Source organism: Thalia democratica, chromosome 4 (genome assembly GCF_965202585.1).
Source record: "Thalia democratica chromosome 4, ktThaDemo2.hap1.1, whole genome shotgun sequence".
In the NCBI taxonomy this organism is placed as follows: Eukaryota; Metazoa; Chordata; class Thaliacea; order Salpida; family Salpidae; genus Thalia; species Thalia democratica.
Window position 1 is genome coordinate 15,130,980 of NC_139168.1, and position 72,089 is coordinate 15,203,068.

The 72,089-nt window shown below is 27.6% G+C and overlaps 2 protein-coding genes across 2 annotated transcripts; both read right to left on the reverse strand.

Moving 5' to 3' along the window:
- Window positions 1-4,200: 4,200 nt before the first annotated feature.
- On the reverse strand, window positions 4,201-27,247 carry LOC145833714 (tetratricopeptide repeat protein 17-like). The gene is made up of 28 exons (XM_082940867.1): window positions 27,074-27,247; window positions 26,531-26,611; window positions 26,145-26,256; window positions 25,816-25,883; window positions 25,284-25,505; window positions 24,683-24,840; window positions 23,587-23,689; window positions 22,923-23,039; window positions 21,764-21,947; window positions 21,005-21,177; window positions 19,200-19,271; window positions 18,984-19,082; window positions 15,700-15,806; window positions 15,204-15,314; window positions 14,732-14,804; window positions 14,387-14,479; window positions 13,713-13,867; window positions 11,158-11,227; window positions 10,497-10,703; window positions 9,126-9,461; window positions 8,659-8,782; window positions 8,210-8,286; window positions 7,961-8,082; window positions 7,683-7,769; window positions 7,063-7,213; window positions 6,581-6,724; window positions 5,703-5,906; window positions 4,201-4,936 (listed from the first exon to the last, which is right to left on the reverse strand). Exons 1-28 carry the CDS (start codon window positions 27,191-27,193, stop codon window positions 4,757-4,759), a joined length of 3,750 nt encoding a protein of 1,249 aa, XP_082796993.1. The 5' UTR covers window positions 27,194-27,247; the 3' UTR covers window positions 4,201-4,756.
- Window positions 27,248-27,334: 87 nt separating this feature from the next.
- On the reverse strand, window positions 27,335-30,794 carry LOC145834717 (alpha-centractin-like). The gene is made up of 4 exons (XM_082942219.1): window positions 30,697-30,794; window positions 29,379-29,553; window positions 28,986-29,044; window positions 27,335-28,803 (listed from the first exon to the last, which is right to left on the reverse strand). The coding sequence occupies exons 2-4, from the start codon at window positions 29,514-29,516 to the stop codon at window positions 27,879-27,881; spliced, it is 1,122 nt and encodes a 373-aa protein (XP_082798345.1). The 5' UTR covers window positions 29,517-29,553; window positions 30,697-30,794; the 3' UTR covers window positions 27,335-27,878.
- Between the last annotated feature and the right edge of the window lie 41,295 nt (window positions 30,795-72,089).

Genomic DNA, 72,089 nt, shown 5'->3' on the forward strand with positions numbered 1-72,089 from the left:
AATATTATTTAAGACAATTTTTATTTACCTTTAACATAATTATATACAGTAACCTCTCGGATCTTTACGCACTCGTGACGTTACGCACTCTCGTTTAGTTACGCATCTAGAATTATAAAAAATTCAAAAAATAGAAAATTTTAATTCTTTTTAATATTGTGTAACCGTCATCAATTGCGATGTTGTTAGGTTGGTTTAGCTGCTCTTAAATAAGATAACAAGAAACTGTTATTTAAAGTATTACAGACGTTCAGATGGAACGCAGGCTTAATTTGATATACTAGTACTTACCATGAAAATAATAATATAAAAACTAGTTATTAGTGCACGTGATTTTATACACAACATTAATAAACACATCGTGAAATAAGTGAAAGAAAAGAAATTAAAACCAAAAAGAGCCTAGTAGGCACATATACTAACTACTAAACATTTTGTTGAAATGTACAAAAAGTAGACTGGACGATCAAGTATTCTATCCACATTCTATCAATAAAACCCTTCTCGATTGTTCATCATACGATTCGCAATCCTATCGTCAGCACGTCGTTTTGTGCGTTCTCTCCCCCGGTAGTAATACGCCGACTCGCGTCTCTCCCGTCACTAATCCGCCGACTCGCGTCTGCAAGCTAAGTTTTAAACTCTTTCTCTCAAATTTACTTCACGCTTCTTTTTCTCATTTTCTATTCTCAATACTAGTTGTGACGTCACTGAAAACATTGAAATTCTTTAACTTTAACTCTTCTGAAATAAAACGAAACATAAAATGTAATGATTGGTTCGTTACAATTGCACAAAATAGATTTATTGTATATTTCTAATTTAAAATATGCTTTAAAATGCTAATTCACCTCTTTATATCTTTAGACTTTGTAAACTTATGTTCCTTTACTTATTGATAAACATTTAGTTTAATATAATATAATAGAAAATATTTTAATACAATGTAAAAGAAGTTTATCCTTATGTGGGCAAAGGTCTAATTAAAAAAATTTTAGTAACATAAACAATTTTTATTAAATATTTTTCTTATACTTTGTATATTTTTGTTTAAAAGAAGAAATCTATTACAGCACTAAAGGCAAAAAATTTTTAAAGACTATAGAAATAAATTTTAATATAGACACCACACCGTTTCTTAATTGTAAAAAAATACCTAATTATAAATTGAATTCGCGAAGTAGAATAGAATATAAATGTTAAGTATCAAATAAGTCACATATAAACAAATATAAAGCAAAAATCTATTTGTTGTTTAAATTAGTAAATTTTTTCTACAAGTATTATTATTTTACATAAATATAAAACCTTTTTTTTTTAATATGTATAGTTTTATCTTTTGTTTTCAAATTTATAAATAAAGTAAACAAATTATTAAAAGTGGGAAAGTTCCCAGTCTGCTTATAACTAGAATCAATATAAAAAACAGCCATTATAGTAAGTATATTTGGTACCTCTCGTTTCTTTACGATCTCTCACATCTTTACGCACTTTTTCTGTGAACACAATGTGCGTAAATAAGCGAGAGGTTACTGTACTAAAAATAGAAGCAAAAAGTTGTACTTTTAGAGACTTTATATTTGTGCATTGCATCTTTACATTTAAAATGCCATTACCTATTGTTGTTGTGTTGTGTTTATTGTGTTTGTATTGGAACTAAACCTAAACATCTTCTAAATTGTCAAATTTCGTAAAATTACCTATAATAAAAATTCTAAATCTAGCAATATCTGTTGTATCAGTTCTCGCATCTTAACAGATTGATTTAAGTCCTAATTTGGTTTATGCGGCTTTATAATTTTCAGACTTTTCCTAAACACGACTTCTTATTGATATTAAAGAAAAAAAAACAAAAATATTTTACGAACGCAAACACAAATTATTTAAATAATTTTTCAACTATCAACTAAATCTTTTTTTAGTAAATATTTTTGCTACTTTATAACTTGCCTAAACAGTTGTTTTTGATCAGTCTGTAGCTACTAAAGATAGTTATGTGCGTTGTTGAAACTGACTTAAGCAATTTTTATTTTTTTTTTCGTTTCTCGCAATAACTCCGAACTAACGTATTATAGTTCTCACTGCTCGTTTTATGATTTACATTTGCTCTTTTAGAAATGCAATATTTTTATTGCAGATAAAGAATTGCTATAATGATTAATAAAAAATAGGTTAAAAATTTTTTATACATTTGTTTAAAATGTTTAATGGACTTAATTGTCCATTCAAGCTAAATTACAATACTTTTTTTAGTTATTTAATTAATTCATTGTTTATAAACTTTGGTATTTCTTTATTTTGTGAACTTTATTTTAAACAACGCTGCCAAACAAACAGGCTAGTTTTTTTTTTAATTCATACTACGTTAAAGCTGTTTAATATACTTTTATAAAACTCAGGTGTATCTGAAACTTTTATATCCAACACTTAAAACAAATCTTCAAATTCTCAGATTAGTTTTTATGACTGTAGTGTAGTTTACTAATTATAATTTATTGTCTATTTACATGTTGTACTTTTATATAATAATGATATTTTAGTTATGTATTTAAGCTTGATTAACAGAATAATTTTCGCTAGTTTAATTTTCAGTGAACTTTTAATGTAACTCAGACATTTTTCTCTGAAAGTGGCAACCGTGTAAAAGACTAATTGATTACTAGTAAGGTATTTTATTAAAGTATTCCAGCCTTAATTATGCTAAAAAATTTGATTTAGCTTATCTACAGTATAAATAGGTATTAATTTAATTTGATTAACTAATTACTGAATTTTCTAAAGAGTGCAAACTATTTAAGACACAAAAACTATTTTCTAAAGCAAAAACTAAACAATGTATAAAAGTGACCCATAAATGTTTTTCAAGCACGGTTTTTATAGAGAATTAGGTTGTAAGTAAAATAATAAAAGTATTATATAAAGTTTTTCTTATTAAGTATTTAAGAAAGTACATATTTTGTTAAGACTTAAATATATTAAACATATATTCTATTACGATAGATGATTATATATTAAATAGGCATTCTATGTGTAGCTAAAAGTCATTTAAAGTAATTAAGTGAATAAAAGTAAAGCTATCTTCTGTGTGACCAAAACTAAAGCCAACACGTTATACAAATATAACTAAAACTGTGGCCCACGAAGATTTTGAAAACTTGAAATTTGGCCCGCGAGCACCAACTGCCTGCCGACCCCTGTTCTAAATATTATTCTTGTAAAACTAAAGAGAATAATTACTTTTTTGTGTCTCCACTTCTATGGTCGGTTTTACAACAATTGCTTTATTAATTTATCTCTATTTGATGTGCCTTTTTACGTTTGACAAACTAAATATATTCTATTTAAAAAATAATCATAGAGTTAGAAATGGAGAGTTCACAGTCATTTGCTATAACATTTACCAACTTTTATTTTGTCAATCTACACTGTTAAGCTTATAAATATTTTGACACGTTAGAGTAATACGGTGTGAAATATAATTCTAAACTTAAAATTATTAAACTTATATTGAACTTTACACCACTAGTTTGAGTTCATTGGTATACTTAAAATATTGAAGTTAAATAAATATTTTAAGTTTTATTCAATTAATAACACTGGTAGATTATAGATACCTTAAAGTCTATTAAAATTGTATGTATTATAGTTTATGTATATTCAATAAGTTTTAAAAATGTATCTAAAAATTCTTAAAGCTAGTTTAATGATAATAATTTATGTAAATATAGTTTTGTCTAAACGTTGATTTTGGCACTTAATGTTTTAATATTGTATATAAAATTTACCTAAATACAGTTAAGAGTAATTAAAAAACGAATTAAAACACATACCAAATTTTATACAAAAATATGGTTGTTTTTTGTAATTACTATTTCTATTGCTTGGGTGTTTTTACTTAGTTAATTTTAGTGTTAACTTTTAAATTAATAACTAGAATTGATGTAAATTGTACAAAAACAGTAAATTGTAATTAATTGTATAATTGTTTATATATAAAAGTACATGTTATAATTTAAAAAGTGTTAATGCATTTTATCAGTTTTATTAGGTTCAGTTGTTATTTTTATTGATTGTTATTAAATTTTATTTAATTCTTTTAAAAAGAAATTTATATTACAATAGCACTTCAATAACAAATCTTTATTTTCTTTCTATAAAAAAAAACAAACAATAATCTCTTTTTATGACAGAGCAGTACAAATATCCATACAATTGGATTGCTAATATATATATATATATATCTAATTTAAACATAAGCTACTAGGTAGATAAAAACTTTAGTTTCTAATTTTGAAACTTTTAAGGTTTAACTAAAAATCTAATAAAAATGTTGCATATATATGTATTTACCAGTATTGATTAAAAGGCTACTATGGACTAAATCCAAAAAGAAAAACAGATATAAATGTTTATAAACAAATGTTGCTTAAAAAAAAGTTGTTGCTTCAAATGAAGTGCACAGCGAAACATGTGTAACGAAATAGATAGAATGTTGAACAAAAACTTGTAGACTTGAACATAACGAAATTAACTAAACAACGAAATAGCGTTTTGCTGTTGAACCCAAACATGTAACGAAATTTATAAAAAATTTCAAAAGGTGTAGTCGATTTGAGTTCTGACACATTGAAATTAACTTTTAAACATTGAAATTGTTAACTTTTTTTTGACCAACAGAAATTTTTGATCTGAAATGGCTCAGTTGAAGTAGTAGTTTACGTGTCACACTAAACAGATCAATTTTCTTTCTTTGAAATTAATTTTCTTTCCGATTGTTCACGTTGTTCGTGATGAGCATGCACTTAATGTACTGTATCGAGTTCTTCAGCTGCTGCTGGTATATTTTCACCTTGACTGTTCCCTGCTCCTTGCCGCACCCCCTTCTCACCAGCTGTAATGTTTTCTCGTACTTGTCCAACGCCTCCTTGTATCTTCCCTGTTTGAAACAAATTTAAAGATTATAAAATATTCATGAAGTATATTTCACTCAATTTTGAATCTCACTTAAAACTGAAGAAGCTTTGTTTATGTGATTCACGCTTTTTTTGGAAATTAAAACAAGTAATTTCAAGAAATCAAAACGTCCTGGAGATGAAAATAATGTAATGAAATTTTATAAGGAAAGAGTTGGTTGTAATTTTGTTTTGTGCCAACCATGCTTTGTGTACACTAAAAGTTTAAATGTAAAAATTGTTTTCTGTTCATTGTAAAAATATTATTTAGTTTATATGTAAATTTTATTTCACTTGTTTAGAAAACTCGTTTAAATGCTCGAGGAGTTTTGATTATGTAACTTACACGTTTTTTATTTGAAACTAAACTTAAAATATCAAAAGACTAAAAAACTTAAGATGACAAAAATTAAGTGTCAAAATGTATTATTTTTATAAGGATTTTGTTGGTCTGAAAAATCACAAGACATAAACTAGTCTAATAGAATAATTTTGTGTGATAAAAATCGTCCCTGGCTTGAGCTGAAATAATCACGTTATATAAAATGTTTATATAAAAATTACCTGAATTACATTTAAGCTGATTTTTGTAAAGATATACAAATATAAAATTCACAAACCCGATACGCTAATGTAATTGCGGTGATGAATTATTAACCACCAATAAGTTTAAGCCAATTGATAAAAATAATTAACATTATCAAACTTAAACTATTATTAAAAACTGTTGCATGAATAACACCAAGGTACCTGATACGCTAATATGTTTGCTGTTATGAGGTTCACACTCGGGGATTCCCCGTGCCTACCCATCAACCACGTAGCCAGTATCTCGGCATCCTCCATTCTCCTCTGGTGGGTCAACAGGTCGATTGTGACGTATGCTGTGACGTCACGAGCGTAGCACTGATGGGTAGATTCTTGCGTCATCGCCGCTTGCAGGCACTCGTAAGTCTGTGTGACGTCATAATGTTTGATGAGAAAATATTTTTTCAATTTAATCTTTTTTTATACAGGCGTTAAATTTTTTGTTTCAAAAAAAAACTCAGTTTGTATGTTGTTCGTGATTTATTCATAGTATGACATTGATAATAATATAATTCTGGGTTGCCAAAAGTTTTTTGTAAATTTTTTCCAGGCTTTCTGAACTTTTTCCACGTTTTAAGAAAACAAGTTTTTGTCCTATTCAAGTGTAAAATAAAACTAATAGTAAAAAAAACTTTCTAAAATATTTCAACAACATTGAAAAAAAACTGTGAAACTACTTTAAAATTGTTTAAAAAGATTATTATACAAAATTTTTCTGTCTTTACGATAGATTTTTCGTATCTAATCAAAATTCTGTTACTTTACATGTAAAAATAGTCAAATGCCAGGTTTTTTAGCAATTTTTGGTCGAATTCCAAGTTTTTCTTCTCAAAATTTTTCAATTTCTAGGTCTTCCGGTATTTTTTCGCCTAAGTTGTCATTTTACAGTTTTTTTCAGGACCCCAGGTTTTTCGGCGACCCTGATATTAATACTAAAACGCTTCAAATAACTTTACGTGAAAATCATATGACTTATTTCAAAAATTAAATTTTCCATATAAATTTCAAACACCACACAGGATTAATAATAAAATTCAAACTTGTTGGGTCCTACCGACGCTCCTCCAGTACAACGCGGCGAGGAGCGAAACCTTCCAGTTGTCGGGGTGGTGCACCTGCGCCCTCGCCAGGTATTCCCCTAAAGAGCGAGGCGGGTCGGTTTCGTCGATGAAGTACTTCGCCACCTGCAACACAACTTTGGTGTTATGCGTTTTGATTGTTAAATGTTTGAAATACGCGAAATGCGCATTGAGTTGCTTGTTGCGTTTTCATTTTCACTGTTACTTGACCCGTTTATTGTGTCAGCTAAAGTAAGTAAGCTTTTATTTTGATAAAACATTTGAACATTATTTAGATCGTTTCAAGTCTAGAACTTGGTTTAACGAGAAACATTAGGGGGTAAATAAAATGTCTCTAGTTATAAAATAAACGATTGATTATACTTTTACAAAAAAACTAAAATCAAAACAAGAAAATAAACAAAGGAACAAATAACATATTTTCACATCAAAACTCAACAAACGTGATCGAGGCGCTGCAGCGGTTTGAAACCGAACTCTCGGTTACGGACGTGGTCGGCCTGACTGAAGTCGAATACGAAGTTGCGAGGATCGACTTTGCAGTGAGGCTCGCTGACTTGCACGTCCCCACCCACTGCCACGTCCAAGCTGTATCTGATTTTATATATAATGTTATCAATAAATTGGTTATTTTAATAAAATACGACAGAGTGAAACCGATTTTAAATTTTGTTTGTTTGTTTAAGACATTTCTCCACGTGGTTGTGTTCTGGAGGAATCGTCTTGTTCAGATATTTTGTTAGAAAGCAAATTTTATCTTTATCAATTAGTATTTTAAACAGACATGCATTCACACAACTCACTATATAATATTGTATACTTTATTTAAAAACTACAAATGGAATATACTTTTAAGAAAAAACGTTTTTTTGTACTTTTGTCTTATTTTTAATGTTAATTAAAAAGCTAACAAACTGCAGATTTCAAACTAAAATGCAATTGAGTGCTAAAAAATTTTTTTTTATAGAGAACTAAACAAACATCAAAATCTAAAGACTACAAATAAGCACAGTTTTAGTTAATTCGGTGTGAAGAGATGCATATTTTTTATAAAAACACTCACTTCATCTCGTAAAGAAAAAATTCAGTGATGTTTTTGTCGACAAAGTTGTTGAAGTCGACCTTCGTTGCATTTTTGCAACTTTCTTCCCTGTAAAAAAAAATACTAAACTTGTAGCATAATTAAACTATACTCATTTTATATTTGTATACAATATTTCAGTGTTCATTTTATATAAGTGTGTTTATATTTATACTTATTATCATTTCAAAAGAAAAACAATATTAAACTAACTACTATCAGAGATTTTATGTATAAGATATTAGAAGTTATAGAAATACCTGTCAAAAGGCACGAACGGGTTTTCCTTGGTGCCGGTGGTCGAAGCGATGTTGGAAAGTTTCACCTGCAAATTCGAAAGCGATTCGATCATTTTCTGCGCAGAATCTATTTTCTCCGCTATCTGTTGGTAGAAAAAGTTTATTTGAAAATTCAAGTTGGTGATTTGAAATTAAGTGGGAGCTTGGAATAAAATTAAGAAAATAGTTTAAAACAACAGCTTAGCAACTGTTAGGTAAATATAAACGAACCTTTTCTCGGTCGATTCGTTCTTCAGATAAGTTTGTAATTAAAAGTTCTGCTTCTTGTAGTAAAAAATCCGTAGAAGCTGTTCAAAAATATAATATATAAACCAAAAAGTATTTCTAAATTACAATCTCAAGAACATTTGAAAAAAAATGTAGTTATTATAGTAATACATACTATATAATAGTACTATAACTACTGCCTTAGTTTATTAGCTTTACGCTCTATGTAAAAAAATTGTATGTTTTATACATTTTTTAAACTTAAATTATTTCAAAATGTATGTTGATAAGAATATTTTATAATAGAATCTTAATGTTGAAGTTTAAATCTTGTAGGGTAGCTTGTAGGGACTAATACTGTTTATTTAAATCAAAATTATGATGATAAACATAGGTTTTTTTAAACTGTTTTTATTTTTATGCTAATTTAACATTGCAGATTCTGTTTAGACCTTGTGGTGACTCGTATTGTTTGAGCATGTCGTCAACGTATTCGTTCGACACGCTTGATTGAATCTGACTTATTTCTTTGTCATCTGACGTCAGAACTTCTCCCTCCTCAAGCAAGCTCTCAGTCTGAATATTTTCAGTAATTAAAATAATATACATGTTTTTTTTATAAGTTTTTTCCAATCAATACTTAAAAAAGACTCTTAAAAATTCTAACAGAAAACTATAGACTGTTATATATAACTACAATGTATACTAACATTGAAAACAAAAGCAAAAATTTTTGAATATTGCTTACATTTGTTTTGCCGCTTTTCGAAAGTTCAGACTATTTTACAACACATAGCAATACTTAAACTAATTTACCTATTTTCTGCTGTTTTAAGACTACTTTTTAAATGGACAAGCAACAATATTTGTGTGAGTATTTGAATATAATACAGTTAAAATCAACACCGATCTAACCAACCTCATTTTCATCCCTTGCAGATTCCCCTTCGTCTCCAGCGATCACCACACTCGACGCTATGCTGACCGTTTGGGGAACTTTCCCCACAACGCAACTCCTTTCCCCGGTCGAGCTGGTCCAGTTGATGGTTCCACTTCCGCACTTCTCCTCAGTCTTCCAGTCCGCCTTGATCACCGTGTTTTCCACCGTTTTCGCCTCCCTTTTTTCATTCTGGGTATTTCCCTTTTTAGGTTTTTCCCGGGGTTTTTCCTTTTCGACTTTTTTTGTTTCTTTTGCCGCCTTTTTTCTTGTCTCTTCCTTCGCGGCCGCTTCTTTCTCTTCTCGCACCGCTTTCCTCTGTTATATCAAGCATTATCAATTTTAATTAATAAATTAAAATAAATTAAGTTGATGACATTAACAATATTAACTTTCAACCTTAAACGTTAAAATGTTATAAACTGCTTCTGGCTATTACGTAAATATTTTTTGAAACAAAACTTTATATTGAAATGTTCATTAATGAATTTAATAAAATTTTATAATTCTTTTTTCGATAAATTTAATTGTACCCTATTAGTTTGTAAAATCTAACAAACTTGCACTCTGCAGCAACAAACATTTCTCTTTACTTTCTGAGTTTGTTGTTGTTTGTTGAGTTTAACTTTCTTTCTTTTCTCGCAAACTGCTTTCTGATTTTCTGACTTCAACTTTTCTGACCTCAACTTTTCACGTCTCTTTCAAAACAATTAAATAGCAAATTAAAACTAGTTTCTGACTATGTATGTTAAGCTTTCTAAACTATTATTCTTATGCTCACTTAACTTTAAATTTTAACTAAATCTGAGCAACAAAGATAACTGATGCAATAACAATTGAGTTAATATTGTATGCTTAAGTTTTTTTTTATAATTAAAATACACTTTGTAGCTTTTTTAGACCTCTTTGTGTAAAATGCTGGTACAAATTAATAAAGTGGAGCTAAAGCTTTTTTAAATGGTTCCGAGCATTTTAATGACTGTCAACTAAAACAACAATAAACGACACTTTAAAAACATGTTAACATTTAAAAAAACTTAAAACTTTATTATTATTATTATTATCATACAGTCTATGTAAGTTGTAATACATTTATTCTTTCAAAAATTTATTACTTCTCCTCCAGCAGTTGAGATCTCTCTATTTGTTTTCTTAAAACCAAAACATATAATAGTAAGTTGTAATACATTAAACTTAACTATTAAAAAACTATAAATAAAAAACATTATAAATATCTGGAAAAAATACATTATACTTCATATTAAATACAAAATCTACAGAAAATGTTCCTAAAAAATTACAAAAAACAATATTACATACATTTCAACTCATTTCAAACGAAAAAAAACCAACAATTTTTTCCAGGGTCTTCTCGGCGTCGGGGTTGATCACCCCGTCGGCCCTTTTCCCGGTCACCTTGAAGCACTTGACGATCAGCAACGACTGCAGCGCCTCCTTGTAGTCAGGATGCAGCACCAACGCGTAGTTGTAGAACTGGATGGCGCCCGTCAGGTTCGTGTGCTCCTGGAGCACGTTTCCCATGCTCAGGTACGTCACCGGCTGTCATAATAGCGTTGTTGCGTCATAATATGATTAAATAAGTGGATGTATGAATAAGATAAGCTCAGGTACGTCACCGGCTGTGTTACGTCATAATTAGTAATTTTATTTAACTTCATTTATCTATTAATTGTACCCTTGTAATAACCAATTAAGATAATTAATTAACTTGTAACAATTAATTAAAATTTATATTTAGGTTATCAATTTAAACTGTAGTTAAGCGTTAACTGTAAAAACTTAAAAGCTAAAGGGATCCGGCCGGAATCTAACTTGTGGATTTAGTAGATAACTAGTCAAAATTCATAGAACAAGATAAAAAAAACATGATTGTGGAATTCTATTAAAGAATTCAATACAAAGTGTTGAGTAAAACAAGTCTTAAATTCTTATGCACAAGTTGAAAATAAAATGGGAAGTAAACTACTTCAGTAAGATGCGTGGTGAAACTCACTTCGGAATTGTTGACTTGCAGCGCGTATATGAGAAGGTTCAACGAATCCGAAGTCTTTCCAATTCTGTACCTGCAATTATAACAATATAATAAGTGATATGTTCTATAGTTTACAGTGTTGCAATAAGAAATACTTAATTGTTTACCAAATATATAAATACATATTTAAAGCTTACTTATTAACTAAGTGAATTAAATTTTAATTTACATTTATTCAAATTTGTTTTAAATAATTTAGTTTTCCATGTGCACTTATTTTATTTCACAAATTGAACCTTTTTAATCTTTTTTAGATACTTATAGATTTTTATAGGTTGAACCTTTTTTCGAAACCTGTTTTCTAGATACTAGATTTCATAAAACGTTATTTCGATAAGTTTTTTTAGTGTTACTATTGGATTAATAAAAAAAATTCAACAAACATCTAGCACGGTGCTTATCAAAAACTCGACATTCGAGTTATCGGTTGCCAGAAGTTTTAATAATAGACGAAAATTCCACAAAAACACCTTGCGCAAAGTTTTAGATGTTTTGAAGATAGTTTGATGGAGCTAGTAATAATTATCTGATTATTGTCTTATAAAATTTCTGTCAGCTAAAAAATCCAAGGTTGCATTTATTATAAGCACTTCAACAACTATTTAATCTTATTTTTTTAAGCAGTTTTTATTTCATTGTCGCAATTAAAAAAAGTTTAGAATAATGACATAAAAGGAGTATTTAATTTTTGAAAAAGTATAATTTCTAAATTTCGAACAAAACTTTTCTGTTGTTAAAAGTATAAGACTTAAAACTTTCAAAACTATTCAAACATGATTTCCTAAGGTTTAAAGCGCTAATTTTTAAAATGCGGAAGCGAAAGCAAACTTTCAAGGGAAAAAAAACTTATCAAAATTATACAGTAAGTTACACAAGACACACAATTTCAAAAACACTAAATATATTTCGAGCAATTCTCATCAGTAGAGTACAAAACTAACAAGTAATAAGATTTTCAAACTTATATAGTAACCAAGTAATCATAAAATAATCAAGAGATTAAAAAAAAGACAACAGCAATTTGTAACAGTTAAAATCAAATAAGTTCACTTACGTTATAATTGATCTACAGTAAAAATAAACATAAATAAAATGAAAACAATCCTTATAGAGTGTTACGAAAATAAACAAACAGTATAGTCAAAATCTTTTTGCTTACACAAAACAGGTTTCCTTAACAAAATACAAATGGCTTCTAATTTAATCAAATGGAAAACTTTACTACAAATTTTAATAATTTTAAATCTACTTATATTATAACTGTTTGTACAAGCTGAATTATTTGAATGCTCTGCAATAGATGAACGTCCAGGTGATATCAAACTTAAATAAAAGTAATCTCCCAGTACAGCTGCTGTTGTACAGCAAGTTATACTAGATTAACAACAAGACATCTAAGGAAGAGAATAAAACAGAATGTATCAAATTTGTAGAAATTTTTATATTTTCAGACAAGAAAGATGATATACCGGTCAAAGTTATAAACGTACCTAAACGTTCATCTATTGCAGATCATTTAGTTAATAATTCAACTTGTTCAACGAAATATATATCCATTATCAAAATTACTCAAAAAAATCAAAATATACATTACCATATCAAAATTAAGGCCGAAATTCTACAAATTATATCAAGTAAATCCTAATGTAAATTTTTTAAATGCAAACAACAAACTCACTCTTACCCCAACACGGTCACCAAGATCGCAATGGTTGAAACAAGCAATCACCGCTTTTTTTTAAACTTTAGCTACCTTTTACTTTTAGTTGTAAACAACAAATAACTAGTTTTTTGGTTCAATTTTTGTATAAAGTTAGGTTTAAGGTAAGAAACTGTGTTCAACAGTATAACAAATTGAAAAGATATTGTGAAGCTACTTAAATGTGTTTTTTAACCAAAAAAAAATATTATTAATTTTTCATTTGATAGATTTTTTGTATCTAATCTATTTTACATTATTTTAAATGTAAAAGTTCTATAAAACTCTAGGTTTTTTCAGTTGTTTTTTTAAATTTCTCAAATTTCAGATTTTTTTACCTAGATTGTCAAGTTCGAGGTTTTTCCCAGGATTCAAGGTTTTTTGGCAACCTTGTATATTAAGAAAAATCAACGTATGCAGTAAGTTTGAACTTTTCCAGCTTATAATAAGCAACTCCTCAGTTGTTTATTAAGCTTTGGAGAAATTTCAAAGTACCTTTGTGAAAAAAAGATACTTACAACAGGGTTGCCACTCCTTTTTTCAAAATTTTCTCCAGGTTTTTAAAAGTACACATTTTTGGGTCTATTTTTATTTTAAAAAAAGTTTAAAGTAAGAAACTGTGTTAATTGTATAAAAACGTTGAAAAGATACTGCAAAGCTACTTTAAATGTGTTTTTTTTTTTTAAGTTTGATGATGACAAAAAATTTTACCTACATGATGAATTTTTTATGTCAAATGGAAATTTTACTGCTGAACATGTTGAAATTTTAAAAATTCCCAGGTAAAGTGGTGACCCTGATACAAACAACAACCCACATTATGTTGGCCAGTCCGACCAGCGGGACGTCCTTGTGGTGGGAAGGGGCGTGGTGGACGCTCCTCCTCAGGCACTTCACCGCCTCCACGTTGTCCCCGTTCACCCGCCAAAAAAGACCCGCCAAATTGTACAGCACCCACTTGTGGTCGATGTCCTGTAAACAAATTTAATCGATTGTACATGATGGCAAATTGAAATTTTTGTTACCTACCTTGTATTAAAATGTTAAGTGTACTTCTACTTTATTATACTTATACTCATGTTAATATATATATATATTTACATATAAAACTAATTTGCAGTCCATGCCCTGTAATAAATCAATTGGCTAAACGAGGTGTCAAAGTGAATGATTCTAAACAGAAGGTAAACAAATTTAATCGATTATACAGTGTGTTAAATTTAATGTCTCGTTTCTATGATCTTGTGTCAAAAAGCAACACAAATTTTAAAATGTAAAAAAAATTGTTTTTGTTATACTTGTGGTACTGATGATCATATAAAACTATCTTATAAGATTAACAAAAGTTTAATCTAGTTTTCTCACTTTAATTTCTTTTATCAAAATGCCAATTAAGCAGAGTTTATCTTGCTGCAACTGAGTGAATCTTCATAGTTATCTTGTAGATTCAGAAAAAGATAATTTATTAATCAAACTAAACAAAGAACTCACTTTTCTTCTGTCTGCTTTCTTCAATGCGGTCAGTATTCGTTGTCCGATGTCGTCAGGCCAAACCGTACCGTTGTTCACGTGCCTCAGAAATTTCTGCAAAAAAAATAAAAAGTTGTTTAAGAGAGCTTGAACCAAAATTATAAAGGATCTTCTGTTTTCAATAAATTTTAAAAAATTTTGAATTTAGTGTTTATGATAATAAAATAAGCACGGTTTTAAGAAACTTGTAAATTTTCAAATAAATGTTTAAAGAAAAAAAATACATCGTTCAAATGAGTCAATATTTAAGTATAATAAAAAAACAAACATTATTCAAATGAGTAAATATATAAAAAAAAAAAAAACATTGTTTAAATGAGTGTCCTGCTTCCACAGGGTGTCGCTGCAATTGCTCGCAATTCCCTTCACACTGTCGTACCTTTGAAAATAGTAGTTAAATAAATTAATAACAAATTAAACACGCTTCAACGGAAATATAAAAGTTGAACAAATACATTTTAATTTCATTTCAGTTGAGTACTTCTTCAGCTTTAACACACAGAAACATATGTTAGTTTAATAAAGAAAGAGTGAAAAATTGTTTTTATGTTTTCCAGTGAACTTGTTTTGCTGGGATCTCTATTTGCAAATAATTAACTTTAAAATTTTAATAGTTAAATAACAAAAATAAATAACTATTTAACATAAAAAATATTAAATACAAATGACTAAAAATAAAAAAAAACAAATGTCGTACTATTTAAATAGTTTAACTACAACTATATAGAAAAATTAAGTTTAAATAAATAAAAAAAGAAAAAACAAAATAAACAAATACCTTCCAAGATCGACATCACCTTCTATGACGTCACAATTGGGTTTCTTCCACGGGGTGGCGTGCTGATCCCCTTCTCCTAACCCGATGTATGACGTCAGCAGTTGGCGCACCCTGTGAATTAGTTTGTAGATGTTTAAAAAAAGATAAAGTTTTTAATTTTAGAAATTTGTTTTCAACAAAACCTAGTTTTTAAGACAGTTTTAAATTTATAAAAAGTTTACTTAAAAAATAATATTTACGATTAAGCGACATCACTAAGCGGAAAAAGTACGAATCCACAATTTAAATTCGATTTTAATTCTTTTTTTAGTAATAAACTATAGCTTGTATGCGCTAAATTGCTCTTAATTAAAACAACTAGTGGCAAGATTAACAACTTCAGTTCACAATTTACCATCGTCATTTTATTTGAACGCAATCAGAAACAAATAACTATTTAAACTTATAAACAACACACAGAGTAAATTTTGGTTTCAGTTAATACAAATAAACGAACGGGAAGTTTCTGGCCTGGGGATCGACGTACCCGGATGGAAACTCGTCCCAACTGGGGTATCTTTTCACGTGTTCCTTGCAACTGTGCACCGGCGGCCACTCCGGGTGCTGTGTTTTAAATAAGTAAACTAATTAATAGTTTTTTTTTTGTATTTTTTTCAACTTACTTATAAAGTTTAACAACATACATTTTAAAAATGTGTTATATTAAAAAACTATATAATTTTTAAAACTTTGTACTTTTGTTTTTATTTTTACAATCTAGTACTTTTAACTCCTTGATTTTTTTCTTTGCTGTTATTGCTTAGTTTTTTCTATAATTTTAAATTAGATAGTTAAACGTGAAAATACTTTTTTATTATTTTAATACTATTTTCTACTTTTTTTGCATTTTACTGTAATATAAACTTTACACAGATTAGAAAAATTGTTTTACAGCAAAATTTACAAACTCAAATTTATGTGTTTGGTTTTCAGGCTTTTTATTCTGTTTTAAACTTTAGAAGTATATTTGTTGGAAACTTGCAAAACAAAATGCGTCAATACTGAGACTTTTTTTTTAAACTTATTGAAATTCAAACTTTGCACTCAAACTGCATTTTAAACACAAATATGCCTTTAATCAACTATTTATTTTTTTCTTGCCACACTAACATGGGCTTTAAAACAAAAACAACACAGTTAAATAAATAAAAACTGTATGTACAAATACTTACAAATGTAAAAAATAACTACAACACGATAGGTGAAGCTTTTACTAATCACAGAAATACTATCAACTTAATACTGACAATTAAACGTGTAACATGTATTCAAAAAAGGGTTTCCAAAAGTGAGCAATATTGCCCCTTTAGAAGCGATTTCGAATAAATGGGATCGTTAGTTAGTAAGGCAAAAACTGCATATGAAGAAACTATTTCTTAGGTTTACTTTAGGGGGTGATTATGAAAAAGAGATTGGAAACTATGGTATAGACTTTAAAATATTTAAAATATAACAGTGATACTTAAAATAAATCATGCACCTTTGTAAAATTATATCAGTTAATAAAACTGAAAGACATCGTCAATTTTTGAAGTTTTCTTACTTCCAAACTTCTTCATTGAAAAAACACTAAACTTAATAAAATAAAAACCTGTAGAAAAACTTAATAAATGATTTTGAAAAGCAAACAACATACTCCTATAAAAAAATCACTTTTATTAAAATAAAACTCATTTCTTCCTTTTGGAAGAACTACTTCAAAGATAAAACTTTCTTAAAACTTATCAACAAAGTTTTTGATTGTTAAAAATTCTTTCTTTTACTACATAAAATCTTTGAAAAATTTAGGATTTAGTAACAAAAGTATTGAATTACTATTACAAAAAAAAACTTTAAAAAAGCTACTTTTAAAACTTAAGATTCTTCCTCTTTATCAAAATACTATATAACTGTAAAAGCAGATATAAATAGCATGTTTACTTTTGCACAAAACAATATAAACATAATATAATATTTTCATCTCTAAATAGCATTGTAAAACAAATCATTGTAAAAAGACAGATTATGTAGTAAGTTTAAAAGAATAAAAAATACTAACAATTTTTTTTAAAAGCTATTTCACAAGTAAATAGCATTAATAATTTATGTTAATGACTCTGAAACTTACAACAAATTTTAATATCAATTCAAAACATATAAACACAAACATAAATTAAAGAAAAATATTTTTCTTTATAAACTTGTAAAGTTTTTTATATGACAGAACACAACATACTGTTTATAAACTGCGTGTAATAAAATAACAAAAAAACTATCCTATATAGCAATGAAAGTTATAATACTTACTGTTCAACAAACACCATAAGAACTAACATTACTAAAAACTGCTTAATTTTTTTTTATCTATTTCATCTTTCTACCTAATGAACGTTTATAAAACATTATTGCCCTGCCTTGCATTAAGTTTTTGATAGGTTTGAATTCTCTTTTTCTTTATCTTAGTACTTTTTTTTTAATTCAAAGATAAAAACAGGGTTGCCACTCTTTGAGTCAAAAAATCTTCACTGAGTGACCAGAAACTTCCCTGAGTTTTTTTAAATCCTTTTTTTTTTTGCTTCTGGCGCAAATTACTAATACCTCATGCTCATTTTCTTCTTTAAAAATAAAAGGAAGGTTGTAAGGGTATGCTTCAGCATTAGATGCTTACTAAACTTATGAGAAAACTGTTTTCAAAAATTTAATGTTAAAAGGTAAAATCAATTGTAATTAAAAACAAAATTTGTGCATAATTTTGTGTAAACATGTTAGTCAACTTTATACATAATTGAAAGTAGTTTTTTTTTTATTACTTTTTTTTTTACTGAAAACAAGTAGTTGTAAACAAATAACAAATTACTTTATTTAAGAAATAACGACTTATAGTTTAAGATAGTTTTATTAATAAAGTAACTAAAAATAAAAAGTATATTTAAACTTTTCAATGCATAGTTAACCACAACTTTAATTTATCTTAACTGTTTGTTTTTGTTAAACTTTAGTCATGATAATTACAAATTTAAAACTTAAAAAAAACTACAATGTTAATTCTAAGAATATTGAAGAACTAGCCGCAAAGCTAAAAAAAAATTTAATTAAGCACTTAAAAATAAATACAATAAATAGTTTTGAAGAAAATATTAAAACTGGATTAACTAGATCTAGAAAAAAAAATCACTGAAACTTCTAGAAAAAGTCAAAACTGCCCTTAGTTTCCCTAAATTCCCTGAGTGTGCGGCAACCCGGAAAAAAACAAAATTATCTAAATATATAAGCCTCTAAAAACGAGCGTGAGACATCTTAAGCTTATAATATAGTTACAAAAATATAGACAAAGTTCCAACTGCTTTAAGAAAAAAAAACTATCTTTTGTTAACAAACTGGTCAAGCCATCTTGATTTCATGGGTTAAGCTTTAAAAGCTTAAAAAAATAAACTGTTTTGTAATGGTAACCACAAAGTATAACAAATATTTACTTTTACAAAACTTTATTTAAAACTTATTGAAGCTATAAAATACAACTTTATTTAGTCCAAGTATATTTTGAGTCATAAAATTTTTTTAACTAAAAAAAAGTACTTATTTTACAAAATAAAGGTAAAAACTAGCCTTTGCAAACCTAAAACTAGAAACTTTAGTAAGCCTGAGCAAGTTGCAATCCTGTAATACATAAAATAAAACAATAGTAAACTTACTATAGTACACAGAAACGTATAAAAAACAATCAAACAATACACACATATATATATCAACATATATATTAACCGTGTAATCATAGTAGGAATGGTAGGTTTTCGACTTGAACAAATTGTCAATATCGTCTTTGAAATCCAAGTCGTCTTCCACTGCTTTAAACCTCAATTTCTACAATTATTATTATAAAAAACACTATTTACGTTGATTAAAAATTTTTAAGAATATACACTCTTTTCAAACTATATTCTTATTGGTTTTGAAACGAATGTAAAAAAAGCAACAAACCTGAAGTTTTTTCTGGTAATCATGATATTGTTGCATTAATTCGTCATGATTTTTCCTTATCTCCCGAATTTTCTATAAACAAAATAAAGCTTAAAAACCTGAACTACCTTACTTAAAAAAAAAATATTTATAACATTATATTTTGCTGTTAAACTTATATTTGTATTTTTTAACAATTTTTATGATTTGACCTAAAAAAATAAAACAGTAGCTTTAACTGTAAATTAGTATTCTGAAAATAAACTTTATTTATTAAGATTTAAATGTAAATAATAAATTTACTGAAACTTCTTAAACCATTAAACGCATAAAGATAATAAACACATGACTAACATTTCAAAACAAATAGTCATATTTTACAAAGAGTAAAAAGTTGTAGGTGTTTTAATAAACTGATTAAACTATTGTTGCTCAGCAGAAAACAGTGCAAAAGAAATGTTGGCAATATGAGAACTTTTTTCAAGTTCATATTTTATTACCGTTTAATTACAAAATTTATAAGCCCTTATAAAAACTTTTGCATAAACCAAATCATAAAAAAATCTAAATAAGTTCAAAATATTACGTTTTGAAGAAATAAGGCCATATAAGAAATAATTTATACATTTTTAACTAAGCTACGATTTTATCTTTATGGATTTCAAATTCAATGAACTTTTGAAATAAACATTTAATTCAGTAAGTGGGATAGTGAACATGGATAGAGTTTCTTAAAAAAGCCACAAATTAAAACAGCTATTTCATTTTATCCTACAATTCTCAAGCAATCGCTTTTAAAATCCTTTATCTATTTATTTTATAATAGTATACAAACTCTTATATAGGTTTTGAATTTCAATTTAAACTTTATTTAAAAAAAAGTAGCCTTTTTTGTCAAAGTACTTTTTTACAACTCTTTACGAGTAATTTTTTCAAATCATGCAATGGACATCTACTAGAAATTACAAGTCACTCACTTAAAAATCTATGACATAAAATATTTTTGGTATTTATTTATAATTACAAAACACAAGCCATAAAAAACTTTCTTTCCATCATGTGTACTGAGAAGTTTTTTAAACAGACTATAAGTTATCAAGAGTTTTTAAAACTTTTGAATTTTGTAAAAAAAAATATTGGATACCAACTTGGTCGTAAGTTAAAGCATTTCAAGTTTATTGTCTTTCATTGAAAAAACCCGAAAAACGCCGAAAAAGTAACGAACTATCAAATACAAAACCCTCACTACTTCCACCAACAAAAAAATAAACCGTTATAAAGGATAAATAAACTAACAAACTAGCAAACTCTTTTTTTCGAAAATAATTTACTATCACATATTTCGTCATAATACATTTTCTTAAGTTTCTTTACAACTCATCACTTGTAATTGTTTCAAATCATGCGAGGAACATTTGCTGTAACTTATAGTTCCTCAGTTTATACTAACAAACTGATATATAAACTAACAACCTGGTTAACTTTCCTGGCGGGTTGGCCATAATTCTATTTTTCCAAACAATTGCTCCAACTTAGCAATACAACTTAATAAAAAATAATTCTTAGAAACTCAAGAAATAATTTAAGCATTTTTTAGAATGTCCGATCCAGAAAAATAACGATTTTCAAATACAAAAGGCTCTTTCAAGAGAAAAAAAAAGATAATTATAAAAGACAACCTGAAAAACCCATATTTTAAAAATTACACGTCAAACAACCTAGAAAACTTGCAAAATGTGTTAGGTTTCCAACGTGAGTTATAAACATGTTCAGCTATACTGATTTATATTGCAAAAACAACTTAAAAAACCATCTAACTCACCAACCTGAAAAACTTTCCTGGCGTGTGATGCTTGCAGGGGTTTGCCACCGTACTTTACATCCGGGTGCGGTTGGTGGTGGGTGGGAGTGGGGAGAATGTTGCCTTCCTCCTCCCTCGCCGGTATCTCGCACACCAGGTACGGCCGCCCATCCTTCATCTTCATATCGCATATGTTGCCTGAATTAAATAATTAATTAACATGTTGCTAAATATTATGTTGCCTGTTTGAAAAAAAAATGTTGTTGCCTGAAAAAACAATAATATGTTGCCTGAATTAAATAATTAATTTATTATGTTGTTAAATACTAAGTTACCTATTTAAAAAAACTATATTGATAAGTTGCCTGAAAAAATATGTTATTTGTTTGAATGAGTTAAGTTAATTTAGTAAACTTTTTTGATTGCCTGTTTGATTTTGTTCCATTTGTGCACATTCATTTTTGTTTTTCTTAATCTTAAAGTTAACCTAAAAAAATAAAAAATTTGTTGCCTGTTTGAAAAAAAATGTTTTTGCCTGTTTCAATGAAATAAATAGTTAATTAAAAAATAATAGCTTTTATGTTTTCTGTTTGAAATAAATTTGACATGTTGCCTGTTAGAATGAACTGATTATATTTGTAATAATATTTGAAATTCATTAAAATTCTGTTGTTCGAAGTCGAGAAAGTAAGTTGCTCGAAAATACTACCTTACACCATAATTACACACACTTTTTATCATGAAATCAACATTAAATAAATATATTTAACATATTTCAACCCACCAAAACTCCCTTCCTTCAGTTTCTGCTGCTCGAAGTCGAGGTGCGCTTCCAACTGTTCCTTCAAACCGACGTGCTTCTTCTGCAGCTTGTGTTGCGCTTCCTGGTAAACCTCGTGCTTCTGACGGTGTTCCTGCAGCTCCATCAGCGTTCTCTGCAGGCTCTCGTGCTGTGCTTCCAACTTTTCCTGTTCATTGTGAATTTCGAATGTGCATTTTCATATAAATATATAAATTCAATTTTACACTTTAATAACTTCTCAAGTACGCCCTTAGAAAGTCCAAAAGTGCGTGCTTTAGAGCAGTGGTCGGCACGGTGTACACTGGTGCACACTAGTGTACATGAAATTTCTTTTAGGGTGTATGAAACTTATTTTGGGGTACATTATTTTTTTTTTTGAGCAGAAACTATATTAAAGTTTTTTTTTAAATCTTTTTATATTTAAGACATATTCAACCTTGATATGTAATTGACCATTTTGTTGTCAATAAAACGACCATTTTTGTACCCTCCTAGTTCTCTTCTGTTACATTATGTAAAAATTCTAGTTAGTATTTTAGACCCGGGTGATACAAGTAAAATATTGTTGTAAAAATTAGATCATCGATATTAAAATTTTATTAAAATGGATAGGGTAAACTGGTAAATTTAAAGTTAGCGTGTAAAAATTAACTGGGTGTTACCGAATTATTAAAAAACAAAACGATTAAAAGTGTTTACATATTCTTAAACACTAGCGGCACTAAAGAATGAAAATTGGGGTGCACAGAATTTTAGTTTTGTGATTTAGGGTTCACGGATTCGAAGTAGCATGCCGACCACTGCTTTAGAGTAAGATTACTATATACAATTACTTTTTTGTATTTTAATCAACTTACTAGAAAATTCGAGATATTAACAAGAATTATACTTTTTGTTTTATGTAAGAAGTTAAGCTTTTGCTATATAATAAAATACATAAGTGTTCAATATAGCATTAAAACTCCAGTTTGTCTACTATTTCAAGCATATTATTTTACGGTATAATAGTTGAAACATACAATTGAAAAACTTAAACTTGCAGCTTGAGTTTGCACATATGGTAAGAAAAATTAATAACATGTATATATAAATGAAAGTTCTATTAAACACACTATTTTTTCTCAATATAAAAATTTCAAACCTGCAGCTTGAGTTCGCATCTGACGGCGGCAAGCCTGACCAGTGCTGGTTGGAAATCTCTTTTGAACTTCAAGCTCCTCTGGTAGTAGTAAATTGAACGGTTGAAATTTCCCAGCGACTGTTTGAAGTTTACAATTTAAAGTATAAACAGATGTTTGAAAACAATGAGTTATTACACTTCCGCTTTTTAAGCAACAAGCTGCAGTGAAAAGAACTTTACAGCCTGTTTACATTTGAAATTATAACTTTAATTACCTTTCCTAGTTGTTTTGTTTCTTTAAAAAGTTTGCTTCTTTAAAACAAGTTTATCACAAGCATTTTTTTTTAATTAAGCTAAAAAATTTAACAAATTTCTTGTCCACCATACTATACATATTCTATTTTTAAGTTTAAAACACTACTTTTAAAACAAAACTATTTAGTTTTAATTAAATATTGAAAAAAGAAATAAATCAAATATGCCAACTTGTGATTCAATTGACTTAATAAGTTTAACTTATTCAATGTATTAACAACACTTTATAAATAAGTTGCTAAATAACAGCAAATGACTTGAAATAGAAATAAGGCAAATAGGCAAACTTGAGCTTCATTGGAAATTTTATTTATACAGTGCATTAACAACGTACTGCTGATTTATCAAACTAAATAACTTGCAAACTAACAGCAAACATGTTGGCGAGATGGTAGTAATTCACGTAATCGTTGCTGCCAGATATGTCCAACGCGTGCAGTAGAACCACTGTGGCGTTCAGTGTAAAGTCTGACCTGTTTTAATAATTATAATCCTTAATACATGCTGATTCAAAGTGCAACAACATTTAGTTCAAATACTTGTGCGAGTATTTCAAAGGTGCTAAAAATCATATTCCTACAAGGTTTGATGTTCTAACAAAAACTTTAGATGAGGGTACTTTTTAAAAAATCATAAAAACAAGTTACTTTGTACGTGTAGAGGTATTGTAGTACAATTGTTTTTGAGCCAAAAGATGCAGACCGTAAACGCTGTGCTTTCTTACACTTATATTGTTGTGCGTCTGGTATTAACCAACAAAATGCAAAAAAAATACAACATTCGAAACCACTTAATTTAAGAAAGCTTTATTCATAACGTCTTGGCTTAGAAATAAAAATTATTTAAGCCACAATGCTCGAAGGTTGTAGAGTCATCAAATTATCACAACTCTTCTAACTTATATTTGGAATTTTACAAACTATCGAGATTTTATTTAGTAATATTAAAATTTTAATTAAACTTTCTTATTTCTTATTAAAACTGTCTGCATAAGTTGAGAACTGTTGCTGTTCAATTTAGGACTTAAACTACAATAGTTTAAAATATATAAGAATGGTGAGCACAGATATTATTTTTTAGCAGTTAACTATGTACAACTTTTAAAAGGTTGATACAACAAGCAATCCGTTATGCACTCAACTTTTTAGAAGGTTGAACACTAACGGGTTGTGCAACCATTAAACTAGTACAACAATTAAGTTACAACTAACGGTTTACAAGTTATAACAAACTGGTGGAGCATGTTATAACAAATCAACTTAAAAATATCAATGCAATAACCGACTGGTAAAGCAAGTATGTAATAATTAGATAATAGATTAACCGAAATAATAAATTTAATAAGGAAGTATTTGAGCACGTTTAAAAATAAATCAATTAAGTACAACAACGAACTGAAATAACTTTCAGAAATAACAAATTTAATAAAAAACTATTTAAGCACGTTTAAATATAAACACACTAACTGGTGTAGTATGTTAGCGAGGTTTACCAGCGCTACGTCCTTGTGTTTGTCGGGTGAATAATGCAGCGCCCTCCTGATACATTCCACCGCCTTGCCCGTGCTGCCCTCGTACATCCAGTAGAAGGATGCCATGTTGTACAACACCCAGCTCGTGCTGTTCTGTTTGTAAAAATATGAGCGTTTTGTTACAAGTGTTTGGATAGTGTATGGTAGTGTTTAAAATTAGCTTTATTTGAATTTTTAATTAAACTGTTCTCTTTGTGTCAATTTTTTATTTTTACGTGATTTTAGTGACTGTGTTAGACACAAGTATAACGATGTTTAAAATGAGCTTTATTTGAATAAGTTACTACATTAATCATAAAATGTTCAGTATAGTGAAACTCAACACTATTTCAACAAAAGTTTTTTTTTCAATCATTTTTTTACAGTTTAAAGGAATTGCGCTTTTTTTTTTTTCAATCTTATTTTTTTGCAGTAAACAATTTACAGAGTCAAAGTATTTTGTAAGGAGAACAAATTTTCAGAGTACATTTTTTTTACCTTAATTAGCAATCTGATATTCTAAAAACTATTTAAAGAAATTAAAACTTTCCACACACCTTTTCCAGCGCGTGATGAATGGCGGTGGCCGCTCGCGTTGGTTCCTTCAGAAAGCCCATCTTCGTTTCCAATCTCTTCAGCGGCTGGCTCTCGAGCAAGTATCGCTTCTGAACTGCCTTCAGGTGGTCGTAGGCGTGCACGCTGAACGAGAGCTGCTTGTAAGCGGAGCAGTTGATCTCTTTCGAGGGAAGCTTCTCATCCAGGTTTATGTGATCTTCGACCTGCGTATTATTTCATATATACATAACTTATTTTATTTTATATGACCCTCTACTCGCAAAGCGTTTTTATTGTTTTTTTTGAAAAATCATAATTGACAAACAACAATTTTTGAGGTAAAAAAATACTAAAACATATTAAAACTAGAAAAAAATATATTTTTAATTATTGTGAAATCATAAATTTATCACTTCTAAACTTGTAAAGAGAGGTAGTTAAAAAAAACATTTGTAATTTTTTTAAACAAAACGTCTTTACAATACTAATCTGCAGTTCACCTGAATATAAACAAAAAATTAACAGGAAACTAACTTTTATTCCCTTGTCCGACAATGGAGTGAACGAATGGATGAAAAGGTCGAACTCAGAAAAGCGTTTACCTGCAGTACAAAATTTTATTAATACAAAAATAACAAAAAGGATTATAATATCCTAGATATTACACATACAACACCCTAGACTTTAAAATTGAAATTCTAAACTTTAAAACCACAAAAAAAAACAGGAAAATTTTACATAATTTTAAAACCTGCGCTGGCGTAAAACTGTTAAAAAAATTAACAAAGCTAGAACCACTAATAACTTACCAAAAAAGACAAACATTTCAAAAAACAAACAAACAATACAAATATTAAGTAAACCCGCGGTGACGCAGTCGTGGTCCGTGTCGTAGTGAACGCTTTCCAGGTCGATGTCTTTGTCCTCGTTAGCCTCAATTTCCTCGTGCCTACGCAGCAGGTCTTTGTGCATTTCCTGTTAAAATTTGTGATGATTTTTAATATATATTAGTTGAGTGTTACCTGTTACATAACAACTTGCGTATTTTGAAACAACTCAGTTTTAAAAACTCACTTCCACTCTTTTAAAATTTTAGCTGCGTATTGCCTAATGCCAAATATTAGTTTTTAAACTAAAATTTGAATACTACAGAAAGTTTAGAAACATTTGCTATAAATAATAGTCATATTAGTTGTGAGAGTTAAAATAATAATTGAAAATTTTATGTTTTATTTTTTGGAAAACTGACTTTCACTCTTTTTTCGGATTCTTCCTGGTTGAGAAAGGCGGCTAAGTTATCCGGCTGTACCATTGCAAATGCCGACTCGAGCTGAATAAAAATAAATAAACAAAAAATATTTTAGATATGGTTCAATGTATTTATATATAGTTTAATGAACGGTACTAATTTATTTTTTTAATATAAGAGATGCGTTTTTTTTTATAACTATCTTGAATAAATACAACCAAAACTAAAAACAGACAACATATACTAAATAATATTTTTATACTTCTTGGGTGAAAATTATTATCAGTCAGTTAAATGCGTGAAATCTTAGATAAGTAAACACTTTTCGAAGACACAAAACTTTATTATTGTTTTAAAAACTGGTGTGAAAAAGTTAAACGAAAAAACCATAAATAAATGTATAAAATCAACGACAGATAAGTAGCTTTTTAGCTTACAAATAAAAACGTACGAAACTATCTTTTTAGTTTTCTATCAACGTTTTTTTTTAACTAAACGGATAAAAATTTAATTGTTGCGGACAAAAAATTAAACATTTCCTACCTGATGCTGAATCCTGCCATCTTCGGTGACAACCCAGTGAGTGAAGGAGTTGACGCTCGGTGGAAGTAAGCAGGCCAGGAAAAACACCACAAAGATCCTTGCTATCTGACAACAACTCATTGAAAGCTTGCTTGTTGACTTTGATACTTTTGTTAGTTTTTAAATAAAGATTGTCGTTACATTCTAAAGTAAACATTATTTAGCATTCAAATGGAAAATATATTAATACAGGAATAAAATAAAGTTCTAAGCAAGTGGCTAAAAAACAAAAAAAAAATACGATCAATTGTTCCCAAAATTTGTTAATAGTTTTAAAATGTAAGTAAAATTAACAAAGTTATATATCAGTGTAAAACGCTTATTAATTTTTTTATTGTTTATCTTATCAATGATAGTAACAAAACAATGAAACTTGATTTTTGGCATTTTAACACCTATTTAATAAATAGTTCTTTTTAAATATCAATTAAAAATTGATGTTTAGTTTCAAGTTATATCATATACCTTTATAACAAAAAGCACCATTTTGAATAGAGCCTTAATACGTACAAAATAGGCTAAAAATGGTGAAAATTAAAGATCATAAATTAAAGAAATAAAAAAGCCTTCCAATATATTTAGGTAAACATGCAAACTTTATTATTAAAACAGATGACAATCACAACACTTACATACTTTGCTTGATGTTTTCAAAATATTAACCGAAACAAGTAACTATTTTAGCTTTTAGTTTTGTTTAAAGACAAAAACTTTGTAATTGCAACTTATTTCTCAAGTTCAGCCTACGTAAAATATCAAAAAAAGTTTAAAACATTTTGTTGAGGCAGCGGTGCCTGCACTCCTCGTACTCCCGCTTGCTCGCCCACATCTTCTTGAACGTGTCCAGCGCCGCCAGTATCGACCCGCCGATCCACGTCGAGTACAGCCGCTCCTGCGACGCCAGCATCTTTATCTTGACGTCCTTGGGAGCGACGTGCTTCACCTCGCTCAGCAGCCGGTCGCCGAAGCCCTTGACGAGGGTGGATCCCCCCGAGAGGACGATGTTCTGGTACATGCCCCTCCTCAGGTCCAGGTCGCACTTGGTGATGCTGTTGTTGAGCACCTCGTGGATGCCCACGCCCTCCTCCCCGATCAGGTTCGGGTTGAAGAGGATCTCCGGCGCCTTGTGCTTGGTCGAGCCGATCACGATGGACCTGCCGTCCGGCAGCATGTAGCTCTTCTTGTCCGTCTCGGTGTCCTCCTTCGAGTTCAATGACAGGTAGCACATCTTCTCCTTTATGTTCTTGACGATCTCCGACTCGGCGGAGGTTTTGAAGATGAAACCCTCCTTCCTCAGCAGCAGCTGCAGGTACCTGGTCACGTCTCTGCCCGCAATGTCGCTACGAATGATGGAATGGGGCAGGGAGAACCCCTCGTATATCGGCACGGCGTGGGTGACCCCGTCCCCGGAATCCAGCACCACGCCCGTGGTCCTGCCGGCCGCGTACAAGGACAGGACCGCCTGGATGGACACGTAGAAGGCCGGCACGTTGAAGGTCTCGAAGAAAATTTCAGCTGCCCGCTCCCTGTTCTGCCTGGGGTTGAGCGGTGCTTCGGTCAACAGGACGGGGTGGTCCTCCGGGTAGGTGTTGAGCTCGTCCTTGCTGTACACGTACTGCCACACCCGCTCCATGTCGTTCCAGTCCGTGACGATGCCGTGCTCCATGGGGTAGTGTATGCTCAGCAGGCCCCTGTGTTGTGGAACAATTGTAGGTCATTTTATTATGGTAAACAGATATGTCTGTTTATATTTATGTTTGGTTTCGTTTCAAAATATCATTGTGAATAAAATATGTAAATACAAGGAGTTTTATTCATGAAAAAGTTTAACAACTAAATTGAATCAATAACATTTTGAGAAGTTTTTCTTTACCTGTGCTGCTGCGCTTTCGAGCCGATGAAGGTGTCTCCGTCCAACGCGCCCGCCATCACCTTAAAGTAAATGCTTGACAAAAAATGCAAAAATTTGAAAAGTTATTACAGAGGTTTTAAGTTACAGAGTATGAATTGTTTTTAACATTCTAAAATAGATTTAAATAAGTTTGCTTTTTATCAAAAAAAAATAAAAACGTCTTTAAACTAATTTTGTAAGATATTACTCGACAGAAATTTAAAAGGATAAATTAAAACAAAAATTTATAAGAGAAGTTATTAAGTTACAGAGTATTTACTGTGCTGGATAATCTTTATATAATTTTAAAAAAAAGTTGTATTTTACCAAAAAAATTCAATTTTTCTTATAATATATTTTATAAAATCCTCACACCTTCTCGTGCTTGGGCCTGCCGATGTAGTTGTAGAAGTAGGACTTGGGAACCTGGTCCCCGGCGAACCCCGCCTTGATCATGCCCGACCCGTTGTCAATGACTACGGGCTGGTTGGCGATAACATCGTACGACTCCATATTGTGTTTGGTGGTTAAATGTATTAGTTACAAAAATCTGCTGGTATTTGAATTTTGCATTATATCTTTTTATTGGTTTTGTACAAATATAAACTCTTACTTTGTGTTTTAGTTAAGTTACAAATATTTCAAGACTTAAAAAACAAGACAGCAAAATTTTAGAAAAATTAGGAAATAAAAAAAAATCTTCAGTTATCAATTTTTTCAAAAGTAAGCTTTTTCACGCAGAAAAAACGAACATTTTCATATAAAAAAATGATATTCTAAAAATTCAATGAAAGTGCAAAATTAAAACAATCCAAAACCTTCTAGACCGATTTATTGGTAACTATTTAAACTCAAAAAATAAAGTACAGTTTTGAACTTTAATTTTAAGCATTAGGCTTTAATAAGTTTTATAACTTATTATTAATATATATTGATACAGTTACAAAATTTTAGTTCAATGGTGTCATAAAGTAGAAAAAAAATTAAACATGTTTAAAAAAAATAGGAAATGAATATTTTTTACAACATGATCTAAATAGTATACTCTTTCTAAAGTACCAAATAGTTTCTAATCATATAAAACTGCAGTATTATTCAAAGTATACAACAAATCATAGTTTAACATGGATCTATACAGAAAGTGCAAGCCAAAAAATAAAATAATAATTTCTAAAACATCTCTCCGCATGCAGTTCTTGAAAAGTTTTTTTTTAAATATATAGCCTAAATTTAACTACTTGAAGAAAATAAATGTAATTAATTGTAAATCATTACAATCATGTACTGAAAAATATTCATGCTAAAACACGGACTGTCATAAAAAAAATTTTATACCAAATACAACATTTATACTTATAAAACATGCAACAAGATAGTATAGTTACCAGGCGATGACATCGTACTATCAATAAATATTTAAAAAAATTAACAAAAATAATGCCTACTTTTTTTCTGATTGATATTTTTTTTAGAAGATTTTGTGTAAAAATTTAAATTTTGTTTTTATAACAAAAAATATACAAGCATTTAGTTAATTGGTTCAAATTACTAGATTAATAAAAACAAACACAAAAAAAATTTACAAGGATTGCCACTCACCCAAAAAAATCAGCCATAGTGACCAGACCAAAAACTAACTTAAGTCACTATAAACTAACATGTTACTAACAATTAATTTATTAAAAAGACTCACCTAAACTCAATAAAAATAATAAAATATGCTTGCACATTCCATGTCAGGATTTTTCAAACTCATTTAGTGGATTTATCACTTTTAAATACATGAATAAAATTCATAATCTAATATTAATATTAATATTTCAAATTTAACTATGTCATGTACAGTTTTTCAATTATGAAAATATTAGTAATAATGCTAATATTAGCTACATATAGAAAATAGTAACATTGAAATTAACAGTTTTAATAATATTGCAATTTTAAATGGTTTTTATACTTGTATCGCTTGTATAGAGTCTAATAAAAGGACTAGCAAAATAAAAAGTTCAAACAATTTAAAACATAACTAATTTTTTTTTTTTAATTATAATTTAAGCAAAGAAAATTTTTTTTTTCGCACACTTATGGCAATATAAGTCTTCTAGGCTAGCATTGTCGGTCAAGATGAGTGGCAACTTTAATAGCAGTAAAACATATTTTTAACGATTTGATTTTTTATTTATTATTTGTTAACTCTTAAAACAAGTTTAAAAAACCAATAATTCTAAGTTTAAGTGAAACTACAAGATTTGCAAAATTGAAAAAAATTAACTAGCTTTTAAATCTGAAAGCAAACAGAAAACATTATTGTATTAAGAATTTCGTATTAACAAATTTATAAATGTCAACTTACAGACGTAAGTTATTGATTGCAACATTATATTGATTTAGTATTTCTACATTAAAAAAAGGAATTTATTTTTTAATTATAAAAGAAATAAAAATCAGTTGCAATCTAATATTTTGATAAAAAATTAAAAATAAAATTTGTCAAGTAGATAAAAATTGCCCTTTTTTTGATTATTTACAACTTTTTGCTAAATAACTAAAAATAGGGAAATACTTTATGTTTAAATCATTCTATATTAGTACCTTTGTAAAATGTTTAAAACTTAAAGATTCAAAGTATAAAAGGTTTCAAAAGAATTCAAGCAGCATCAGGAGTACGCATGTGTAATCTGTGTTCTAAAAACAGTACGAGACAAAGAAAAGTGGTTATAATCGATGATTAAAAACACAACAAAAACGATCTTTACAGAGAATTTTACAAACAGTAGCAAGCAAAAAATTAAACAAGAAGTAACATCTGAACATCTTAATTTGATACAATTTTGTATATTCCAAAATAAATAGTGCCAATCTAGTTCTTAACATTATTCTCAACCTAGTTCATCATAAAAATCATCATCATCTTCGTATGAAGAAATCTTGCTGTTGTAAATAATTTCGGGGAGAAAGTAAGAGAGAAAAACCATCACCATGATGAAAGCAAAAAAAGTAAAAATTTTTTTTGTTGGTGTCATCTGATTGTTTGCCACTTCCCGATGCTCATCTGGCAACCTGGACACTGTGATTGGCTGAACATTCTGATGTTCTTCTGGCAACCTGGGTACTGTGATTGGCTGAACATTTCTGGCTTGCTGCATGGGTGGTGGTTGGTAAACACCACCTGGTGGCTGGTAAACTGTTTTATTTGTTTGAAAAACTGCCTGGTTGTAGGTGGGAGGTGGAGCGTAAGGTGGTGGCGGGTTTAGCGAGTCACTCGGTGGCGCTGTTGGGACTGCAGTGAAACGGCTGCTGTCCATCTTATTAACAAGATTACTGTCTACAAGATGCTGCAAAATAATTTTCATATGATATGAACTTTAAATTTTGAAATACATTACATTACAAATAGGTTTAACTTGAGTAATTCATTATTGATTAATGCATTTGTGCTAAGAAAGTTTGAAAAGTAATAAAACAGTTTTAGTAACTTTGAATCATATGTTATATGCTTGTTAAGTTTTTTTTTTCTGATACTTTCTCATAAAGTGTAAACAAAAACAATGTTAGTATACTTTTTATTATAAATATTTAATACAATTTTTATAAAACTTTAATGTTAACTATTTTGTTTTGATTGGTAACGTTAAAGTTAAAAACAAAAAAGTTGAATGAGATTATTTGTATCAATTAATGAAGTTCTAGACTGAGGTTTGGTAAAATAAGCCATATGAGTAAGTTAGGGGAAATAAGCTACAAAGGGGTTGATGAGGGGCATTACTGGTAAGGCGGCAACATTACTTACACATTCTAGGGTTTGAAATAAAGTGCAAAAAAGTATTAGATATATTTCACTAGAAATTTCTACTAGTTGACAAAATTCTACTAGCTAACATATATATAATACAAATTAGACCTGTGTAAGTATTGGACTAGCTATACTTATATAAAATATTTTTTTACAGTAATCGTTTCTTTTTGTTGTATATTGATTCATTTTTATCAGCAAATGCTATTTAGATACTTGTTTATGACTAAAAACTATAATTTTATGATTCAGAACAAATCAATTGATGATGTCTGTAAAAAACTTGTTGGATGACAATGTTTCATGTGATCAAGTGTTGGCTGATCATTGGTGGAATATGATACTTGCAGGAAAAACAAAGTTGTGCTTAATCCAGAAAAACATTATGTGCACAAAAACAAAAGATTATGCTAAGTTTACCGATACTTAATCTGGAACAAAGTAACAGAAGAGTTTTACCAAAGCTATATTTTATGTGCGTAAGTCCATAACAGGTGATAAAGATACTTTTTATAATTAAGAAAATTTGAAATTTTTTATTTAAAAAAAGGTAAATTATCAACTAAGGCCATAAGGGGTCCAAGATTTTTTACATAAATTTAAATTTGTTCTTAATCGAAAGCTTAATGTATGTACAGTGTTATACTCCAGGGTTGCCAAGTGTTTTTGATAAATTTCTTTCAGTTTTCTAACTTTTATTTGGTTTTTGAAAGTATAAGTTTTTGGGTCTATTTTCAGTTTAATATGAAGTTCAAGGAAAAAACTATGTTAGATAGTATTAAAACATTAAAAAGATACTTTAAATCTTTATTAAATTAATTTAAAAAAAAAAATTAAGGATAAAAACTAAAATTATATCTATGATAGACATTTTTTGTCAAATAAAAAAAAAAGATTTTTTCTAGCCTAAACTGTCAAATTTCAGATTTTTGACAACCCTTATACTCTTCACACAACAAAAAAAAATAAAGATAGTCAGAAAATTTGTATTAAGTTTATGATACAAGCATAAATTGAAGATATTTTTTATGACCTATTTTCTTAGATAAAAATAAAACTACATTTTTTAACCAACCTACCTCCAATTTTTTTCAGAAAATTTCTTGCAGTATTTATTCTTAAATAATTTTTTTTAATGAAAAATAAATTTTATATAATAAGAAGTCTTCTTTTTTTTTTTGTTAAAATAAAAAGGTGTTTTGTTAAAGTTTTAAAAGAATATTTCTGAAAATAACAAAAGTTTTATGAAGATGAGATAAAGAAGGATTGAAAACAGTTTCTTAATTATAACAGATAATATAATATTCCTAAGTAGCCATTTTAGCTTGCATCTTCTTTAATAAACTTTTAAAATTTTCCAATTTAAGTTTTTTATCTCTCAAAAACAAATTGAAATTAAAAAGTACTGTAGAAAGCAGCTTGTATTTATCAGGGTTCATGCGCGAATTTTTTTTTATTTAGCCTGACTGAGACCAATTTAGCCTGACATTTTCTTAAAGTAAGGAAAATCCTCTTTAGAAGTCATTTTAGGTATTGGGTAGTCTTGATTAGTACTACTGTAGTCACCAACTTCAATCAGCTTTATCTCAAAATATTTTGAGCTTTAAAAATCTGCAAAAAGCAACTCATAGCTTAGTTACAACTCAATAAAATACGACTAAATTGTAAAAAAGGTGATTGACCCCCCTATGCCCTTAACATAACAAATTCAGTGATAAGTTTTAAAATAAGTGTTATATCTAATGTACAACTAATGTAAAAATTTAATATATATTACAAACACAATTGTTCAATTTAATTAACACTAAGTAAAAACATAACCAGAAGATTTATAATAAAACGACGCGCATTGTTGTGTTTTATTAAAATTTAAAATGAAACACTTACAGTTACACAAGTATTAAAATTCAAACAAACAGCCAAGTTATTGAACTAAACTGTAATGTTTAAACTGTAGTTTTTTATGAATTTTCATAATTATGACGTATATAACCTACTCAAAACAAAATAATGAAGATTCTTAAAAATTTTAGAGATTCAACAAAATTTTACAAATACTCACTGATTTTGTCTTTAATAACTAAATCTTCATTTAGAAATAAATTCACATCTCAATTTTATATTAAAAAGATTTCTCAACTTATTTTTATCAAAATTTTTCAAGCATTTGAACTGAGAAAAACTGAGATTCTCAAATTTTTAATCAAAAAAACTGATTTAGCCTGACGTTTTTCAACCTTTTTCAAAAAAACTGATTTAGTCTGACTTAGCCTGATTTAGCCTGACGCGCACAAACCCTGATTTATAAATATAAAATATCAACATTAAACAAAAAAATTACTCATTAGCCTTAAATAGTTTATTAACTTATGCTTAGTAGTCTGCTACTTTTGCAAGGAACCTGTTAACTCTTTAATCTAAAAATTCAAAATAAAAAATGTTACTTTTAACCTACAGAAACTACATAGACATGTAAAAACTTTAATTTTGTATAGCTTTACCTGTACTTAAAGCAAGTCAATAATATTTTATATTAAGGTAATGTAAATAGATTAGGTAACCAAAAAGTTATATATTAATTAATTGTATTTAAGGGGATGGTTAAATATGCACAAAGGGCAGTCATTTTTGCATGAGAGTAAAGAAGAAAATGTATATTTCAAAAATTATATATAGCTATTAGTAAAAAAATTACCAATAGTAAGGGTTAGAGGTTACATTAATAGTAAAAATATATTTATAAAAAAATTATAAAAATAGATTTAACAAATAAAACAAAATTAATAATAAAACTAATTTACCAACTAAGGGTAAGGGTTAAAAGTTATAATGTAAAAATAAAAGTAAAGAAAAAAATGTTAAAAAGTAAAAAGGAAGAAAATAAATTTATTGACTATAAGGGTTTGAGTTTTGGGAAACAGTGATAGTAAAAAATCTAAAAAACAAACAAATTAATAAAAAAAATAACCTGTACAAAAGTGGGGGATGTCAAATATGCACAAAAGTTCACTTTTACACAAAGACACTTTTCCACATATTAATTTTTTTTTTGTGTTTTTTGAAAAAAATTACTTTTTGTACAAAATTAAGCCTTTGTGCAAAAAAGTCCTATTGTACATATTTAAGGGTAATAGAGGAGTGGGACATATTTAAAACAACATTAGATCTTATAAGAAAACTTAAAGTACAAACTACAATCCAGTTTTTATAGAATAAAAAAAACTTATTTAAATTTTGAGGTATTGTAATTTTTATAAAAAGTTTCCAATACAAATGTATGAATCGCAAGTTTTTTATGATCAATTTCTCGAAATTTCAAAAATTACTAAAAATATATCCTTATCTTCATTTTTTGAGTTAGAGATTTTAAACTTTCAGGAAACGTTCATTTTTATAGTTTAAAAGACTTTGAATGTTGCAATTTTAAAATTATTAAAAAATAAAATTCTAATAAAAAAGGGGTTTTATTTTAACAATATTTTTTTTAATTAAAAAAATACTTATAAGTGCATTAAATCTTTTTATATATTTAATAATAGACTTTCTGTGAAAGTTTGAAGAAGATTGCTTATAAAATAAAGGAGAAGGTAGATTTTTACTGAAAAGGTCTGTTTTTGTGTTTTTAGTTTGCTCCTTCCATTAGGAACCTATTGGCCTCCATTAAGAACCTATTGAGGTCACCGACTTTAATCACTCATATCTCAAAAATTACTTGGAAGTTTTTCAAGTGGTTAAAAATTTCTGATAGCTCAGATAAAACTCTATAAAATAAGATCAACTTGTAAAAGTTAAGGTGGATCCCCTAACGCCCTTAACCCTTTGTATAAAAATTTCTACACACATTTTTGACCTGTTCTACAAAAGTGCAAATTTTACAACTAATGGTTTTAAAAAAATTTTAATACATTAAAAATCTAACAAAAAAAAATTATAAATGAATAATTTCTAAATATTTTTCCATTTGTTTAAATTTATACATAAAAAAAAATTGTTTCTTGGAAAAATTAAAAAGTAATCAACAACATTATCTTCTAATCAAATAAAAATTAATCATAGATTAAACAGAGCCAATACTTTTATTTCACTAATATACAAAGAAAAGTTAACTATTTAAAAACAATAAAAAGTTTATTTATTTATATTCAAAAATTTGATTCTGACTAGTTTTAGTTTCATTTTATAAATACTAAAACTAATTTATTATATAAAAACTAATATAAACTTAAGTATTTTTGATGGATATTTACAAACTTACTAGATGCTTTTTTTCAATAACTATGATAAATTTATTTTATAATATTAAAAGTGGGTTTTCACATATGTACTTATTCTAATACTAACTACATATTTTGAAACTTTGTAAAAACTACAAACTAAAACAAAAATGTTTTTGTAATTTGTATTTTTTTATAAAGTTTGTCTATGATTTAAGATAAGTGTTCATCATTAGGTTATCCAGTTTATTACAAATTTATAGTAGGTTTAACTAATTCCTAATATATATGATATTTTGCGACAATTAATAAAAAAAATTGGAAATTGAAGTTAAAGCTCTTTTTATATACAAATTTAGCCTACAAAATTTCATTCAGTAAATATAATGTTCTATTAGTGTTTATTATCAAGCTTTAATTGTTAATGATATAACTTGTTAACAAATTTATTAAATAATTTTATTTATAGTGCCGTCATTTTTTTACCAGTTTTTGTTAGTTTTTTGGTTCTTCATAGAAAACTTAAACTCTGTAATGTCTCTGTAAATGTTTGCTTTGATTTCCAAAAATTTATTGTCACTGAGGATCTCATCAACTTATTAATAGAGTGAAAAATTGCTTTATACTTATAAATAAATTATTATTCAAGTACTTAAGGGCAGAGGAATGTAAATAAATATTTTTTCACAATTTAGTTGTAATTAATTGAGTTTTAACTAAGCTACAAGTTGCATTTTGAAAATTTCAAAAATTTAAAATAGTTTTTAAGATAGAGACGGAAAAAGTTGGAGCAATAGTATGTTGCTTATGAAAGACGCAAACTAAAACCACAGAAAAAGACTATTTCACTAATATTTTATCTTTTTTTACGTTTTTGAGATAATTATATTAAACTTTCATAAAATGTTCCTTGCTAAATTTAAAAAAAAAGTAAAATTTTATAAAAATAAAACTGTTTAAAAAAAAATTAAAAAACAAAAATTTTATAGAAAAAAAACAAACAAACAAAAGCTTTTATTTTGATTTTGGTCATAATTTTTTTTTTTAATCTTGTTCCAACGGACAGAATTTTCTAAATATTGCAAATTTCCTGAAAGTTTGAGGTATATATCTTAAAAAACGTAGGATTTTTAGTGATTTTTAGTTATTTGCTGTTTTTTTTTCCCGTCCATAAGAAACATATTGTAGTGTACAACTTTGACTGGCTATATCTCAAAAATTTGTTTGAATTTTTTAAATTAGTAAAAAGCATCTTGTAGCCTAAGTTAAAACTCTATAAAACAAGATTAAACTGTGAAAATAGGTAATTTACGCCCATATGCTCTTAAATTTTTATTTTCAGATTTCTTAAAAATTCTTTTCAACAGAATTTTTTAATTGTGCAAGGAATATTTCCTGAAAGTTTAAGGTATTTATCTCAAAAAACGTAGGAAAAGATAATTTTTTTGTGAAATAGTCTTCTACTGCAGTTTTGGTTTTCACCTCCCCTATAAGGAACCTACTGTTGCTTCCGACTTTAAACTACAATTTCTTAGAAACTTATTTGAATTTTTCAAATCTGTTAAAAGCATCTTGTAGCTGAGTTGAAACTCTATATAATAAGATCATTGTGTAAAAAGTGATTTAATCACCTTTATGCCCTTAACTTCAAAGTTCTAAAATACTAACAAAACTTTAATAAAAAGTGTTAAACATGTAGTAATATGAAGCCAAACATTTAAGATTTACATGTATTTTTATTAAAAACATATTCAAAATTTAATGTATAAAACAAAAAGTATTTAATTTTATATTTTTTCAGATATGACTACCCTGATCTGTTAAGTATGATTTCATTCAGATTTATAGGTTTATGACTTTATAAGATTAATAAATAAATAACCTTAAACCTTTATTGAGTAATTTCATTTTTCTTTGTATTTATACTTTACAAATTTGGCTACTTTAGCATTATGACCATAGGGAGGGGTAAAACACTTTTTTTTTTGAAAGTTAGTCTTAAATTTTATTAAAGCTACCAATTACTCTTTACTGCTAATTTAAATTTAAATCAATTTTAAAAATATAAGCAATCAAGCTTAGAAAGTTCTATAGTTTCTTCACGGGATGTGCACACTAAAAAAACAAAAATAGACAATTTCACTATAGATCTATCTCCTCTATTCATTTTTTTAACAACTGTTTTAAAACTTTCTAAGAGGAACTTATGAACATTAAAAAAGAAACGTACTTTTTAATTTATATACATAACTTTTTTTTATAAATAGCTAAGAAATAAATCTTTTTTTTTCTACTTTTATTTATAATTTTTTTATAAGTATTTCTTTTTTTAAATTTGTTTGTTTGTAATAATGAAAAAAATATTTGCTGAATTTTGAAGTGTGGGAGGAGATAGATTTTTAATTCAAACTATTTGAATGTGTGAATTTTAAAAAACCAGATAACATCAGTCTTAAATATTTTTAATTCCATATGGTTGTATCAGATTTTTTTATAAAACTGTTTATACCTAAAGAGTTGATTAACTTTTATTATTCATACATAAAAGGTCAGTGGCCACCATTATAGTACATACAGGGTGGCCACTGATTTTAGAGAATTTCTTCTAGGTTTTTGATAGTACACATTTTTGGGTCTATTTTTGGTTTAAAATTTAGTTCAAGGTAAAAAACTGTGTTAATTAACAACATTGAGAGATTCTGTAAAGCTACAATAAATGTGTTTTTTCATAGAATTTTTTTTTTGATGATAATTTTTTTTTATCCATGTGATAGACTGTTTGTGTCAAATCGAAGTTGTCTCAACATTGTTTAAAATTTGAGGTTTCTCTAGGTATTTTTGTGATTTTTGTTCAAAATTACAGGTTATTTTTTTCAAATTTCTCGAATTTAAGGTTTTTTTGGAATAAATTGTCAAATTCCAGGTTATTTGGTCACCCTGTGTATGCTCTTAGCTTTAAAATACAAACCAGTCTTATTACTGTGAAAGTGTTGAATCCCCCCTTATTCCCTTATCTATATGTACTAAATATAGAAACTAACATTTTTAAAGCTCAAAATATAAATCTGTAAAATACTGTTTATTGCACATATAAAATGAATTTACCATTAGATTTATAGTCAATTAAGTAAAAAATTCAGATACAAACACATAGAGCAAAATTATACATTGCCAATTTTCTTTAAAATCTACCTTCTCCATCATTTCTAAACAATCATTTAGGATTTTTAGGAAGTGTTCTTTTCATATAAAATAAAATTTAATCTATTTTACACCAACAGTAAAAAAAAATTGAATGTTTTTGAATTTATTTAAGTTTTATACAATTCTTACAATACAACTGCTTTTTATAAAGTAAAGATTAGACTAAGAAAGTTTGTAGCAAAATATATAAACTCTAAATGAAGTATTTTCAATAAAACAGTCTTTTTTGAATAGTTATGTGAAACCTCAAAAAACTTGAAATAAGAAAACTTAAATAATAAGAACTTTCAAAACTTTATTCACAGTTTAAATTATTAAAAACCAGCTTAAGTTATTAAGGGCATAGGGGTCATTAAATAACTTTTCATACAACTTGATCTTATTTTAAAGTTTTTACTAAGCTACATAATGCACTTCACATATTAAAATTTAAAGTTATTATTTGGGATAAAGTTTCAAAATTGGTGCCTTACTGAAGGAGCAAACTTAAACAAGGAAAAAAAGACTACTTCATTAAAAATATATCTACTCCTACGTTTTTTGAGATAGCTACCTCAAATATTTAGGAAGTGATTAAGAAAAATTTTTTTAAACAAAGTTAGAGAAAATAAATAAAAGATAAAAATTTTATGACAAAAAAAACTTTTTTTTTTCTATAAAACTTATATTTCAATTTTTTTTAAATTCTGTTTTGAAAAAATGTTATAATATTGCAAGGAACGTTTCCTGATAGTTTGAGGTAATTATCTCAAAAAACTTAGTACAGGATAGATATTTTTCAACTGAAAAAAAATTCCCTTGGTGACAGTCATTTGGCAAACACTGAGATTAAAATCTCAACACTGAAAACCACAAAGTGTGGGAAAATCATGAAGCTCAAATCCCCAAGCAAGTACCTGCCGACACTCCAACAAAAAAATCATCAACAATCCATTCATGTGATCACTGCCAACAGTATCTCTGCTATAGTAACAATCACTTCTAAAATATAGTAATTATTATACCTGATGTATATTTAGATTCTTTATGTTTTACATTCCATTTATATCAGGGGTCGGCAAATGCAGTCCTCAAAGTTAAAATCTGCTACCAGCAAGCTCCTTTTTAAAAGGAGCTTGTTCAAATGCCAAAAATGTACATTTTAAAAACAACAAAACTTATATTTTTCGTATTAAAAACTAACAGGTATGCTCTTACTTTAACGAATACTCTTTATTAGTGCTTAAATTATCATATTATTGATCTTAAATAATATTTTTCTACCAATTACTGAGCTTTTTTTAAATGAATGCAGTCCTCCTCAATGGTTACTTTCTAAATATTGCGGCCAGCGAGCAATTTTCCTAAGAAAAGTGGCTCTTGAGTTGCATAAGGCTGCCGACTACTGATTTATATTAACTAAATAATTATAAACATTTTAGATTTTTATTATATTTGGGTGTGATTATGCAAAAGATTCTTTAACAAAGTTTTACATTATATCCATAACAAACGTGCATCCATTTAATATTACAGTTTCGCCCTTTTTTCAAAACAAATAAGTTATGATTTCAAAACCAGTATTTGTATTGAAAAATTTAGTAAAGAGTAGTTCAAGTCAATAAATAAATAGAAATGCAGAAAAACTTTTTATCATTTCTAACTTAGTATAACTTTAAAAAATATTAATTTCCATGAGTCAAAGTATGTTTAAGTAGCGCTATGCCATCATAGTTTTCATTGACGAATTAAAGAAACGGACTCATATCTGCAAAGCAGAGCCGTTATATACATGGTTTTATTAAACTTAAAAATCTCATTTTCATGTTTATTTTTCTTTTATTTATCAAAATTAGTAGCTTATTTATTTGAGTGTATAATTCGTAGCATTTACAAACGACCTGGATGACTTTATGAACACTGAAAGAAAAAATTCAAATTAAAAAAGTAGTTTTTGCATTCGCGTTTAATTTTATAAAGACAAAACATTTTTTAAACTAATAAACTATGCTTTATTACACTTTTGTTAAACTTTTTTTAGAACAAACTGTTCTGTTGCAAAGCATAGCAATGAAAAAAATAATTTAACCTAAGCGAGCTGTTGTTTTCCTACATTAAGTCGATTGTTTTTCATCATGCTACAAACAGGGTCGTAAATTTGACCACGCAGCCGGTTCGAACAATTGCTGTACTGATTCTAACTTTATTTTAATTGTAATTGGACTTCCCATATTTATTTCCATAAACATCCCTATTTCGTATAAGCTATAAGCTTTTATTGCAAATAATTTCAAGTTTTCTCCCTTTCAAACCCCTTAATTATTAACAGCCCCCCATTTCGACCCAGATGGAGCCATATTGAAGTGAAATATACAAATAAATTTTTGAAAATATATTTTTGTCGAGTATAGTAACAAATTAATTAATATTTCATTCATTTAAAAAGATATAACATACATTACGTAATTAACAAGTAACTGGTATTTTACTCTATTTGTGACGAACTCCGAATAAAAATATTTAGATAATTGGTAATGAGCAAAATGTTGTATATTAATAAAATACTCACAGTTTTCTAAACATCTTAACCATTTTATAGTTTTAGAAAACTTGCGAAAAATCCTAAACTGTAACTTAAACAAAAGAGAGCGTTGAAAATTATTGTAACATTTTACGTTAGAAAGTTAATCGTATATATAAGTAAATAACAAGATACTCACAAATTATACATACAAGTATTTATTTAAATAAAAACTATATTCAATTTTATTGTTCACGTAATGTAAACTTTGTTTAATTTTTATAATCTTGGTACTTTAACAAACGATCCGCCTGAAACATTTTCAACACAATTGTAGCTGTGTTTTGACCATTCCTGTTTGTCTGCATCATAAAGCCAAAACACCGGCCTATTAAAATCCTTAAACACAGCAAGTTCACTTCCGATTGGAAACATATTGACTTTAATAAACATTGAGTTATCTACTGAGGTATAGGACTTTTTTATAAGAGCAAACTTGTTGCACGTGGAATCGAAAACTTCAAAACTCTCGGCTGTGTTACCACCAAACACAAACAATTTGTTTTTTATAGAAACACAGTTGTGAGCACTTCTACCATCAACCATGTTTGGCAAGTAAGTCCATGCATCAGCTGTATGGTCGTATGCCTCAACAGTGTTTAATAACCCGGCATACCCCCATCCACCACAGACTACGACCATTTCTTCAAAAACAGCTGAAGACGCCTCGTGTCTAAGTTCAATTGTTCTCGAAATTTCACTCCACTGTCTACTTGCTGTATTGAATTTCATGCAATGATTGGTCATTTGCATTGTAAATCCTCCCAAGACATAAACGCTGTCTATGAAGGAACACGTGCAAAAACCTGCGCGACAATCATACATTCGAGCGATCACTTCCCAACTATTAGTTACAGGTGAATATTTTTCAACAGGCATTATTTTGTTCCATTCTATATCAAAACCACCAAAAACGTAAACTTCACCTTTTATGTAAAATGCTTCAGAGAATTGCCGTGCAACGTTCATTTTTGGTAATGTTTCCACGCTTTTGGAACCAGTAACATTTAACCGGTAAACGTCACTAAGTGCTGAACGTCTTGAACACAAATCCTGGCCACCACACAAAACAACGTCAAATTCATTTTGGTGGCAATACCTTCCTCTAAACTTATTTTCTTCTAAACTTTTTTTTATTAACTCTGCAAAGTCTTCCTTGTTACTAAAAGATGACATTTTACTCGGCAGAAAACTAAGTGTAGGCTTTGATAAAAGGTGAAGACGAGTTTTCAGCAGAAGACTTTTTAAAAACTTACTACGTTCATTTTCATCATATTTCCACCAATTCATTGCAGCTTCAAACACTTGCAACTCGGAATCAACATGCAATTCACTGCTGGAAAGTATTTTTGCTACAGAAGAAAAGTCCAACTCATGAAAACAGCGTGTGTCGGCTACCACTGTAAAGCAACGCTCTACATATTTCAGCGTTACTTCATTGAATCTGGAAAGTTTGAAGTTTCTAGCGAAGTAGTAGCATGCTGCTGCATTGTTAACATTGACTTTGCTTTTGAGAAAATTGCTAACTTCGGTATCTACGTCTTTGTTAAAGAAAAGCATATTTGCTTGAGCAGATAAAATTAAATCATTTCCATTTTCCTTTTGCAGTTCTAAATTTTCATTTCTTTATTAGTTAAATTACTCTATAATACTTTTTTAGCGGTTTATTGTTATCAGATTTTAAGAAATTACCAAATTTAGTAAATCTTACACAAACCTTGTAGAAAAAAAGTTAATAAAATTGAAAATAGTAAAAACTGGTAAAAATATATATTCAAGAAAATTTTTGGTATTCATTGTTTTAAATCGTATAAACAAAATAATGTATGATTTATTAAAATCATTTTAATATAACATTTTATTAAAAACGTTTTAGAAGTTTTAATTTATCTGACTCTAAGAAAACCTAAAAAATTTAAAAAAAATTTGTTAAGTTGTATACTAGAAAAAACAAAGGATAGTTTTGAAACTCATAATAAACTAACAAAACTAAAACATAAATACTTTATCTCTATTATATACTTAGTTGCATAAATGTGCCTGAGTGCTATTAGTATATTATAAGTCTGAAAACGTTTTGAATTTGTGTATAATGCAATAAATATGTAATTTTTTCAAAACTATATTTTGATTTTTTTCTAATTATTGTTGCAGAAAAAAAATACTTTGTTCTGGACTGATTTAAGTATCTTTATATAAATCTTGAAAACTTGTATAGAAAACCTTTAGTTGTAAAATTATAATTTTTTATTAATTTAAACAAAATAAACACATTTTAAACTTTTATTTATGTATTTGGTCAGTAAAGGCAAAAGCTATACTTAAAGCTAAAAGTATTATTATAAAAGTCAATTATAAAAGGTTTTAGTAGAAAATTAAGCAGCATAGTTGATACCAGGGTTTCCCAAAGTGGGCAGAAATTTGACACTTACACTAAATATCCTGGAATTAAAAAAAAAGTCTTAGATGTTTTTAATGGTAGCTTTTGAGTAATTTTGATGGAAGGGCCATAGCTTTTTTAGTTTCTAAAACGGAAGCCTTTTGAAAATAAAGTTTCGGAAACCCTGGTTTATACAAATAAAAAAGTAAAGTAGCTTATTGTTTTGCAAAATTTATTTAGTTTAAAATAGAAAGCTTGTATGAAATATATTTACTTCAAGTAATGTTTAGGTAAATATATCATTATAACAATTCATTTTTTATACTACTTAAAACATTTTTGTGATCAATTACAACTGTTTTATATAAAAAATGTTTAAAAATTTAATTTTAACATTAAAATTGCTTACCTGTTGTTTTAAAGGTTTTGCAACCAGCGTTGTTTAAAGCAGTTTTCTTACAATTCTTGATAAATTTGTTTACTTTTTTACATTCTTTGTTACTCAAGAGTAATTTTCGATAGATTTGCTCAAAATTTATAATTTCAAAGTTTGTATTTCTCCATAAAGTACAATCCATTGCGGCTTGGGTGGACTTTAACACAGTTTTACCCATGTTCATAGATTTTAATGCTGAAATTTAAAATAAAGTATAATGTTTGCAAAATACAAGTTTTTAACAAAATTTCAAAACGTAAAAAAAGTAATTATAAGCACAACATGGTTTAAAAAAATAAGTTTATCAGAATTATATAACTACAGGTAAAAGTTACTGATAGGTAAAGCTTACAATAAAACATAATTAAATAACGTTACTATTGTAACAAACTAAACATGGCTTTTGTCTAACTAAATTTTAAGGCAATAGATTTAAAAACAAAATATTTTAAAAGCTTAAAATTGTTTTTCATGTTATGAATTTAATTAAGTTAAGATATAGTTGTATAAGATATGATAAATTTTTAAAGACACCTTTTTTCATATAGCTATTGTAATTGTATACATTGAGGTAAAAAAAATGTAAAAATTGTTCAAGTTCTTTAAATGTTTTGCATATAAAAATACGCTGAAATAAAGTGGTGTTCTAATAAGTTTTGTAACAGTTATTTTTTTTTAATTCTAGTATCATATACTAATTTAAGTTTTTTAAAATGTTGTTTACAAATCACACACAAGTGTATAAGGGCATAAAAAAATATTATAGCAAATATTTTGCAAAGACCTTGCCTTAAATGAGTTACAAATTGAAAAGTTGCAACAATACTGATTAAAAGATATAACTAATTTAATCACAGTAGTTGACACAAAAACCTAAAATAATTTAGTTCAAAGGTTTTCTAGTAGTTTAAACTTACTGTAAGCAGGTTTCTGTAAAACAATTTTAGTTTTTAAATATAAAAATATCAGACATAATAGTCAAAAAATTTATGTTTTTCATTATAACTGAATTTTTACATTGTAAACCAGAGTAAATCAGGGGAGGGTGAACTGCGACCTACTCTGAGCTTTTCAGCAGAAAACTAACAGTTAAATAAAAAAGGATTTATAATAACACGTTATATATATATATTATGCAGCTAACACCTTTCGTAAAAAATGTTAGTAAATATCATTAGGTATCATTAGGTATCATTAGGTAAAAAGGTCAATTTGTTAAAAATTAGACAGTTCAATTTAGAATAAAAAAGTCAAACAACCTTAGTAATAAACTATTTTTACTTTGGTTTTGCTGTAAAGACCTGATAAAAGAAAGTTTTTAAATAAAACTAAGCTAAGTTTAACAAAAAGTTGAGAACAAAAGTAAACACAATACTAAAACCCAGCTAAACCATTATGTTCAAAATTATTTTTAACTTTCATAACTCTATATGTTTTTAGTTATAGTCTATAACTTTTTTAACTATATATCTTTTTAGTCTATAGAATTTAAATGATAAATTTATTAAGTTTAATCTAGTACAAAATAATACCTAGTTAATTAAAGAAATATTTAAAGTTATTAAATTTAAGTTTACAAGTCAGAAGTGTAAATGGTGTAAATGGTCTAATTTTTAAAGCAATATTTCATCAAGTTTAGTAAATTTAAATATTCAAATTCTAATCCTCATTTTTAAATTTGTTATTAATTTTTTAAACAAATTAATAAAAAATATACAAAACTGATAACAGGTTTTCAATAATGTTCACTATTTGAAACAAGAAATAATGTTCAAATTAGTACAAAACTACATTCAATATTATTTATTAATACACAACAAGGGCCATAAGCATACTTGTTGAAAAGAATTATTTCACAAAATAATTACTTGAGGGTGATATTTCTATTATAGCAAGTAAAAGTTTGTTGGGTATTCAGTGTTCAGTTAGCATAAAAAAAATAGTCTTCTGGCAACTCTGGTTAGCAGTTTTTAGGTGGTACAAATCAGATTTACAGGAAAAGTCATTGTGGGCGACTTTAGTAGAAAATTGTAATAATACTTTTAGAAGATACTAATTTTAAATAAACAATTTATAAAATTCGAAGAAAATATGTAACAAAATAAACACATAGTAGGTAGCAGAGTTAATTTACAAGCAAAGTTAAGCATGAACGAAATTTTTATAAAAACATTTTAAAATTTATACTTGTTCATATGTTTGTTTTCACTCGGTGAAAGAACATTTATACTTTAATTGATACTCAATAATTTAAGTCAGTTTATTATATTCTATCTTTTTTTTTTGTAACGAAATTAGACAGTTTTCTAAAAGCAGAACAGTTATAAACAGAGTTTTCGAGAATCTTAATTTTCTAACAATGCAAATACTTAAAGTCCAGTCAAATCTTCAAACAGCATATAAAAAGATGCTTAATACAATAAGACTAGATATATTCCACTCTGCTTTCATCAGTACTTACATGGTTTATTTTATACAAAGTAAAACAAGTTTTTCTTTCTAAAATTATAACATATAGCAATTATGTTATTTTAGTAAATAAAACCGCTAATAAATAAGCAGTCATTTGGCCTACTTAGGGTCATCTTAACAAGTCAGGAGACATTAAGCTGGAAAGGGGCCAAAGGTGGACCGTAAAGGGGCAAAAAAGAGGTAGTTAAGTACATTTCAAGAGAAATTCGAGGCTTACAACGTATATTTTGAGCTTTGTAATTAATAGAGCTATATATTTTAATTTTCTTAAAATTGTTGATTATAAAAAAGAGTTTAAGTTTTAAGAAGTCCTTATCAAGTATACAGTTTAAGTATCTAAGTTTGTTTTTCAAAAACTACTATTAAATTTATATTAAGTACAACAATTTTTTATAGTAATACAGTATTTATAAAAGAAATTGCCCAATCAAAACTATATATTTTTTTTTAGTAAAAAAATAGCTACATGAATAAGCAGTTTAGTTTATTTCTAGTGAAAATACTTCGAAGAGGTTTCTCAAATATAAAGACAATCTTAAGACTTCTTGTTTGCTAGACTAAAGTAAAAAACATCAGCAAAAATTAATTTTTAGGAATACAATAAAGATTAAAAAGGTAATAAACAACTGAAGTTACTATAATACTTTAAATAAAAATACATACTTGTAAATTTAAGTAGTTAAAGTTGGTTTTTTCATTATTGAAAACTATTTTAAAACTTTTGTTAATAGAAATACTTTCACAAAAAACAGCAATTAACGAGTAAACAAAGCACAAACTTTCAAAAACAATATATTTATTTTATATAATTCAAATGTCAAGACAAAGTGTAGTATAATAATACTTGCTTAAAATAGCATTAAATAAAACAAAACGCTAAAAAGTACTTAGAAGTTAGGTTAGTACAGTGAGATTTAGAATGATAATAATAAACAATGTTCATAACAAATATGTATTCTAAAAATAAACTTATTAAGAAAACTATTTGTTATACAGTTTGAAATGTCATACAAGCTATTACCGTTCAAAATTGTTTTTAAAACAGCAATACTTACATAGAATTTAATTTGCAATACTTTTTTCAGTAGAAATTAACCTATTAGTGAATTAAAAAAACTTAAACGTAGAATTTTTACTTAAACAAAGCACAAAAACTATCCAACTTTTACTAAAGTCGGTGGTTTAATATTTTTCTTTTTCGAACTACTTTTATTTTCCAAAGAAAATTCATCATCTAGCAATAGTTCGTGAGTAATATTTTCCTCTGGTAGGTAAATATTTATATACCAGCTGAACAAAGAACATGAAATTATAATAAACAAACAACCAGTTAAAATAAACAAAGGTTGATTATTGGACCAATTAACAATCGTTAATGAGTCTTGAGGTTGAATATTTGTTCGCATGTTGCTAAATTGTGACGTCATAATTGTTTTGGTTGTGGACTCGTTGGTGTTTAAGATTGGTTCCATTTTAATGTCCATTAACTTCTTATTAAAGTTATATCAAATGAGTGATAAAGTTTTTAACAAAAACAATACAATTTAGCTTATTTTAAATACTTCATCAGTACTATTTTGTAACTTATTAAAGAATTGAAAAAAATATACTAAGCTAATTAACTTAAATTTAGTTAACTAATATTTGAGCGTGTAACTTTAAAATAGAACATTTTTATTTTCATAAAATTTCTAACATTTTTTGTCTTACTTACTTTGAGGGAGTAGAAAAACTGTAAACATTATAAGTGTTTAAAATAACTAAGTAAAAAAATGTTAATTGATTAAACATAACAAAATCTAACACTTCAATAACTAAGTAAAGACAATAAAAATTACATGTTTTGTTTTTAAAACGTTTGATTTCAAAATAACTATGTAAATAAATTGTTAACTGCAGAAAAAATTGTAAGTATTTTGAAATGCGTTTGCATGGGTTTATTTTTAAACTAACTATATAAACTGTTAATATTTTTTAAAGTATTGATTTTAGTATAAAGTAAGGAAAATACAAAAATGGGTGTAAGTAAAACATTATAGTACAAAACAATAATATATTTCAAACAAGACTAAGATAAGATTGTATTAAATAAAGAAAGAGTGAACAAAGTTCACTGTTCTTTGATAGCAAGTACGTGTTTCATTAAATATTTATGATAAAATAAAATAAAGTTTCCCAAAAAGTTCTATCTAGATAAATTAACAAAACTAAACAGATTTTAGCTTTGAATTTAAAAAAGCAAAATGTATTTAGTATAGAGGTCGGCAAACCGCGACGAATTTTAATCTAGAAAACAGTATGTGAAAAACAAGCAAATTTAATAAATTAATAAAAAAAGTTTTAATACGTGCTCTGATAACAATTTAAATATCAATATAAAGTAGAGCTTATTTAAAGATAACTTCGCTATAAGCTTGCATAGATAAAAAAATTCTAATATTTTCTGAAAAAACTGGTCAGAAAAACACAGTTTTAAGTTAATATGACCCTTTAGTTATAAAAAGCTTTCAACACTTGATTTAGTGCTTAGAACTAAATTCAATGTAAGAACTTTTCCAAATATAACAAATGTAAATACATAAATAATTACTCTTCTAAGTTTTATCATTGAAAAAAGTCTAAATGACTACAAGGTAAACAAAATAAAATTAAGATTATAAATTAAAACGAACAAATGAAATTTGGTTTTTCAATTAACAAAAAAGATATAAATATAAAACTTACTAGTTTTTAGTAATGAAGCTTGCTATAACTGCTTCCCAGCATTTTTTTCCTTTTTATTTCTATAAACTAAATAGAATTTTCTTTTTCAAATAACAATATGTCGTCTACAGACATAAATATAAAATTTACTAAATTTTCAACAACAAAGCTTAACTAACACCAATATTGAAAGTTCTTATTTTTAGTTTACAAACTACTTAAAATTAACTTATCTTTTTACTACTTATAAAGTGCGCTGAAACCGTCACCCACTATTAAACTTTTTTTTACTTCTAAAACTTTTAAAATAGTCATTCCGGTCAGTTTTTACAATAGCTGAGCTAATCAGTTAAAAAAAGTTTTGTTGAGAACAAATCAAAATCATACTTACTATAATTCAGAAGTCGTGTTTTCACCCTAAAAATAAGTTTGTTAAAAAGCACCTTTCTAAACATCTGAGCTGATAAGAGAAATGTTTCAAAAATTATTTTACATACTAAAAGAACTAAAGAGGTTTTATTTAAAGAACTTTATAAAACTCTTAAATAGTTTTTTTAAACGTTTATCTAGTCAAAAAAACAATTAAATACACTATTTTAAAATAAAATTTATAACCCACAAAACGAAATGAAAACTAAGTTGAAATAATAAAACTGTCAGTTACAAAATATTAAACTTTGTATTTGTAAACTAACTTACTTGCAAATAAAATCGTTAGCTTAACTGTTTAGCATATTGTTTAAAAGCCTGTAAGTTAAAAAAATTTAATCAACTTACTTAAGACAAAAGCTTCAAAAAAACTAATAAACTTATAGCAAAACGAAAAAGATGTCATCAAAAAGCTTTTTTCATAACTAATTGATTCGACGATTGTAAATAATTTGGTGCATGACTTTGTAAAACGGAAAAATCTTATTCAAACGAAAAATAGATAGCTTTTAGTAAAAAAAGTTACAAAAAAAAGCTTCAAAATAGTCCTTTTTTAAGTTTTTTATTTTGAATATATAATCAATAAACGATATTTTAATACGAACACAAATATTTGTATTGGATAAATTTGTTTTCAAAACTAAGTATTTCAAATTGATATTTGTTGTTTAATACAAAGTTTTTCGAAATACTTTGTTTTTCAAAACAAGTTATATAATTTAACTTGAAAACAAGCTCTTAAAAGCGACTTTTAGCAGGAAAAAATTCTTTCTTATTTTATCATGAATAAGTTAAAAACTGAAAAGTAAACAAAAAAATCATTTTGTATTTTTTTTTTGTTTATGCACAACAAAGACGTTAACAATTTTAATCATCATTTATGTAGCAAACATAGGATATGGTTTATAAATTGAATAATATAATAATAAGCTTAAAGAAAAATTAATTATGTAACTGAAGCTATACAACTTACTTTACAATATAAATAAAAATATCATAAAACAGTCTATCCACATTTATTTCTTTACGAACTATACATATTTTTAAGTCAGTTCTAAAATTTAACTGAGTTTGTGTTTCTTATAGGTTTAAGAAAAATTTTACTAACTTACTTTTATGTGCTTGTGTTGAATTTATTTTAAAACAAACTATAGAAAGTTTTTTTTAATTTTCAATAGTTTAGACAATTACATGTAAATATAAAGAATTTAATTACTACGTTTGACATAAATCGTAATAAACTAAAAAAATTTAAAAAAAAAACTTAAATGTTTTAATTGGTTATAATAAATTAAATTACTTTTTGTCAAAGTTTTTTGTATTTCAAACACTACTTTGTTTATCCACAAAAAGCTATACTCTCGTCTATTTTAGTTTAAGTTGTTAGTAAAGTAGACATAAAAAAAATATATTTTTAAATGAAAACAAACTATGATATTTCTAAAACAACACTAAAATTAAGGAACCACTTTTGTACAGAAAAAAATTAAGATAGTTTTCAAAGATGTTATACAAAGATCTAGTAAGCTTATTTAGAAAAAATTTAAGTAATAAAACTAAAACCTGTTTTTGTTTCATACAAGCATATACACGAAAACAATTTTTTTTTTAAAAAGCTTAATTTTCTGAAAATTTACTTACTTGAACTTTTACATATAATTTAAAAAATTTTATGGATATTATTTTATATTGTTATTATGAATAAAACTTACACTGGGTATTGGTATTGGTACACAAGTAAAATAAATCTTTTTGAAAGTGAATCTAAAGCCTATCTATATGTTTTTTAAATGCCTTGCTATTTGTAAAAAATCTTACACACTTAAACTTACTTTAAATCTTTTTTTGGCCGGGTACAAAAATTATATCACAAAAGGTCACTTTGTCAGATTAAAAAAATAGCCTAAAAAAATTATAATTATCACAAAGCATCTCTTAATTAAAATTATATTGTAATTTAAACTGAATTTAAGGTTTTTTATAATAAATTTGTTTTAAATTATAAACTTATTTATTTAGTTTTAGTTGTATAGTTAGTCGTTTATAGTTAAAACAGGTTTAGTTGGCATCTTAACTTACTAACTAGTAATTAATAAAACTAAGCTAAAAACTTTTAAAATACTTGTTGTGTATGCGGTTTTTTTGTATTTGAATACAAATTTTAAATTGCTTAACAATTAAGTAGTCTATATAGTCTTTATAATTTTAAAACCTCTACTAAACAAGCTGTGCTAAAAAATTCTATTTATAAATATAAAAAACTGAAAAATATAAACTATTTATTGATATAATGTAGTTTGACTAACTAAATTAACTTTTAACTGACAAATAAAACTCGTGTATACTTTAAGAAACTTAGAGAAACTTGTAATGAAGAAAAATTTACACTTTTATCTGAAGTAAAAAATATTAAACTTTAAGACTTTGACTTATATCGGTAGTATTTTAAATTTTCATGCAATAGTAAAAACTTCAGTTTTACGATTCAAAAAGTAGACTTTTATTGTAAACTAAATTTTTTGTAGACTTTGACATACATCTAATTTATTCGGCACTACATAAACACATCTAGCTAAAAAAAAAAACGAAGCAATAAATAAATAATGATAAGTTTTTTTTCGCAAGTTTAATTCATAATTTATGAAATAAAAAAGTTATAAATGAACTTTTAATGAGCATAAAAAATGAATGAAAAATTTTTAACTACAATTTATCACCCATGAAGCAGTCATAAAAATATCAAAACGCTTAGATAAAACTTGTAACTTCAACATACTGTTTGTTTAATTTTTTTTCGCTCACAGTATAAAAAATTTAATTTAATTATAATATTTGTCTAATTATCATAAAAACGAACTAGTCAATAAAATTTGTATGAAATATAATATAGATTCTTTAACAATGACTAAAAAATAAATAAAGAATTAAATATATATACTAGTTTTTAAATTTCTAGCTATTAAAACATATGTTAAGTTTTGAAAAGTTTTTGTTAGCTACTCAATTTTTCAGTTAATTTTTGGAAACTAGATATCTAATGCAACTTTTTAATTAAAAAAAGCTTCTAAAGTATCTGTTTTTAAACTTAAATTAACATACATGAATCAAAAAGATATTACGTACATAATATTTTTCGAGCCATGTAGTTTAAACTTATTTTTCATTTGTTCATGTTTGAAATATTGAAAAGTATTAATTTCTTACAAAAGCAAAAAAAAAATAGAGAAATCAAGTATACTAATTCCTTTTTTAATAAAAACAAAACAACTATTACAGCTTTTAATCAATTTTTTATATATTTTCGTATTGCACAATATACAAACGCTTTATCAACTATCAATAGAAGTTAGGAAATCATAATAAATTGGTTAAGAAATATTTTAATATAGTAAAATGAAATCAATCTTCCGTGTTGAATAGGTAGACTAAATTGCGTATCAAAATAACGAAAATTTTATATATGTTTATTTTTTCTTCTTAATTAAAATATACTTTTGTAAAGTTAATCTTAAGTATATATAAAGGGGAGTTATTTAATACTTTAGTGGATAAGTTTATGAGTATAAAAATATAAACAAAAATAATAAAAGTTAGAATTTTATATGTTTCAAATGATATACATTCTTTACAGTTTAATCTTAAGTTATTTCGCTTATCATAAATTTATAATTAGATATAGTTAAAATAGAACATAATTATAATTTTTCAGGTAACATATGATTTAAGTTTAAGCATCTAAAATAAGTATAATACTACTTTTACCTAGTAATACCATTTAATTTTTATAATAAATAGATTTTTAGTTTTTGTAGTTTTCAATTGCAATGCAAACTCATTTTTATAAAAAATCTATGATGAAATTTATTTATACTAGCTAAAAATTTTAGGTAACTTACTTTTATAACGGTAAATGAAATAGCTAATAAATTGACTTTTTAAGGTAAGTATATAACGAGATGTATAAAAAACATAAGAATAAAAACAGAAAAGTGAATAATGTTTTTAATAAAACACTCTAAATACTAAATAAGTAGCTATCTTTTTTATCATTTAGTAGTTATCAAGTTAAACTTATTTAAAAAAGTATGAAAACATTATTAACATTATAACAAAAGTTTTTAAATAATATTTTTCTTTACTTATTAAGTACATTACAAAAATCCGACAATAAACGACAATAAATGAAGATTCTAGAACTGAGAGATGGTTAGTGTTTCTCGCTCTAGATAGAATTTTGAACCTACTATCCAGGTAGTTCTCAACACAAACATGGTTGTTGAAGAGGTGCTCTTGGTTAGATGACTGTTCACCTTTCGGCTAAACGTCGTCATTAAAAATAAACCATTTTAGCTTTTTCGAGACATGCTGCTCTCGCCTGACGTGGAAACGTTGAGATGTTCGACCTACGTAGTCATTCCCGCAATGACATTTAAATATGTATACTACATTACTTAAAACATGGATAGGTGTGACATCTTTCACAATTTCTTAAGCGGGCGGTTGGTGTTGTACACAACACGTAGCGAAATGCTATTAAAGGTGGATTTTACAGCTAATGAAGCTTGCTTAGCCAGTCTTATTGAGTTTTCACCTACACAAGGAAGGCGAAGGTAGACTGGGCAATGATGTGGGCGGAAAGAGGGTAAGCAGTTTATTTTGGACTGAGTTGCCTTAATTGTCTTTTTAATGACTGTTTCAGGGTAACCTAATGAGACACAAACTTTGTAATTGTTGCCAAGTTCTAAATACAAACAGTCGGCCGTGTAAATTTTAATTGCTCTGTTGGTTATGCATTGTATGATCTTCAATTTTCGTTTGGTTGGACAAAACGAATTCCAGGAAATGTAGTGTGGACTATTTTTTTTCTATACACAGAAGTAGAAAAGGTGTTGTTGCTGTTTCTAGTAATGTTAATGTCTAAAAATGAATTTTACCGGAAACTTCTTCTACGACGGTAAAAACTATGCATTTGTGCATCTTATTTAACAAAGTAAAAAAGTTATTGACATTGTTTTTTGGAGGGAAAATAGCAAAAATACCTTCGACATTCCTATAATACGCAAGTGGCTTACTGTTATATAATGAAAGAAGACTGTTTTCATAATAACCGTAGAAATGTTAGCAACAATAGGGCCTAAAGAGCTTACCATCGCTACGTCGTCAATTTAAAAAATATGAGATTTTTAAAACTAAATTGTACATTGTTCGTGGCCATACATAACATATCATTACAAACAGATCTTGGGAAAGCAGGCGGAAGTAAGTCAGAATTGTACAGCTGATTTAAACAAATATTCAAAATTTAATCAAGTGGAACGTTAGTAAACAAACTATTAATGTCAAACGAGACCATAAAGTTGTTTGGTTTGATCTAATTTGAATATTTTAAACAAACTTTTATGCTTTATGACGTAACAATTTTAGCTTGGTGTTTCAAAATTACTGTTTATAACTAAACTTACACTATATTATTATCAATTTTTAGCAATTTTATTCTAATGATTTATTCTGATAAATAACTCAAAATCAATTAATAAAGCTTTTTAAAATGAGTGACTTATGTTTTAATTTTTTAGTTAAAACCTGTACCAAAACCAAACTATCGATTTTGTAGAGGAAAAAAAAAAACTAACATTTATTTGTAAAACGAACCTAAGTTATTAACAGATTCTTAGACAAAACTTTATAATATTTTTCTTTTTCCGCTCAATAATCTATAACATTACAATTTTATATATTTTATGAAAGTTATTTTAATTTTTTGGTGTTTCATGAGTTAAAAATTACTTTTAAATTTTTTATTTTCATTATTTTCAGAAATTTGTCTAATTTTTATTTTAAATTACAGTACAAATTTTGTACTACAAATGCAGTTAGATAATATTGTTTATGTCCTGGTAGATATTTGACAGATAATTAAAAAATCCTTTTCTCTGCTTTCAAAAAATTTTAGAAAAAAATTGGAAACATCCTCACAGAGTTTTTGAACTTTCTTTCTCAGTTATTTCCTTGCACACAACAAAATAAAGCACTCACTTTGGATTGTCATTTACTCAGAATGAACTGTTGGTTAGTAAACTTTTTATATATATCTAGTTATTGATTGAACTCCAAATGTTGTTCGCTTATAATCAGTTACTTTCTTACTATAGTTACGTTTTGAAAGTTAAACTTATCTACCTATATTAACAATTATAGATCACACTAAAGGCTAAATTAATTATTTAATGTATAAAAGCTTGTGTTCTAATATTTCTAACAAGTTATAGTTGTTTATTAAATTTAGATAGTTGCTAATATAAGCTTAAAAGTTAGTCATGAATAGTTTAAGGCTTAGATACAAAATAATAACAGTATCTGTTTCTCTTTAGATCTTTTTTAAAAAAAGCAAAGTGCTCTTCTAATTTAAGTGCCTTAAATATTTGATAATTAATTAACTTGTAAAACCAAAGTTGTTGGTTAATTTGCTATAACTTTGTAATTAATTCAGCAATTTATTTTAGATATCTAATATGAAATTTATTGAATCATTTCTTATAGTTTTTTTATTTAGTATTGATACTATAAACAACAAGGATGCTGCACATTCAGACTACTCTCACTAGTTTAAAATTTTTGAAAAACTCAGAATTATAAATGCTAAAGGGCCCAACATGTTTTTTTACTACAACTAAAATAAGTCTTTTAATGAAATTTTATGGTATGAACTCTAAAACAGTTTTTGTAAAATATAAATTGCTTAATCAACTTTGGAATATAATTATTTTTGAAAAATATCTGTTAAAAACCCATGGGCCACAGTTTGTTTGTTGTCAATTTATTAGAGACTCAATTCTTAAAGATTTATTTTTTTTAATTACCAAGCAGCTAGAAACTTCAAAGTTTTAAAAAGTGTTACTAGCAATATATTTAAAAATTTGTTAAAACAAAGTTTGCAATATGAAAAATAAAAAAACTTAAGTTTTAAATAAGTTTTTACAAAATTTTGTTAAGACTATTTAGACTAAAGGAAAAGAAATTGCTCAAACTTGTACTTTATTTTTATAATATTTTTTTGCTTCTAGTTTGCACCTTCCATATGAAGTGCAAAAACTCTCAAAACTATATTGCTTAAATCTCAAAAGATATTCCAAATTCTCACAGGTGGCAACTAGTAATTAATACCTTAGTTATTTATGTGAAACATAAGATAAAAAGCAGATTTTTTACCCCATTTATACCTTTGAGTTTTTTAATTTAATTATTTTTTAAGATAAACCAACAGAAAAATTTTTTTTTTTTTTTTTTTTTGCTCAAAAAATAATTTTTAGATTTTCTCACAAACTCATGCTGAATCTAGCTGGCTTTTTTGCCTAAAAAATTAAAACCCTGTATTAATAGTTAAGCTAAAATTAGTAAATTGATGATGTTGCACAGTGGGCTGAAAATAGGGGATTATGTGGATATTGATTTTTTTGGCTATGAAAGATATAAAATCGAAGAATAATAGGCTAAAAGATTTAAAACTGAGGTCCTTGAAAATTATATTTTATATTTTCTTTTTAAAGAATTTCAGAAGTTGTTGAATTTTTCAGCTTATAAGTTTTCTACAACTTTTATAAAATAAAAGGTTTTCTAGCGTTACTGAAAAGTTCAGACTCAAACACCTGTAAGTTCCTATTTTATATAGTTTTCTTTTGTTTGAAATAATTTTCATAAAAAAATGTAGTTTAAGTTACTTAAAGACTTAAAATTAAATTGATAGACATAAAAAAAATTGAGATATTGCTATCAAAAACCTTAAAAACTGGTTATTCATAAAACAGAAGTTTCTACAAGTTTGTTTTTAGCTAACACATTTTGTTAACTTACCAAAAACTAATTTTTGGAAGCTTAATTTGAAAGCCTGAGTGGATAGGTGTCACTTTTGCACAAAAGATCACTTTTGCACAAGCAGTAACTGTTGAACATGCTCAGCCTTAACCCTGATCATGACCCTAACTATAACATTAAACTATGAAACCCTGACCTTAGCCCTAACCTTGTACAAAAGTAACCTGTTTCCTTACTCGTACACTATGAAATTTTTTAAAAACACAGTTAACTATTGTAAAAGTAGCAATTGTCTGTAAAAATTTCCTACTACTTTTAAACTTTCAAAACAAAACCAAGCCATACAGATATAAATAGTATAGAGAATAATCCTATATAAGTAATTCAGGTGTCTTTGTGTAGTTGTTGAAGACCTTAGTTTTGACATAAAATATATAGTATTTTGAACAAATAATGAGAAAAGCTGGCCATATTTAAAATTAACATAACTTGTAGAATACTCTTAAAACAAATAATTTTGAAAAGAAGAAATCAGCTTTACCAAATATAATATAAAACTTATATCAGTCACAAAAATGTCAATTTTCACCTGACAGCCAAATGACTTAAACTTTTCTAATTGATTCCTGTTAGCTTTTCTGTTTAATAAAATCATGATTATACTACAATAGTATTGTATTTTAAATTAAAGATTTATAAAATTAATATTTTTAAATTCTTTTTTGCATTAAACCTCACCCAAGGTTGAGCATCTACACTATGACTTTTCTTATTGATAGAAATTTTTATTTAAAAAATGTCAAAAACTGTTATATAGTTTAAGGTCTTATGAGGATGAAGCTCTTTTACACGTGATGATCTTATTTTTAACATGTTTTTTTAACTTATTTGTCAGTTGCTTACCATTTTGTAATATTTAAATTAGTTTTTGATATATAAGCAGAGTTCCCCTTTCACTATAAATTCCTATAACTCCCTATAAATTTGCAATATTCTGAAAAATCTCAAGAAATCCCTAGAAAAAATTAAAAATATGTGAAATACCCTAGAAATTAGGTTTTTTGCTTGGTGATTGAAATTTAAAAGCCAAAACAGCAAACTGCATGGTGAAAAAACACATTAAAATTTTTTGCATAACCTAACAGATAACATTTTTCTTTTTTTTACCATATAAAATACACTTTATCTAAAGTTTGCTTAATTGACTAAAATTAGAGCTCAAAAACCCTTGCTCTTATGTAAATTTCTTATTAAGACTGTGGTTATAAACAGTTAATGACATATTTTACTTTAAAAACCTTAAAAATATGTTTATAAAGTTTAAAATCCATGTTTTTTTTTGATAAATTCCCTATAATTTTTTTTAATTAATTTTAATTGGAACCCTGTATAAGGGTATAAGGTAAATTTGGAGAATTTAATATTTTTCTTATGGAAGGACCAAGGTAAAGAAGACTAATTCATTAAAAATCTACCTCCTCCTACAGTTTTTAAGCTATAGTTCTGAATATTTCTCATCTTAATTTTAACAATGCTATTGTAACAATTTTTTTAGTTTTGAGTAAAACTGTCTTTTCCAAAAAAAAAAAAGGATTACAACTTTATTTTGGTTGCAAACATCTTGAATACTAATTTTTATTGTAATCATTGCAGTGGGATTTTTTCTATTATTGTAGGAAACATTTTGTGAAAATTTTAGTTTTAGTTGATAAAAAATAACAACAAAAAAGATTCTAGTAATTTCTTAAAAGTTCCAAGAAACTGGCAATGAAAAATTTCTTTTTGAATTTGTATCACAATTTTTTTACTCAATTGACTATATTTCAAAGGCTAATTTTTTTATACTCTGTGAAAAGTATCTTGTAGTATATAATGTTAGCTTAATAATGTTGTTAAGGGCTCAAGTTAAATTTTATAAAAAAATATACTGAACCCCCTATGGCCTTAAATGAGTCTCATTTGAATTTAAAAAAAAGTTTAGACTTAAGTATTTTTTAATGCTTGAGCTTTTTAATTAACTTTTTGATTAAAAAAATTTACCTTCCACAAAATTTTTTGTATGTAATCTAATAAATCAAAATTACCAAAGTTTGTAAATTAAGTACACCTACAGTCATATATTATAAACCAATACCTCTTAGACTATTTATTAAACTGAAATTATTAACAAACTTTAATAATACAGTTTTTTAGAATAAACAAACATATATTAATCTGCTTGAAATTAAAATAGAATTAGATTTTAATAAATGTTAAATAGAATAAACAAATGAAAAACTTATAGAAAAGTGTGTATTTATTATCTAAATAAAAATAACAAAAAATAAGACTAATTTATTGATATTTTTCCTATTTTTACTGACTGTTTAGCAGTTTTTTGTTAGCTTTTTATGTTCATTAAAAATTTCAGTCAAAACCTATGTTAATTTGAATGAATTTACACTTTTAGTCATTCAAGATGATAAAGACTTATTATAAGCTCATATTCTGAAGTTTAATGCATATTTTATTAATTTTTCCACAAACTATATCAAACATGTTTAATTACTGACAGTTTTAAAATTTCCAGTTTTAATAGAATGCTTCTTTTTGATCTCATATCAATTTACTCGCAGGTTTAAGAAGTTTCAAGTAGCAAGTTGGTCGACCCCTTGTTGGTTCACCTGGTTTCATGTACCAACAGAGTTCTCTCCATGTATCAACAGAACATTTCATTAAGTGTGGAGAAACACCTTGTACAAGCTGCTTTGCGAGGTCTGAAAGGTTGTTTCGTTTCATAAAATCAAATTGCTTGTGTATCAAGATACTAAAACTTAATCGTTATAGTTTTCATGTTGTTTTTGGTGGCTCACCTAGTTTCATGTACCGATGTAATCTCTCGTCAACACCTTTCATTAAGTGTGGAGAAACACCTTGTACAAGCAGCTTTGCCAGGTCTGAGAGGTTGTTTCGGTCATGAATTTAAATTGCTTTTGTATCCAGAGACTAAAACTAAGGTATTATATCTAGATTAATTTTATAATTAATGCATTCAAATAGTTTTGTTCAATTTTAGTATACAAAAATTTTTTTTTGTCAAATCTTGGTTAAAGAAGTAGTACGTATACTATTATTAATATTTTTAACCCTTATATGATAGCTGTATAACAATTGATACACTAGTAAATATACTTTAAATCAATCAATCCTTTCCCAATTTGCGTTAGTTAGTAAAAATTTAAAAAATGCATCTATTGTTGGTGGTGTTAAATTTAACTATTATATAAATCTTTAATGATATCTTCTTTTTTTTTTGCAAAGAACCTTGCAATAATACCAACGTTTTAGTTGAAAATTTTTCCAGCTCTATATTTTGCTAAAGCTTTTTTTTCAGTGTCATTTAAAGATAATGAAATATATTAGGCTGATTTGGATCTTTAGACAGTCCAGAGGTATAATTTGATGCCAATGTACAAGAAATATTGTAATTAAGTTTCTCTTTTCAATCTGTTAGAAATTATTTTTATTCCTAAATTGCAGATACAAAATAATATGAAAAAATAATGTTAAATCTTCTCTTTTGAACAACCTTCTTTACTATTGGATTTCCTTTTCCTTTGTGGGTATTTAATTATTTTTGAAGTTATTAATGTTTTTAAAAACACTGGTATTTATGCAGTTGAACTTACTCTGAAGACTTCTGTGCCAGCCTTCTGTGCCAGCCTTCTAGAGCATTGTTAGTTCGATGCTCTCCTGACAGTGTTTGAAGGTACACATTCCATAATGAAATAGGGAATAAGGGCTGACAGTTGCTTCCAGAAACTCCCACCAAGGTATCTTCAAAATATGCAAAAAGAGGCAGAGTTCTTTAATCAAACTGATTAGATTGCCTCATCATCTTCAGGGACAAACGCCAATGCACTCATTTGCCTAATTGAGTGGGCAAAATCTCCATTCTCCTTTTCATATGGTTGCTTTAAGCTGAGTTCTATTACTTAACAATATATGAACAGAGTGAAGTAAAAGAAACAGCCTTCAGCAATACTATTGATGTTTTCATAAAATATATTAATGACAGCCCTTTCAAAATCAGTGTGCCATTCAAAAGGTCTTAAGACTTACATTATCAAGTAGTGCATTAATCATAGTCCTATATGTAGCTTCCCTTTTATTAGGTAACAAACAATACACTAAGGGAACTACTGAACCGTAGCATTTACCTTGTATGGTATACAGCTGGGGAAAAAGGCTTCCAGAATACGTAACTGAAAAGATTTCTCGGTCAAAATCAAACTAAAAATTGTCTTCTTTATAATTTTTCGCACACTGATCATTGTTAATCAAGTGTTGTGCAATCACAGAAATTTTTTTTTGCAGATTTTCAACTGAAGGCTTATTTTGGTGATGGAATTTGGACTTCCTTGCTTTTTTTGCCATAAACCTGGTTATTTTAAAACCTGGTTGTTTTGTTTATATGTTTTTACCTGTTTTGTTCACCTTGATAATTTAAATTGACAACAAGTAACATAGTTTTTATAGTATTGTTTGACTCAAATTCACTCTTTTTTACTGTTGCAGTTATTAAATTATAAAAACAAAAAGTTTAAGATAAATAAAAATCAACAAACCCAGAAAACTGCATCCTGATTTGTCTATGCTTTCATCCATGTAAAAACTACAACTCTTTCCCACCATGTCAGTTATAATAAACTTTCTGAATATTGGTGCAAGAAAGTTAAGTACAATTTTTGTACATTTTGTTCGTTTTAAGGTAGCTGTGTCATGAACACTACCTATTTTCTTCATAACATCTACTAGGTGTGTGCCACTTTTCGACATAATAGGTTTTAAGTTTGTAGAAAGGCTTAGAAATATTTTATTTCTAGTACCATGCAAACATGGTACAAGACATTTTGCATATTTTCATTACTTTCTTCTCTCAAGTTTCTTGCACACAGCGTTCAGATGATCAAGTTTGACGTCAGGCGACTCAAGGAGCAGTCGGTTAGCGAATTGAGAATAACAGAACAGGACGCCTTCGTGACTGATAACGTCATGCTTGAATTTAGTCAACTTCTAACCGGAGTTCGAAAATTTTCAATTATTTTAACTGCTAGTTTTTGATGAGTTTTACTCATATATTTTCAATTTTTCAACATTTTCTATTATTTAATAACGTTTTTAATATGTAAAAATCTTGATTATTTTTAGCTTAAAAAACAGTGCTTCTGCTGCATTGTTATTTGGTAAAAATTTAATTTGTTAATTTTTTTTACAATCTTCTTTATTGATCAACTTTCTGGAAGATCATGTCGTTCAAAATTATTCCAGGAAAGATTTTAAATTTTGATATCTTTGATACTCAACATTTAAAATACAAAACTAATTTAAGTATTGTCAAAAGTTGATCCTGTAAAAACTTACTTGTTGATAAATAAAATGGTTAACTTGCATCTTCTACACCTTTTCAAATTTATTATTTTTGAAAAACTCTTCTTATATGTGCTCGGGTTCGCGAACAACGTCAACCAATTCGAATGAAGTTTCAGTGATCCGTTGCGGAAAAAGTTTTTTAAAAATTTACTAAAGAGGCCTTAAAAAACAGAAAATATGAGATCTTAAAATTTAGCAAATTACAATGTAAGGATCATCAGCAGAGAAATCATCGAAAATGTACACCACTTTAGTGACATCTTTGCATACTTCTCTGATCTTCTCTTCTAGCCAGAACACTAATTTCCAGATGGGCTTTTTCCGGTTCCAGTTGCCTACACTCAGGGCTACAATGTGGTGGTGTTTGTCCCATGGAAATAAATTATGTATAAAATTATAATTTTTTAATCTAGATGTTTATTTGTGGCAACAAACTAACCTGATTGTGGCAACAATGGCAACAGAGTATCGTAGTAGAGACATTTTTTCGTTATTGTATAAAGCATTTTTTCGCCGTCCTCATGCTTTAAGGCTCTTTTTATACGCTGTTAATTTATGATTTTGTTTAAAACACAATCTCTTGAATATTGTCAAGAATGAGCATATCTCATACAAACTTATGTTAAGTTTACAGTTTAAGAAATACCTGAGTATATTCATTTACAGGGATATAAGCGAATTGCAGCAGGTCTCTAACAAGAGTTCTTCTTTGTTTCAAATGTGGTTTTGGCGGGCAGCTCGTTTTGCAAACGGCTCTAACTGCAAATCCGAATGCAGAAGACCTGTATCCTTTTTATTTCGAGTGTTATAGCAATCAAATTATTATTAAAAAAAAGAATTACAAAAAGTAACCTCAGTATTAGGTCTTCATTCCTAGCTGCTTAGCGTACAATTCTATCCCCTTCCTTCTGATGTTTTTCAGCGGTTTCACAACGGTTTAAAACGGGAGAGATTCTGTTTCGTGTTCTGATTATTTTTCAGTATTTTTTTACTCTTGTTTACTTAACTTAAATTTACATCAATAAGTTTAAGATATTGTTTACCAACTGAAATACTAGTTTCCATAAAACGAACAGTTCTAAGCAACAAACCTGTTGCTAGGCAGCAGTTGGTTTTAAGATCACAGTCACCGATTGACGACAGCATTTTTTTGTATATTATGCAGGCCATTTCCCTTCTGATGTCCCAGGAGTTTATGATCAGAGTTGATCAGAGTTTTGCATCTCCTAGAGGAATAGAAGAACAGTTCTTCAGAGTTTCCTCTACCCCCGTGTTTAAGACTTTACCATTTCTGATTTTTCCTCAGGGTTTACTCCCGAAGCCTTTGCTTAGCCAAAAGCAACCACAAGGCAGTGGTGGTCGGCAAAGGTTTTACAGAGCTGATGCTAAATCAGCTCCAACCCCAAGGGGAGATCATGAAAGTTCTTCAGGGATCTTCTGTGTCATCTTTGTGATCATCTTTTGAAAACCGTAATTTTGTTTCCTTTTACCATTCCAATAGAATCAGGAGAGTCTTCGTCTAATATTTCCTTATCATTCAATAGAAAACGAACACTATTTTTTTCAACATCTTTTGTGTTGCAGTAGTTCTCAAATAAGCTTTTAAATTGAGCGTGTTTAAATACTTCATAGCATAATCGTCCATTGTCTAATTCTAATTTTCTCACACCTTCATCAACAACTTCATTAAAAATATCAGATGTTTTACAAGGTGCATCAGAAGTAGACGATTGTGAAAAGTGATTATCACTTTTGTAAGTAATAAGATAATCAAATTCGTCATCTTCAACAAGAGCATCGTTACAAATGAGTTCAGAACGATAGTGTTCTTCATCATACAGCCTTTTTATAACTTCAAACTCGTTTCATTTTTCATTCAAAAAGATCTCGGGGTGTCATGCTCAAAGAATTCTGTTTCGTTGATAACAAAAGAAAATTTCTCTCGTTCAAGTCCTTTAGCCTCACAATAGTCCTGTATTAATCTTCTTAACTTAGTGTCATCATTAATTTTGTAACTATGCGATCCGTCATCAAGAATAGTTTTGCTTAGTCCCTCATCAACGTAAGTGTGGAAAATATCATCAGTATTATCGAGTTTATCCGAAGTAGTTGTTGAAGGCTGTGAGTCAGTTTCTGTATTATCAAGTTTATCCGAACGACTTGCTGAAGGTTGTGAGTCAGTTTCATCGACATTACTTGATGCAGCTTCTATTTCCATGTTTTCTTTCTTCTTTGAATTTTTTCTCCAAACATCTAGACCATTCATTTTTTTCCATTCTTCAAAGAATGATCTCGGTCGAGCAGTGAAGTGCTTTTTTTTCCGACGATACGGATTTAAAAATTCAAATGCCTCAAGTTCTTCAAGGAAATTAAAATTCATATCTATGCTAATTAACTTATTAGTTTTTTTATTCAAATAGAATCAAACAATAAAACCATAAAGTTTACTATTATTAATAACCATAAAACCATATTATACTTTTAGTCTTAAAAGGCAAATTTTTAATGATGAGTATATTTTTGTTAGAAAACTTTACCTAGTTTCGTCAAACTTTGATCATATTTTTATGACATTTCCAAGGTAACAAAGTCAACGTTGTCATTTCGATCTAAGAGCTTAAAAATTTGATCTTAAATGAAAATTTTACACTGATTGTAAACTCAACATAAGTTAATGTATGAAAACAGACTATGTACTACATCGTAATTATATTAGTACCAAAAACTTTCGTTTAAAAGTATCTGGTGTTTAAAACTATATTTTAAAGCCTCAAATATTATTAGGATTTGAAAAAAAAGTTTTAACCTCTCTCTTAAGCAGTAAGTTCGCCTCTATCCTTCATTTGATCTTTTATATGCATTGGTGAATTCACTCGCTTTAGTTAAAATTTACTTATAAATACAGTTACTAACGAGCAACATTCACATGTTTTTGTTTTTGTGCACTTCATATTCAGTTTTAAACAGTTGTTTGAGAGATTGAAATATGAATTTTGTATTTTATAGAAGAAACAGTTTTATATGTATCTCTTGTGACCCATGTACTGTTTTGTGTTGTTTTACATTCAGCCCGATTTTTAAGCTGATAAAATCAGTACTAGCTGTAGACTACAATATATTTCGCAGTTTAGTATAAAAATGAAATAAACAAGCATTAAGTGCTAAGACTACAGAATTAATTTTTTATAACACCGAAAGTAAAAAAGATTTTTCATATCCAGCTTTCGTCATTTTGTGAATATTTTTATACTAAGTTATCTTCATTAACAATTTTTTATTCAAGTGTATTCATCAATAGTTTTGGTAACACTTGTATCCTCGTCAAAATTTCAGCAAGCATCGACTTGAAGATTATCATTCATGTTCTTGGGAGCCATTTTTTGCTTGTATTTTTTTTTATAAGTTGTTTGTCAACAGATACGTCTTTAAGTTTGAAGTTTGCTGATAACGGTTGGTAGTTTTTCTCTTTTAGCAGTCCTACTTTTTTATTTTTCAACTTTTATGTTAAGTTACAGTTCAGTCACTGTACTTCATTGATGTGAAGACTATTTTATCAGTTGATTAACTAGCTTTATCTACCTTTTTTTTTTATTGTAGCCTGTTGCTTAAACCTGCATTCCCTTACTAATCTGTATCATATGTTAGGAAGTACTAGTCAAAACATGTGCTGTTTTTTTATATATAATGATAATGTGATGTTATAGCCAGCATGCACAGGAAGTGGTATTCCATATTTAGCAGTCACCTCAGATAAATGAGATCACGTAAACCGTAGAAAAATCTTCTGCCTCTAAACTTCATCTAAATCAGTTCTACAAGTTGCTTGCAATACATCAAAATCTTGGCAGTGTATAGGCTCGCCGCGTTGGTACGTGTGCCATCTACTGCTCCGCGTGAAAGCTAACATCTTAGAGAAGGCCTCATTAATGAGACCCCCCGTATAGATTCCACTACCAAGATAGACAAATTTTCTTTTTAAGAAAGTCATCTTGGACATGTGCAAAAAATAAGGTTCTTCATCCGTCTTTGCTCCGATTGTAACATTCATCCCAAAGCGTTTTCTCACCAGCCGTTTAAAGATGTTGAATTTAAACCAACCCCTTGCGGATTCATTAACAATAACAATAATGTCGTCCCCATAGATAGCAAGGGAAAAATACTCCTTGAACATCTCATAGGTGAGATGCTTACTCACCGCTTCCTTATAAGCTAATCTAGCAGTGGTATTGTTAATGGCAATATTTATGATTGAATTGTCGGGGGCAGTACCTGGTTGGCCTGAAATGTGGCCAGATGGCAATTGACAAAGGACGTTGTTAACAAGACATAAGGGTTGCCGGAGTGCAGTAAAAAACCCGTTGCGAAGTAAATCATCTTCCGGCTTCCAATTAGGGTCAAAACGCCGATACAGCGTATTATAAAGATATGAAAAATTGTTCCTTCACAGTAATGTCGAATACCTTATAGTCAGCGTCAAATCCATAATGTCCATTCCGGGTTAAATCTTTATAGAGATAGTTCCACTCAATAGATTGCGGGACTACGCCAATTGGGTGGTGGGACAGAGTTTCCGCCAAGAGGTTATGAAGGGCGCCGTTATACCTACGACCAACAATAACACCGTCAACAGGACAAGCACAAAATATGCGGGGTTTCCCAACTTTCTCAATAGGTCTGGCCTCATCTTTAAGGCAAGCAGTAGCTATCATCACTGTGCGTCGCTCGGCCTTACATTCGTTAATAAAATGCGAAATCTGAAATAAATATGTATATTTCTTTAGGTTTTCCATTTGTGGATTTAAATATTATACTTGAAAACTATTTTTTTTTAATAGAAATCTATTTTTTATTTTTAGTTATACTGGAAACAAACTTTACTACAACAAGGACACAAGTATCCCTGTAGTATTTCGCTCTTGTCCTTTTTCTTATTTCTCAATTTTTAAACACACATAATTACAAATAGTACAAACGAAACACCAATTTACTAAATTATTCACATCGTTTCATGTATAAATATTCTGTTTAAGACACCATATTTCTGCTTCTTCCTCTGCTGGCCATCCGAACGCAGCCAGAACACCTTCCTCCTCCTTTTTTTTGTATTGCAGATTTTTAATTTTATATTTTATTTATTAAAAAAAAATTTAAAAAATAAAATTGGTGATCGCAGCTTGATCTTGCACAATTGTTATAATCTTTTCTTAAAACTGCCTTACAAATTCTGTGATCCTACGTGGTTCTTATTCAACAATATTTTCGTATAGAGATGCTTGACGTTTCAATACAATGTCCAACTATTCATCTGTGGCAACCCTCAAACTTATGAACAGCTTCCTTTATTTTAAACCCTTTGTAGCTCTTGCTGTCTTAATTTTTCTTTTCAAAATGTAATTACAATCTGAAAACACAAAACACAATAACTTTCACCAGACAGTACAGATCAGGTAATCTTTCTTCTTTCCAGTTTTATCTAAAACTAGCGGAACGTTGGTGGGATCCATCAACGAACAGACAATTAGTTTCTTTATTTGAGTTTGGTAAGGCGTTGAGTTTAAAGGTTAAATATGATGAAATTAATTAAACCGTAAGTTTGCTAATCTTAATATCACTAAAGCGTTGAGCAAAACATTTCCCATTTGATATTGCCACTTATTTTTTGTATAATTCATAACAGAAAAATCACGCTCAATCCTGGCGTTGCTAAAAGGTTTTTTTTAAAACTTAACCATCAACTCACACAATTCTTTGTACTTTTTTAAACCATCTTTCCAGAATTTTACGGTTGTAAAACTTCCTATTAAAATATAGCATTTGTTTTTGACAATTTGTTTCTATAAAAAAACTTTTAATAGTAATTTAATTCAAGCTAGTAAAATAAGTTTAAATGCTGATATTTAATTCATAACAAATTTTAAAGTATTAGGGTAACATTAATTTATGGTTTAACAATTTAATCTTGTTATAATTGTTTGAAAAGTAGTAAGCAAGCATTTAAAAGCATATGTTATTTATATGAAACACAAAAGTTCTAACTAATTTGTTTGGCTGACAACACGAAATTGATTATTTTTTAGATAAAAACACGATTTTTTTTGATCTGACAAGTTATACATAACTTTGAAATTTTTAGGTTCAATAAGTTTGTTAATATCCGTTGACTCAAGGCCTGTAATAAAACATATAATGTTTTGCAAAACAATGTATTTGTTTTCATTAAAAAAAGCTTAAAAAAAAGCAACTATTTTGATCAACAACTTTGTTTGATGCTATTAAGTCTAGATTCTGTCGCATCCTGTTATCATTTTTACTTAAAGGTTGTATTGTGTAACTTCTATACAGTTGTATGGCCCAATTTGGGACATCGAAGTTTTCAGTGCTGTCGGTTTTTTTCCACATAGTTTTATCATAGAACATAACTGATTTGCATGTATGCATAATTGTATCTATCTTAAATTCTGTGAATTTTGAATAAGAATTACAGAAGTTGATTATAGTAGATGTTTTCTTTATATTGTTGGATTAAAGTTTTTGATGTCAAAGTACACGAAGCGTTTGTCGCTTTTGTTGCTGATTTTTTTGAACCAATCTACTACTTCGTCAAGCAAATTCAATTGATATAATACGATCTAAAATAAAAAACACGTTGAATTTTATTGACAAATTTAATAAAAGACAAATATAATGCAATAAAAATTTGTAATTACTTTCAATTAAACCGAGTTGTATGTAGTCAAAATAAAAAATAATAATCTTCATGAAAAGAATCTTCGTCAACAATTTTTTAAATAACCGCAATGTCCACAAAACCACTTTAAATTCTCTTAAAGATTTAAGAATGCAATCATTGTAAGGAATGCAATTAAATGGAACTACTTTTTACAACCTCACATCTCAACTAAAAAAAATAAAGTTTGAGAAATAAGAACGTTAGTTAAAAACAACTATTGATGTTCTATATTTTAGTTCCGACAGACAGCTATACAAAATTAAGAAAAGCTTACTAACCTACTTTACCTTTTCGTTCTTCTTTTTCCTACGCCACGCAGGATCATCTCTTGTACATTTGTAGCATTAAAAATTATTTACGACTGAAATTAAAAATTACGTAGAACTTGATCAATATGTAATGTTTAAAAATGTAATGCTTGCTCAAAAATTTCATTTATTTTGCTTAGTAGTAGTTGAAATTTATTAGTTAACCTCCGTGCTTTATTAGGCTTGTTGCAATTTCTAAGCGTTTTGAATTAAGGTGTTCGCAGTTAGTCTCGACACGTATGTTTGTTAAAGACAGAAAAAAGCAAGATATAAATTGTTCTGCAACCTAAGCAAATTAATAAAAGTTCATTCTCATCTGTATTATTTTTTCTTAAACATATTATTCTATATTTTTTTCCAAACTTCTTTATTGTGCAATACTGATTTATATGCATTTAAGGTTATTTTTATTTCCTGCTCGCTTATTTTTTTACTTTCGTTTGCAAAAGCTAAAGCATTTTTTAGTAATTTTTCTGATATTGATGGGTAAAATTCTACAATGTCATACTTCATGAACTTGTACTTGTATGTACTAAGTGTTTTGTACCTATTAATAACTTCTTGAGTGTTTCGCAATTGGAGATATTTGATTAATTTTCTTCAAATAGTATTGATTCTATCAACTCTACATTT

What these genes read in the sequence shown, in the direction of transcription:
- LOC145833714 (XM_082940867.1), bottom strand. Translation starts at nt 27,193, where the DNA reads ATGAGTTGTTGTCAGATAGCAAGGATCTTTGTGGTGTTTTTCCTGGCC. An exon ending in CTGCAAGGGATGAAAATGAG is followed by an intron (nt 8,783 to 9,125) that starts GTTGGTTAGATC and finishes GAAAATATTCAG; the next exon opens with ACTGAGAGCTTGCTTGAGGA. An exon ending in CGCTGCAGCGCCTCGATCAC is followed by an intron (nt 6,725 to 7,062) that starts GTTTGTTGAGTT and finishes GTTGTGTTGCAG; the next exon opens with GTGGCGAAGTACTTCATCGA.
- LOC145834717 (XM_082942219.1), bottom strand. Translation starts at nt 29,516, where the DNA reads ATGGAGTCGTACGATGTTATCGCCAACCAGCCCGTAGTCATTGACAAC. An exon ending in GCAGGCCCAAGCACGAGAAG is followed by an intron (nt 29,045 to 29,378) that starts GTGTGAGGATTT and finishes ATTTACTTTAAG; the next exon opens with GTGATGGCGGGCGCGTTGGA. An exon ending in TCGAAAGCGCAGCAGCACAG is followed by an intron (nt 28,804 to 28,985) that starts GTAAAGAAAAAC and finishes TCCACAACACAG; the next exon opens with GGGCCTGCTGAGCATACACT.